This window comes from Capricornis sumatraensis, chromosome 3 (assembly GCF_032405125.1).
Source record: "Capricornis sumatraensis isolate serow.1 chromosome 3, serow.2, whole genome shotgun sequence".
Classification (NCBI taxonomy): domain Eukaryota; kingdom Metazoa; phylum Chordata; class Mammalia; order Artiodactyla; family Bovidae; genus Capricornis; species Capricornis sumatraensis.
Window position 1 is genome coordinate 52,328 of NC_091071.1, and position 68,586 is coordinate 120,913.

The 68,586-nt window shown below is 62.0% G+C and overlaps 1 protein-coding gene across 1 annotated transcript; it reads left to right on the top strand.

Annotated features, from left to right (window-relative positions):
• Positions 1–21,055: 21,055 nt before the first annotated feature.
• Positions 21,056–54,491, top strand: FAM20C (FAM20C golgi associated secretory pathway kinase). Its single transcript, XM_068968212.1, has 10 exons — positions 21,056–21,669; positions 23,332–23,507; positions 27,797–27,875; positions 45,235–45,327; positions 45,656–45,771; positions 51,696–51,876; positions 52,418–52,527; positions 52,685–52,766; positions 53,227–53,286; positions 53,688–54,491. Exons 1-10 carry the CDS (start codon positions 21,056–21,058, stop codon positions 53,935–53,937), a joined length of 1,761 nt encoding a protein of 586 aa, XP_068824313.1. The 3' UTR covers positions 53,938–54,491.
• Positions 54,492–68,586: the final 14,095 nt, after the last annotated feature.

A 68,586-nucleotide genomic window follows, 5' to 3' on the forward strand; every position in this document is an offset into this window, starting at 1 on the left:
AGGCCCCTCCAGGCTCCACCAGGCCCCTCTAGGCCCCACCAGGCCCCACCAGGCCCCTCTAGGCCCCTCCAGGCTCCACCAGGCCCCACCAGGCCCCTCTAGGCCCCACCAGGCCCATCCAGGCCCCACCAGGCCCCTCCAGGCCCCTCCAGGTCCTGCCAGATGCCACCAGATCCAGGAAGAGACCAGGCTGCTCCCCACAGCAGAGCTCATCCGAGGCTTTGGACAAAGCCCACCGCTGGCCTTACACAGGGAGGAGCTGGCGAGCTTGTGCCTGTGAAGGACGCAGCCTGCATCTCTCAGAGCAAGGGCTCCCTCAGTCCAGCTCGGAGCATGTTGTGTGCCACACTCACAGTTCTGCGTGGCCCTGGCTACGTCTAGGACCCAGAACCTGAGCAGATGGTGCCAGAGCAAAGGCGGGACAGTCCTCTTAGCCTCACACCCACGTCTCATATCGGTTCTCCCGGCTCCACAGGTGGACATCCAGGCCCTGCTGGACCAGGGGGTGGGCATCGCCCCACATGCACCAGGAGGCCATGCTGGGTGTGCTGGGCAGACCTCCCCAAGAAGCCTTCTGTTCTGTAAAGTAGAAACAACAGCTCCTGGTCACTGTTTGCCAGAAGACAAAGAAATTGTTTCCAGAATCTTGGCTCCCAGCCCACCGATGCTGAACAGAAATAGGGAGACAGAGTTTGGAAGAAATAGAGTGGCCTTATTCCTTTTGCCGGAAGAAGAACACGACAGGCTAGCACCTCAAGAGCTGTGGCCCCTGCCAGGGGATCATAAGGAGCCTTCCAGGTGGAACTCATAGTCCAGGGTAAGTGATTAGGGCCAAAGAGGCGAAGTGGCTGTGCACCCTTCTTCTCCTTGCATTAATCTAAAAGCCACCACTCATGTCAGGCAGCCAGGAGCTGGGTCCACTTGTCTCTGGGTTATCGGCCCAGACCTTCCTGCTGCAAATGCAGGCAGCTCTGGGGGTGTTTGCTGTGAGATAGCGCAGGTGGAGCAAACACCAGGTGCAGGGTGCAGCTTGCACAGTGTTAGGGGGGACAGGCCAGCTGCACAAAGGGCACGTCTAGTCGTGGACACTACAGATTAGTAGAGTTAAAGTAAAACTCAGGCTGCGGAGCCCCTCACAGCCACGCAGGAGTGTGGGCGGGTCTCGGGGCTTAGGTGAACATCCGGGGCCACGGCAACTCCAGAGGACCAGCCAGCGCTGCTCAGACCGCGCTCAGAGCAGACTCCCGTCGCGGGGCTTGGTCCTTGGCATTCCCACCCCGGCTGAGTCAGGCCTTGCAGGCCCGCCCTCGCACCCGGCCGGCACACTGGCCTGCTCTGCCTCAGAAATGTGTGCGGCGAGGTCAGGCAGCCCGGGAGCGCGCAGCCGCGGTGACGGCACCTGCGTGCCCAGCGCTCTTCTTAAAAGCAGAGGTGCTCGTGTGCCCCGGAGGACACGGGCGTGCAGCACAGCGCACAGCGTCTCTGTGGAGGCGGCCGTCTGGCCCCGCTGTGCTGCTGACGTCCGTGGGCTGACCACTCCCGCCCCAGTGGTCAGAGCCAGGGAGGTCAGAGCCAGGACCCCTGTGCGCCTCTGCCCTGGCCTGCAGGGCAGGCAGAGGAGGCTCGGCCTCCGATGGGGGCACAGAGCAGCACCGGCAGGACAAACAGGTCCTGGAGGGCCTCTCCGCGGCCGTGGCAGTCGCCCACCGCTCCGTGCGAGGGTCGCCCGTCTACCACCCCAGCTGTCTGGCAGTCACGTGGTGTCCGTGGTTCAGTGCTGTCTCAGGAAGCACAGTCCTCTTGGTCACAGAGACCATGCTTCTATCCAGACCAGCCAGCCTCCCAACCTGGAGTCTGCTTGCGGGGAGCCCCCGCTTTGGGGACCCCTGTGTGGTCTGGCTGGCTGCTCCCAATCTAAAGGGCCCAGGGTCTCCCCAGGGCCCCTCAGAACACCCCTCAGTGGTGCAGGGGTGTCCCTGGACCCTCCAAAACCAGGGTCGAGAGATCCCAGGGTCCCCAGCCCTTGCAGCTCCTTCAGCAACTCCATTTTGAAGTTTCATCCATTTTTACTTACATATATTTTTGATTATCTATTCATCCAATCAATCTGTCAGGGTTGGACTTTACCTTTTTTCATTCTTACTTTATACTGCAGAGTGGTAAAAGAACCCGCCTGCCAAAGCAGGAGACGCAAGAGCCGCCGGCTCAGTGCCTGGGCTGGGAAGGTCCCTGGAGGAGGGCATGGCAATCCCCGCGGACAGAGGGTCCTGGCGAACTGCAGTCCATAGGCTCAGTAAGAGTCGGACGCGGCTGAAGCGACTTGGAGCAGCACGCAGCTGGCTCGCGGCGCCAGGCTGGTTCCGGGCGTGCAGCAGAGTGACCCACACCGGCACACACGTGCATCTACTGCTTTCAAGCTGTGCTCCCAGTTAGGGTATTAGAAGCCGTTCAGCAGCGTTCCGTGCAGAGCCTTCTTTGTTATCTGTGCTGGAGATAGCAGTGTGTGCATGGCAGTCCCAAACTCCCTAACGGACCCCCTCACCTCCCCTCTCCCCACGGGTGACCGTCAGTTCATTCCCTAAGTCTGTGAGCCCGCTTCTGTTTTGCAAATAAGTTCATTTGCATCTTTTTTTTAATTCTACACATAAATAATATCATATGATATTTGTCTTGCTCTGGCTCCTGTTGAATCTTTGAATGTGACGTGGGTTGAAAAAGGCTCATGAAGTCAGGGCTGCTCCTGTCCTGATCCCCGGGACGGGGGTGTGTCTGTCCCTCGGAGGCTCCAGCCGCCCTCGCTCCCGCCCCCACGCGTGAGGCCGCCCTGCAGTTTCCTCGCTGTGTGGGCTCCAGCCTGGCCCTGGTCACACCCACAGGATCACAGGAGGAGGAAATGGGCCCCCGACTCTCCGCGGATAAGGGTTCCCTGAAAGTTCCCTCTGACCTTTGCTAAGTCCAGCCTCCTTAGCAGTGCATAAGTTCAAGCTCTCCTCAAGGTCACAGCAGGGCTGGGTGTCTGCTGTGCCTGCTTAACGAGCCATGAAATGGGCCGGGCGGGCAGTTGCTTCTCACGCCCCAGCTTGAATGGGGGCCTGGACGTTGGGGGAGGGAAGCTTCTTGTCACAGCAGCCCCAGGCACTGCCTGTGTGACCGCCACTGCGTGAAGGATGAGCATACATGCACACACCCCAATTCCCATTCTCTTGAATTTTTCCAGGAATCAGTTCCTCCATTATCATTTTGGGAGAATGTTAGCGTCACTGACCTTCGTGTTTTTCTTGTGATGAGGAGCCTGGATGGGAGGCCCCCAGAGTTGGGGCTCCCTCACTCAGACGCTCTCCCGACCTCCCCCCACAGACCCCCCTGCTCCACTCCACAAGGCCCTGCGCCCCGAGCCCCCAGGCCCTTCTGGCTCAGCGAGGACCCCCAGCCCTGAGCTCTCGTCTCCTCTGTTAGCAAAGCCTGTCTCTCTGTTGGAGAGAAATCCGAGGAAACGCCACCTGTAATCCTGTGACTGTAACAAACCCTTTCCGCATTTTCAGCACCAACGTGGACACCGCACGTGACTCCCATCTCAGCGCAGAGGCCGTGGCTCTAAAACGCGCTTGACTCTGTTTCTCAGGAGCTAAGTCACTGCGTCGCATTCCACAGCGCCACCCGCTGTGCCGCGCCCTCTTCCTCCGCGCGCGTTCCACACACCCGCTCGCTTGTTTGGCTGCGAAGTTGTGTCCGACGCTTTCCGACCCCGTGGACTGTGTCCCACCAGGCCCCTCTGTCCCTGGACTTCTCTAGGCAGGAGTCCTGGGGTGGGAACCCTTGCCTCCTCCGGGGGACCTTCCCAGACCAGTGGCCGCTCGCCCGTCTCCTGCATTTCAGGCGAGCTCTCACCCCCGAGCGACTGGGGACGCCCCCTTACAGGGTGCGCCACAAGCGTCTTCAGGGATGGAGGCCGTTCTGTTGCCACGATTATGTTTTTGTTTCTCAGCTGAGTAGTTTCCTTCTGGGGTCGATGAGATGAATCATTTTAGGAGTCTCGACTTTCAGAAAGGCTGAATGGCACACTGTAGGGCTGCGACACTGGCTTTGGCGGGGACCCGGGCAGGTCCTCAGGATGGAGCCGAGGCGGGCACGTGGGACAGAGGACAGGCCCGGCTCTGGGGGCCCCTACAAGTGCCACGTCTCGGCGTCATCATCCCCGACAGGAGGCATCTCCTGCAGCCCCCTCACCGAGTGCATGGCCAGGAACCCGGCCAGGTTCTGCAGGACGGTGCAGGGCGGAGGCCTCCTTGGAGCTCAGTGATCCGGCTCTGACACCCCCACCTCCCTCCCTCTCTCTCTCTCTTCCTCTCCCTCTCTCTCTCTCTCTCTCGATTCTGCTGTGAGCAGAAGGAGGCAGAGAGGCCCGTGTGACCTGGACCAGGGGCATCCCTACCCCACCCCATGGCGGCCCTCAAGGCTGGAGACTCACCAGGCCACCAGGCCCCCTCACCACGGGAAACACGAGAGGCCACATGCTGTCGTATTACGATGCTGAGTCTTGGGCGATGTGGGAAGCGGCGCCCACTTTGGACCAGCTCACAGTTCCGTGCCTTTCCCCCTGTCAACGATCCATACCAGCGGCCCTGGCCAGCCAGCTTTGCAGCTGCCCTCCGCGGGGCAAGGCCACGCTAGCCCAAGGCTGTCTGTGGGACGGGGCCCTGCTGTAGGAAGCGGCGTCCATCCTGAGAGGCTGTCGTGAGGCCTCCAAGAAAGTGATTTTGAGGCCCCCACCCACCCCAGAGAAGGAGCGAGGCGCCGCTCGCCTGGCGTGAGCAGCGCCCCAGAGAGCCGTCCTTCGGTCCCGGGCCTCTCAGTCCTGCACGCAGCCACGCTCAAGGGCTTAGTGTGCCCGGCTCCCTGTGGGCATGGTGCCACGTATGCTTAGCCAACAAAGGGGTGAGTAGTCCAGAGGGTTAATCAAGATGTGTGAAAGTGCAGGCCCCCTCAACCCCAGGGGGTCCTTTCCAGGGAGCCACGACCAGCCAGTGCGGGTGGAGGTGGGCAGGCCAGGGCTGCCGAGGACCCACGGGAGGATGGGGCAGACGGCCATCCTGCTGTCTCTGCTCCCTGCCCAGGGCTCCCAAACGGCTGCAGGCTGGAGCAGGTGCCGCCTCCCAGGTGGAGACAGGAGTGGAGATGGGGGTGTGGCCCTAGGGCATCAGTGGAGGGTGACCCTTCCAGACCAGCAGGCTCCGAGGGACTTGGACCCGCTCGCGTTATTCTAGCCCCAGGTACAGCAGGGCCCGTGGCCCCGGGGGTCACTCGCCTCCAGGCTGCTGCTCCAGGATGCGGCTGCCACCCAGCCTCCTGGATGGGGAGGAGCAGGGGCTTCCTGACCTCTGGGCCCGGGACAAGGCCCTGCACACACTTGGTAGCTCAGCTGGTAAAGAATCCGCCTGCCCAAAAATCACTACAACATTGTAAAGTAATTAGCCTCCAATTAAAATAAATTAATCAACTGAAAAAAAAAAAGAGAATCTGCATACAGTGTTCAATCCCCTGGTGAAGGGATAGGCTGCCCACTCGTTTTCTTACCTGGAGCACCCCATGGACAGAGGTGTCTGGCGGGCTACAGTCCACGGGGTCGCAGAGTCAGACACGACTGACTGAGCACAGCACACGTGTGCACATAGGAACGCACATGTGTGCACACGTACATCAGTGCACCAGCACACATGTACACGCACCAGCACATGTGCACACACACTGCACACAGGAATGTGTGTACACACGTGCACACCCGTCCACATCTGTGTGTGCACACGTATGTCCCTTGTCCCTCAGCTCCTCCCAAAGGGACGCGTCCTAATTTCTCTGTGATGGGCCTGAGTGCCCAGCGTCTGAGCCATCGGGCACTGCTTGGGAAGGCCCTCCCCACTGTCAGAGCCCTGTGGGTGGCAGCCCTGCTGCGCGGCTCCCCTGCCATCAGGACCAGGACCTGGGCCTTCTGGCCACCGGGGCCTGTGTTTCAGAGGGACCAGTACCCATGGCTCCAGGGCCTCACTCTCAGGCCAACCCTGGTGTGCCCGCCTCAGTTTACCCACTTGTGCAGTGAGCTGAGGGGCCACCCACCCTGGTAGGGGACGACATGCGTCGTCCACTTGCCCAGATCCTGGCCGGTCGTCCCTGCATCCCTGCGGTTTCCTCACAAAGGGGAGCATGTTAGCGTTCGAAGTGTTCTCACCTCTTGCTATTTTTGCAAAAGGCCTGAGCACAATTGTTAAAAATAGAAATAATGAGGGAAAGCAGAAGCTCTGACCTTGAGTCCTGAGGCCAGGACAGGGTTTCCAGTCCCCTCTCTGGCTTGAGATGATAAATGATCATTGTGCTGTGTTTGCCCTTAGCTAATTTATCCTTGGCTTAAAGAGAAAGTTTCTGCCTTTTTTTCTTTGGGGGGCAGGAGCTGGAACGGTGCTCAGGCCTCACCGCCTAATCCGGTCTTCTGAGGGATCCTCTGCCTCGACCTGCTGTGGGGACCCCATTCTGGGGCCCTCAGGAGCCTCACACCCCCTATACTGGCTGAAAACCAGTGTGTCCCTGCCAGACATCAGAGGATATGCAGGAAATCACCCTCTACCTCCTGCCGACAAGCTGCATGTAAACCCTGCAAAGGGATCAAGAAGATGGGGACCCTCCTGCACCCACATCAGCGGGACCAGGGCGTCATGCCTGCTGTCCTCCTGGGCTTGTTTGGAGCGGGTTGGAGATCTGATATGTGGGGCGCACTGACCCTTCCGAGCTCTCTGGGGACCCCAGCGGGCTCCTGAGGCCCCAGTGGTCTCCTGAGTCCGGAGGACCTGTGGGAGGACCCGGGTAGAGGCCTGGGACTCTTTTCCGGTTCCCAAATCTGCGTACGGCTGTGTGCCGGCCCCCAGCCCAGGACCCGAGTCTCTGAAGTGTACGCACAGCTCTGTACAAGCTCCAGAGCAAGCAGAGTCTGACTCAGAGAACTGATGCTTCTGACCCTCACGTGGAGCCTGGGCCACTGCTCGCCTCCCTCAGCTGGTGGCCAGCCCTTAGCATGCGGGGCCCTTTGGGCAGAAGGAGCTGCAGAGGGTGGATGGGGTGGCCAGCCCGTGTGGTCTGATACGTGTGAGCTGGGGGCTGCGTGGTCTCAAGAGCTGCCCCCACCAAGACCCTGGGACGGGTGGCCTGAGGCCCAGAAGTCTAGGAGGGAATCTTCAAATTCTGCAGCAAGTGTGGTCCTAGAGTAGCACAGCCATCTTTTTAAAAAAATGTGCATAAACAGAGACTTTATACAATATTCTGGTATATAAAGTTATGCAAACCAAAGTGTCTCTTTAAGAAGAGCCATGTGAGGCCAGGGCAGGATACTGCAGTTCTGGAACCCTGTCCTGCTTCCATCTTCACTTAGCAGCAAACTGATTTTTGTATATATAAGTGGCAGGGAACAAATACAAAGAAGACTCTTTCCTGATGTGCAAATCATATGAAATTGAAGTTTAGGTGTCCATGGTAAAGTTTTGTTGGGCCCCAGCCTTCCACCAGTGACACCGGCAGAGGCTAAGTCACCCCAGAGCCCCTGACCTCCTGCATTGGGCTTGATGAAGGGCGGGGGCAGAGCCAAGGAGGCCGGTGATCCAGGCCTCCCGGCTGCCCAGCTCTTCTTGGCAGAGGGGAAAAGACGCATCTCAGGAACTGGGAATAACTTGCCCAGAGGCTGATGGATTATGGCTGAAGCAGCCACTGCTTTGAGCGCCAACACCTGGAGGCCAGCCAGGCCCACCTGCCTGCACCTGCGTGGACACAGAAACAGCAGGTCTACAGGTGGTGTGGGGCAGAGGGTGATCAGGCCCCAGGGGAGCGGCGGCTGGGTTGGCAGCTGGGCCAGCAGGGGCCCCAAGGAAGCCCCTCAGGGCCTCTCTGCTGGGAGAGGAGCTCTCTGGCCTCCCCCTCCCCTTCCAGCTCTCTTCCCAGGCCGCGTTATATCCACCGGGTGCTGGTCTGAGTTCTGGGTGCTTCCCACACCGTTCCGCTGCTCACGCTTCCCAGGCGGCTCAGGGGTAAAGAACCCATCTGCCAATGCAGGAGACGCCTGGGTCAGGAAGGTCCCCTGCAGGAGGGCATGGCAACCCACCCCAGTATTCTTGCCTGGATAGCTCCATGGACAGAGGAGCCTGGTGGTCTCCCTCACTCACCCTGCTGCTGACAAGGTGGGCGGGCGGGGTGGTGGCTGGTCCAAGCAGGGCTCGGTCTCACCGTTGTACTGGGGCTTGGGGTGAGACGAGGCCCAGGCGTCTCTGCACCATTTCTCCTGCAGTCTGAGCCTCTGGGTCCCCGACACGTTTGGGTTTTGAGACCTAACACCCGACGTGACTGTATCAGGAGGTGGCTTTGGGGGGGCAGATGAGGTCCAGGCAGTGCAGGCCTCGTGAACGGGGTCAGTGCCCTCGTGAGAGGAGGCCCCAGGAAGGTGAGAAGGCAGCTGGCTGGTGACCAGGAAGGGAGAACTCACCAGACACAAAACGTGCCGACGCCTAGACCTAGATATCCAGCCTCCAGTGGAGAAACCAGCATTTCTGTTAAAGTCCCCTGACTGCCCTGAGAGACCCGCGGGGACGACGGGACCTGAAGGGACATGGACACGGGCGCCCTGCACCCCGCCCCTGCAGACACAGGACAGAGGCGGGCGCCCTGCACCCCGCCGCTGCAGACACAGGACAGAGGCGGGACTGGAACCTGGGGGTGGGGGTGGGGGAGGGGCCCGAATATTCTACTGCTTTCAAGCTCAGTGGTTTCAGAAAATGGTTTTGTTTTTAGATCAGCTTGCCTCATAGGTAGTTAAAACAACATCAGCCACACCCCAAATACTTAACTTTGTTCTTGGTCCAAAGACACTGAATTGGGGTCACAGCTGAGGCTCCAGACCCTGGGGGTCTCCTCAGGGTTTTGGGAGCCTGGTGACTGTCCGAGGGGCCCTTCCCAGGTATTCAGGATGGAGCAATGCCCCCCAGTTGCGCCTGGGCCCCTGCTGCCCGCTGCTGCTGGCCGTGTGCCCAGAATCCGAGGGAGCGACTCCAGGTCCCTGTGAATTACAGAGGCCACACCCCTGTGGGCAGCACAGGGCCTTGGGAGCCTCCGAGGGAAGCCAAACCCTGGGGGCTCCCCTCGCCCATCCTGCAGCACAAAGGGTATGGGTCCAGCAGGGGACCCCAGCCCTGGGGCAGGAAGCCCCGTGACTACAGGGCGGAGTTTCTGGAAAGTTCCCATTTCTCTGTGTCATTGTGGGCAGCAGTGTTTGTCCAGCCTTCCACTTCTGCTCTTCACTTCTCATTAACCCTATTTTTACTCCAAAGTGCTGAGGCCTCTGGAAACATCGTTCAGATCTTCACACCTGCCTTCTGTGAGAGGGCAGGCTGAACGTCAGGCGTGACGGGGGAGAACAGACCTTCACCAAGGCTGCGTCCCAGGAAAGCTCCTCTCCCCTGCAGGCCCCCGAGGCCTGGAGCAGGGCGCTTCCCAAAGAGAACTTGCTGCCCCCACAGCCTCTCAGAGGCCTCCCCTGGCTCCTGAGAGAAAATCAAGACAGCTCTGGACAGCCCCAGTGTGGACCACGGTCAGACCCTGTCTGCGGGCCTGTTCAGAGGGACGGGTGGGGACGTTGGTCCGGGAGGCTCAGGGCGCCTGCTGTGTTGACTCAGGTCCCAGAAGAGCTTGAGAGAAGTGAGTCCACTTGGCACCCAGCTCTCCTCCCGCCTGGAGCTGGTGATGTGGGCTTGGGCCGTTGGGGCCCCCTAGAGAAGGGTCTGGATCCTCCGGCCTCAGTCCCTCTGCCCTGACCTGGGGGCCACGCCCTCCAACCACTCCTCCTGTGACGCAGCTGGTTCCCGGGGCCCAGCCTAGCTCTGGCGGTCCCACGTTTTCCGTTCATCTTTGCAGAGAGTGCAGAAGAGGAGCCGAAGCTTTGGGGGGAGGTTGAAGCCGCGGGCTCTTTGGGCCAAACGCAGTGATTTCCCTGGAGCTCACTCAGCCCTGTCCTGATTCTGCTGCAGCACCGGCGAGGCTGGGGCAGGTCTGGCCTCAGTCACAGGAGCCCCGGGCAGGAAGGGGTCTGTCGACCTTGTGTCCAGCAGAGTGAGCGGAGGAGGAGGGCCTTTGGCCTTCACCCCTCGGTGAGGGCCTCGGCTGGAGAGGCTCAAACAAAGAGGAGGAGCTGCTTTCCTTGTTTTCTCATAAAGAGAATGGGGTTTGGCCAAGGAGGTTCCTGCAGGTGTCTGCAGAACCAAGTGGGAGGAGGGAGGCCAGAGGCCTCCGTGGGGCCCAGAGGGAACGCCGTCCCTGCGAGACTGGTCTGGGCCAGGCCGTGCCCAGAGACGGGGCTGAAGGGCGTGGGCGCTGTCCTTGCTGTAACCGCTCGACTGGCAGGGAAGCTGGAGCAGGGAGCACAGCTGGCCAGGTGTCACCTGGGCCCCCGCTCGAGGCTTGGTCCGCAGGCTCTGCCCGCGTGTCCCAGGCAGTGCACCGCCTGTCACCACAGCGATGGCACAGAGCCGTGCTGAAAGCCATCTGCCGCCGTAAAGCACAGCATCGCTTTTCTGCAAAGCCAAGAAACGGCCTATAAAATCCCGAATGATGACCTCACAGCATACTTTCCAATGTAAAGACCATTCTGGGCAGCTGTTTCCAGATTCTTTAGGCTAAGCCACTTTACACCCTGGCTTTTACCGTGTTCGCCATCTGACCCTAACAAACGCTGCCCCGTGAGCCGTCTCGGGACGCAGGCCCCATCCCTCTGGGTGCCACGTGGCAGGGCTGTGCTCCTGAGCTGTTTGCTCGCAGACACCCCGGCAGGCTGGGCCAGAAGCACCTGTGGCCTCCACGGTCTTCGGCGTGCCAGTAAGGAGGCACCGGGCTCTGGCCTGTATCTGTTTCCAGGGTAACAAAGAGAACACAGGTTTTGTCTGGACATGAGGCCCTGATTCAGGGGTTTCCCCTGGAGAGGGCTGTGGGAGGCCCCTCTGGCCAGGTCCCCCCGACTCTAGAGGAGTCATGGGACCTTCAAGAGCTGGATGGGGTCCTCAAACATGGCTTGTCACTGGAAGCATGGCTGCGGCAGCCGGCAGGGTGTTGGACGGTGCCGTTAGGGTGGACCTGAAGCTGGAGGGGCGTCAGGGGGCCCCACAGCAGGCTGCTCCCCCAGGAGGACTGGCACCCACCATGTCAGAAAGAGGCGTCTGCTCTAGAGCCAGACAGTTGGCAGCTCTGATTAAGAAGTTTTGCTGAAATGTATTCTCTCTCTTGAATCTTGCATTTGCCTTTAAATATCAAATCTTATTTGTCTGATATTTGCATTTTCATTCTAATCAGTAAGCCTGTAAATTACATTTATGCATAAAATAATGATGTTTGGTGAACGCCTTTTTACAAAATGCCTGCTTCTAAAATTACTCCCCTGCACCCAGGAAAACACAGAACGGTGTCACTTGGAGATAAAATTATTTAGTCAGTCTTCTCAGCTTTGGCTTTTGACATTCGGGTTAGCAGTGGACAACCAGTAAAGTCCCTCGGTCATCACAGGGAAAGGGAATGTCAGGTTAGCAGAGGACAGGAGAAGGCAATGGCAGCCCGCTCCAGGGTTCTTGCCTGGAGAATCCCAGGGACAGGGGAGCCTGGTGGGCTGCCGTGTATGGGGTCGCACAGAGTCGGACACGACTGAAGCGACTCAGCAGCAGCAGCAGCAGAGGGCAACTGGTAATGCCCCTCGGTCATCACAGGGAGAGGGCTGATGAAGAATGGCTTTAATTCCCTCCTCCTGCCCAGACCTCCCAAACTGGGGGCCACGGCCTGGATGCCCCAGGTGGCCCCAAAGCAGCGCCCCAGCACTCGAGTGTGCCTTTCTGTTCGGATTGAAGGCGCCTCCGCTGTGGCGCCTGGTTGTTCACAGGATGGAGCACTTTGCTGCTGCCAGGGCCACAGCCGGCAGACCCAGCAAGCAGCGTCCAGCCCCAGGCCCACAAACCAGCACTGCAGCTCCTGGGACAGCGGGGCTGCGGCAGCCTCGGGGCCGTCTCTCGCCGGGACGCTTCGCCAGGCCTGAGTCCTCCGCCACCTGCAGCTCCCCACCCTCGGCCCTGGGGGACCCCGCCCTGCGCCCCGGCGTGCAGACCACCCCGCCCTCGCCTGCGACCAGAGCCCCTGCCTCTAGCCACGCCCGCTTGTCCCCGAGCCGGGCTTGCCCCTCTTGCCCGCCAGATTTCACAGCGGTTCCCGCTTCCTCTGGTCCCTTCAGAGAAGCTCTTTCCTCTCCCAACGCTCGCCATCTCGCCGTGGCTTGCTTGCTACAGCATTCGGTCTTGGTCTGCTCCATCGGAACCGTTCCTTCTTTATTCGGGCTTGTTTTATTGTTCTTTTCCCAGTTTCTTGAGCTGAAGTCTAGTTCACTCAGTCATCACCGTTTCCCAGCAAACGCAGTTACCCCTCCAGCTCCCCTCTGAGAGCCTTGGGCCGCCCTGCACCGGGCAGCCCTGCACAGGTTTCCTTAGGTGCTAGTCTCGCTTGCGTTCACTCTCAAATAGCCTGATTTGCCTTTTGGTTTCCTTCATAAACCCCAAATTATTTACAGCAGTGTTTTCACTTGTGGTATTGATTTCCAGCAGAAATATTTTTAAAGCTTACCTTTTTCAAAATGAAACTGCATTGTGCTCAGTGAACAGACTGTAGATGATACACGCAAGCGTATCTGTGTACATGGATGTGGACATACACACATACAGACTCCAAGAGCCAACCGGAGACTGCATATGCTTATGGGTGTGTACGTGTGCACACACACACATACACACACACGCTCAGTAAATAGACTATACATTTTCTTCCTTTGAAATTTCTTGACAATTTTCCTGATAGATGGTCAGTTTTTGGTGGCTATACCATATGTGATAGAAAATAATATAAATTATGTATTTGAGTGATATCAAATGTACAAAATGAAGTCAAGCTTTTTTATTGTTTGATTCGCTCTTTTTTTTTTGGCTTTTGATCTGTCGTTTTTAGTTAGCACAAAAGGAGCTCTGTTTCCCAGGGGCCCCTCAGGCTGTGGCTGCAGGCAGGAGAGTGAATGGGCCAGAGTCCCCGCAGGAGGTGCCTGATGGGCCGCCAGCGGGGTCAGGAGGCCAGGTTCATCCACAGGACACTTCCCTCGGCACAGATGGCTCTGGTCTTCTTGTCCCCCTCCTGTTAGTGGTCAGAGTGAACCCCCTGCGGAGGCCCATCACCCCTGCCAGCCCCAGGTCCAGGCATGCGGGAGGGCAGGGGCCTCCCCATGCTCTTTCGTCCCCCAAACGAGGGTTAAAGCCCCAAAGCCTGGGACGCCTGGGCAGGCACAAACGGATGCCCTGTGCAGACCAGGACCCCGCCCGCCACCCGGAGGCCAGCATTCCTACCAGGCCAGCTGCCCCCGCCCCCAGCTCCCGGAATAGCCTGTAACCAGGGCAGGCCTGTGGTAAACAGCCCAGGAGCCTCCCCGGTGGGTCTCAGATGAGTCATCCTCTGAAAACACCGGGCTGTGGGTGCCGGCCCAAGGCGGCGGGCAGGGCCCTGCGGGCCTCCTTCCTGCTCGGCAGGCTGGACACAGGTTGGGCCGGGGGTGGGCCGGCTGAGCGACCCACAGGGAGGGGCAAACCAACGGGCAGGCTACGCTGCTCTCCTTTCTGCCTCGGGAAGGAGGGTCCTGGTCCCCCGGAACATCCCCCAGGCACTGAGGCAGGACCGCAGTCACCCTGCGCCCGGCGGCCCTGCCCACCCGGCGCGCACAAGCCCACTTCAGGGCACAGGGCTCCTCCCAGCCCGGCCCAGCCGCCGGGCACCCCTTCCCAGGCGACACTGGATTGGGCTCCAGGGCTGGTCACACGACACCCACGAGGTGCTCACGACTCCTCTTCGGCACAAAGGCCGCCACTTCCCTGCCCTTCCCTGTCCAGGCACCAGCTTTCTTGCTTGAAAAGACTAACCATGCCCCCTGCCAGGCCCGCTGGCCTCTCCTTGCACCCCCAGGGGGTTGGCACAACAAAACACTCGCCTCCCTGAGGGTGACGGTCTCACTGAGGCAGAATTCAAGGAACACTTGGCAGGTGGGGAACCAGGGGTCCTAAACGGCTAAGAGGCAGGGGTCTCGGCCCTGGATCAATCCCCGGGGCCTCGCCTCTCTCCGCCTGAAGCACTCCCCCTCGCTGGGAGCCCCCTTGTCCTCTGCCCAGCCCTGGGTTCCAGGGGTGCACCCAGCCCTGCAGCCAGCACCTTCTCCACGCCTTGCAGGGCAGCCAGGGGGCCCGGGGCAGATTGCCTTCAAGAAGCCCACAGAGAGGTGGTCCAACGGAGAAAGGGGCTCCCAACCAGGATCCTCAACAGACACAGGACCGGGCTGGCCCTGCCCGGGACGCCAGCCCCCCAGGCCTCCACGCTGCTGTTCCCTCCAGGCCAGGTTTCTATGCAAATGTCATTTTCTCAGGGGCTATCCCTGCTGAACAGCCAGCTCCTCACCCGGAACGTGCGTTATTCTCTCTCTGTGGCACCAGCTTGATCTTTCCCTGTAATTTCTGGCACCACTTGTCTTAGCTGAACTGATGTATTGGAGCGCCAGTCTTCGGAAGAAAGCAGTCCCCAGAACTGCCCTCTGGTCTCAATTAAGACATTTAACCTTCCTGTGCCCTTCGTGAAGCAGCTTGCCTGGCCCAGTCTCTGCCCAGGGACAGCACAGCAGAGGCCTAAGGGAGCTTCAACCCTGCGTATTTGTGAGCATGGGTACTTCCCGACTACGCTACAGCCTTTGACCGTGTGGATCACAACAAGCTGTGGAAAATTCTTAAAGAGAAGGGAGTACCAGAGCGCCTGACCTGTCTCCTGAGAAATCTGTATGCAGGTCAGGAAGCAACAGTTAGAACTGGACATGGAACAACAGACTGGTTCCAAATTGGGAGAGGAGTGTGTCAAGGCTGTATACTGTCACCCTGCTTATTTAACTTATATGCAGAGAACATCATGGGAAATGCCAGGCTGGATGAAGCACAAGCTGGAATCAAGATTGCTGGGAGAAATATCACTAACCTCAGATATGCAGATGACACCACCTTAACAGTAGAAAGCAAAGAGGAACTGAAGTGTCTCTTGAGGAAGGTGAAAAGGAGAGTGAAAAAGTTGGCTTAAAACTCAACATTAACAAAACTAAGACCATTGGCATCTGGTCCCATCACTTCAAGGCAAATAGATGGGGAAAAAATGGAAACAGTGACAGACTTTATTTTCTTGGGCTCCAAAATCACTGTGGATGGTGACTGCAGCCATGAAATTAAAAGATACTTGCTCCTTGGAAGGAAAGCTATGAACAATCTAGACAGCATCTTAAAAATCAGAGACATCATTTTACCAGTAAAAGTCTGTATAGTCAGAGTTACAGGTTTCCAATAATCATGTGCAGATGTGAGAGTTGGACCATAAAGAAGGCTGAGCACTGAAGAGCTGATGTTTTCGAATTGTGGTGTTGGAGAAGACCCTTGAGAGTCCCTTGGAGAGCAAGGAGATCCAACCAGTCCATCCTAAAGGAGATCAGCCCTAAATATTCATTGGAAGGATTGATGCTGAAGCTGAAGCTCCAATCCTTTGGCCACCTGATGAGAAGAGTCGACTCATTGAAAGACCCTGATGCTCAGCAAAGTTGAGGGCAGGAGAAGCGGGTGACAGCGGGTGAGATGGTTTGATGACATCACTAACTCAATGGACATGAGTCTGAACAAATTCAGGGAGACAGTGATGGACAGGGAGGCCTGGTGTGCCACAGTCCACGGGGTTGCAAGAGTCAGGCAAGACTGAGTGACTGAACAACGGCAAAGTGTAAACCCGCCTGCGTGTCTGCATGTGTGTGTGTGTGTCTGTGTGCGTGTCTGCGTGTGTGTGTCTCTGTGTGTGTGTCTGTGCCTCTCTGTATCTGCATGTGCGTGTGTGTCTGTGCCTCTCTGTGTCTGCGTGTGTGTGCGTGTCTGTGTGTGTGTATCTGTGCCTCTCTGTGTCTGCGTGTGTGTGCGTGTCTGTGTGTGTGTGTCTGTGCCTCTCTGTGTCTGCGTGTGTGCGTGTCTGTGTGTGCGTGTGCCTCTCTCTCTGTCTGCGTGTGTGTGTGTGTCTGTGTGTGCCTCTGTGTGTGTGTGTCTGGATGTGCGTGTCTGTGTGTGCGTGTCTGTGTGTGTGTATCTGTGCCTCTCTGTGTCTGCGTGTGTGTGCGTGTCTGTGTGTGTGTGTCTGTGCCTCTCTGTGTCTGCGTGTGTGCGTGTCTGTGTGTGCGTGTGCCTCTCTCTCTGTCTGCGTGTGTGTGTGTGTCTGTGTGTGCCTCTGTGTGTGTGTGTCTGGATGTGCGTGTCTGTGTGTGCGTGTCTGTGTGTGTCTGTGTATGTGTCTGTGTGTGCCTCTGTGTGTGTGTGTGTGTCTGTGTCTGCGTGTCTGTGTGTGTGTCTGTGTGTGTCTGTGCCTCTCTGTGTCTGCGTGTGTGTGTCTGTGTGTGTGTCTGTGCCTCTCTGTGTCTGCGTATCTGTGTGTGCGTGTCTGTGTGTGTGTGTGTGTGTGCCTCTCTCTGTGTCTGCGTGTGTGTGTGTCTGTCTGTGCCTCTGTGTGTGTGTGTCTGTGTGTGCGTGTCTGTGTGTGCGTGTCTGTGTGTGTGTCTGTGCCTCTCTGTCTGCGTGTCTGTGTGCGTGTCTGCGTGTGTGTGTCTGTGCCTCTCTGTGTCTGCGCGTGTCTGTGTGCGTGTCTGCGTGTGTGTCTGTGCCTCTCTGTGTCTGCGTGTGCGTGTCTGTGTGTGCGTGTCTGTGTGTGTCTGTGTATGTGTCTGTGTGTGCCTCTGTGTGTGTGTCTGTGTCTGTGTCTGCGTGTCTGTGTGTGTGTCTGTGCCTCTCTGTGTCTGCGTATCTGTGTGTGCGTGTCTGTGTGTGTGTGTGTGTGTGTGTGTGCCTCTCTCTGTGTCTGCGTGTGTGTGTGTCTGTCTGTCTGTGCCTCTGTGTGTGTGTGTCTGTGTGTGCGTGTCTGTGTGTGCGTGTCTGTGTGTGTGTCTGTGCCTCTCTGTCTGCGTGTCTGTGTGCGTGTGTGCGTGTCTGCGTGTGTGTCTGTGCCTCTCTGTGTCTGCGTGTGTGTGTCTGTGTGTGCGTGTCTGTGTGTGTGTGTGTGCCTCTCTCTGTGTCTGCGTGTGTGTGTCTGTGTGTGCCTCTCTGTCTGTGTGTGTCTGGATGTGCATGTCTGTGTGCGTGTCTGTGTGTGTCTGTGCCTCTCTGTGTCTGCGTGTGTGTGTGTGTGTGTGTGCCTCTCTGTCTGTGTGTCTGTGTCTGGATGTGCGTGTCTGTGTGCGTGTCTGTGTGTGTGTGTCTGTGCCTCTCTGTGTCTGCGTGTGTGTGTCTGTGTCTGGGTGTGTGTGTGTGTCTGTGTGTGCCTCTCTGTCTGTGTGTGCGTCTGTCTGTGTGTGCGTGTCTGTGTGTGTGTGTCTGTGTCTGGGTGTGTGTGTGTGTCTGTGTGTGCCTCTCTGTCTGTGTGTGTGTCTGTCTGTGTGTGCGTGTCTGTGTGTGTGTGTCTGTGCCTCTCTGTGTCTGCGTGTGTGTGTCTGTGTCTGCGTGTATGTGTATCTGTGTGTGCCTGTGTGTGTGTGTGTGTCTGGATGCGCGTGTCTGTGTGTGTGTCTGTGTGTGCGTGTCTGTGTGTGTGTGTCTGTGCCTCTCTGTGTCTGCGTGTGTGTGTGTCTGTGTGCATGTCTGTGTACGTCTGCTGCTGCTGCTAAGTCGCTTCGGTCGTGTCCGACTCTGTGCGACCCCATAGATGGCAGCCCACCAGGCTCCCCCGTCCCTGGGATTCTCCAGGCAAGAACACTGGAGTGGGCTGCCATTGGTTTCTGAGGATGAGTCCATTAAACCAAACCAAATGACTTCTCAGAGCAAAGCATGAAGGAAGCAGGCAGACAGATTCGGCCAGCAGTGCCCATTCTCTGACTTCCGGCGGCGGCGGTGGTGGTTTAGTCGCTCCAGTCGTGTCCGACTCTTGCGACCCCATGGGCTGTAGCCCACCAGGCTACCATCCCTGGGACTCTCCAGGCAAGAGCACTGGAGTGGATGGCCAGGGATCGGAGCCGGGTCTCCTGCGCTGCAGGCGGACTCTTTACCGGCTGAGTGACAGAGGAAGTCCCCGACCTCCCGCGGCGAACGCTCTGTTTCCAGAGACTTCTGTCATCTTCGCCTGTTGACACCGGACTCCAAGCTGGACAGTGGCTCGTGGTTCCTTCCCTGGTGCATGCCCTGCACCTGCCCAGGGCAAGGGTGTGGAGAAGGCTCTGATCTTAGTGGAGCCTGTGTGCTTTGAGGGACAGAAACCATGAAAGAGAACAGAAGATGGTTTGGTATCATGATGGCGTCAGTGGGAAAATAATTTGAGCGGCAGGTCAGGAAGAAGGTGGGTGGGGCTAGTGAGACAAGGCTTCTGAAATAGGGCGAGAGCTGTGTGCGGGAGCCGTCATGTCTCCCAAGAGCATGGCGACTGTGCAGAGAGGTCATCGGAGCCCCGGAGAGCCCCAGAGAGGCCCCTAGCCCTGATGCCCACGCTTCCTGGGGTCTGCCCACCCCACGGCCACTTAAGGACACTGAGCATGTGAGGCCTGGGCCGTGGAGCTGGAGCCGACAGAACCCCGGGGCCAAGCGAGACACTGCTGATCTCAGACCTAAGCGCCTTCCTGCCTGGTTCCCTTCCCCAGATAGGGGGCTGCTTCTCAACCTCCGACTCAGTTTGCGTCACCTCCTTGGTCTCTGGGTAACCCTGTGCAGAGTTACCTTATCTGCACACAGATGGCACTGTCAGTGTGAGAGGGAGGGAGGGAGGGATTCCACATCTGGGGATGAATGCCCCCAAATCCCCATCTCCGGTCAAGCTCACCTCACCCTTTTTTCCCCATCCACCCTCAGCCCTGGCCCCAACACATCACCCACACCAGCTCCAGGAGGGCCCCGCCTTCACAGGCTTCGCAGGGCCTCAGAAACATCTCTTTGACTGACTTGCTGGGCTGGGACTCCCTTCCTTCACCTCAAGTGTCTAATGGGCACCTTCTGACTGTCAGGCACTTTGCCAGGCACTGAGATTCAGTGCTGAGTCTCAGGGAAAGTGGACCCTGAATTCACACTCAAGGAAACACTGGTCCTGAGAGAGCAATACAGTGAGTCTGTGGGAGAGTAGGGGTCCCACCCAGGGCCCCCACCAGAGACCGGCCTCCTCTCAGTCCTGCCAGAGAGGCGCCTGGGAATGTGCAGGGCTGAAGGGCAGGGGTCAGGGAGACTGATGGTGGGTGTGTTTGTGATGTGTCCCTTGGCAAAGTCCACCTACCATCCCAACTATGATTTCAGGTGGAAATGCACATTGATATTTCCTGCCAGGGGTCCAGAAGCTGCATGGGCCACACACACACACACACACACACACACACACACACACACACACACACACACACTGTCCCGGGGGTCCAGAAGCTGCGTGGGCCCAGGGGTACCGCCTCTCTAGCTGTAGGTGGCCAATTCTGCTAATGTGGCGAGGTCAACGCACACACACACACACACACACACACACGCACACACACACACGCGCACACACACACACGCACACACACACACACGCACACACACACACACACTGTCCCGCCCAAAGCGAGGGACGTGCCAGGCGGAATTCTAACGGGGCGCCGGCGGGGCCAGAGTTAAAGAGCAGGCTGGTCCCCTGGAGGTGCAGTGGCCTCGCGCGCTGTAGCCCCCAAGCTGCGCAGGCCTCCCCTCCCGGTTTGGGCCAAACACCCCGCCCCCCTCATCTTCTCCAGGGGCGGAAGCCACAACACCCCCGCCTCCGCATCCGTGCGGCCAGGGGCGCGGGACCCGCCCGAGGCGGGGGCGTGGGGCACAAGGTCGCCGCCTGGGGGGAGCTCGTTCGGCGGCGCAGACGCCCAGCGGCCTCAGGGAGGGACTTGGCCCGGGTTTCGGCCCTCGGCTCTTCCGGGAGAGCCGGGAGGCTGAAGCGGGCCGAGGTCGGGGCGCGGGGCCCCTCTCGGCGGAGCCTGCTCAGCGCGGTCCCCGCGCCCTCCGCCTGGCTCTCCGCGCTCCCTCGGCACACCGCGGGGAGGAGGCGCCCTCTCCGTAGCGGGCCCGGCGGTGCAGAGCATCGCGGGGCGCGGCCGAGGGGAGGAGAAAGGAGACAGCGGAGTAGGCCCGGGCTCCCGGGACGCCAGCTCCGCCAATCTGCGGGCGCTGACGCGGGGGGCGGCTCCGCGGCGCTCGGATATCTGCCCGCCCGCCGGGGCGCCGGGCGCCGAGAGGTTGGGCCGCGAGGGCGCCGCGCTTGGGGGCGGCCGCTGCACCTGCCCGGGACCTCGCCGGCCTCTCCGCGCGCCCTGCCCCCGCCCTCTCCTCGGGCCCGGCGGCCCCGCGCCCTGGTTCCCCACCAGGTCCCCACCTGCGGGCCGCGGCGCGCCCGAGGGAGAGAGCGCCGAGCCCTGCCCGGGGAGCCACCCCTTCTCCTGGCCGGCCGGGCACCCAGCGCGGCCCACGAAGCCGTGGAGACTGCTCCGAGCCTCGGATCGGATTGCGCCGCGCGGTTGCCGCCGCCACCTCCGGGCCGCCGCGCCTGGGCCGGGATGGGCCTAAGTGTCCGGCCCCTGAGCGCCTGATGAGCGCAGCCGCGGCCCCGGAGACCCAAGCGGGCCGCTACGTGCGCGGGGCCTCACCAGGCTGCGCCCCTCGCTCCGCGGACCGCTGGGCCGGGCCGGCCGAGGGCGCCGCCGCTCCGAAGAGGCGAGGGGGACCTGCTCGGACATGGCCGGGCAAGCGGGCGCTTTGGCGTCGGGCGCCCTCCGCATGGGACAGCCCCAGGGCTGGTAGCTGGCCGACGCCAGATGGACCTTGACCCGCGCCGCGGCACCTCACTCGTGCCGAGTCAAGGCTAGAGGGGCACGGGCGGGCGGCGCTCCGGGGGCGCCCGGAGGTCCAGGCCGCGCTCGTCCGGGACCATGAAAATGATTCTGGTGCGCAGATTCCGCGTGCTCATCCTGATGGCCTTCCTGGCGGCTTGCGCGCTGCACCTCGTGCTGGACCTGCTGCCCAAGCTGGAGCGGAGCGCCGCGCGGCCCTCGGGGGAGCCCGGCTGCTCGTGCGCGCAGCCCGCGGCGGAGGCGGCGGCCCCCGGCTGGGCCCCGGCGCGCGGACACCCCGGAGGGGAGCTGGCGGCCGCAGCCTCCGCCGCCGGCGACGCGGGCTGGCCCAACAAGCAGACGCTGCGTGCCCTGCAGGACTTCAGCTCCGACCCTTCCTCCAACCTCACGTCCCACTCGCTTGAGAAACTACCCCCCGCAGCCGCACCGGCCGAGGGCGCCCCGCCGGGGCAGGACCCCAGCGCCCCGCGCCCCCCAGACCGGGCTCGCCGGCCGCTCCCCCGGGACCCCGGCCCGCGTGGACCTGTGCTGCCCCCTGGCTTGAGCGGGGACGGCTCCCTCCTAACCAGGCTGTTCCAGCACCCACTGTACCAGGTCCCCATTCCACCTCTAACGGAGGGCGATGTCCTCTTCAACGTGAACAGTGACATCAGGTTCAACCCCAAGGCAGCGACGGCGGAGAACCCAGACTGGTGAGTGGGGTTAGGGTCATTGAGGTGGGCGCTGGAAGGCCGGACTCCCCAGGCAGCCAGGAACCATTTGAGAAGAAAGGCCCACCCAGGGCTGCTTCCGGGCAGGGGCCCTTGCTCATCCGAGGCGCAGTGTGAAGAGCGTCAGGGTCAGGGGCACGCTGGGGCGTGGGCCTTGCGGCGGAGCCCCAGGGAGGGGAGGCTGGGCGCAGCAGGCAGGCTCCAGGCACTGCCTTTGTCTCCAGAACGACCGCCGCCCTGAGGAGGACTGCTGCGCGGCTGGGAGCTCTTCCCTGTGGCCACTGGCCTGAAAGGCAGGCGGGGCAGGGGAGATTCGGTGCTGCGCCTGCCGGAAAGCAGTGCTGGCCTGCTGGGCCTGGCCTCTGGCTCACAAAGGAACTCGGGCAGGGAGCGAAAGCGCTTCCTTGGGAAGCGACTGGCTGCTGGCTTCCAGGGACTCAGCAACGCTGCTCTGGTGGACATGTCCGGAAGGTCTGGAGTGGCCTAAGGGGCTTTGTAAACCAGTCCCTGAGAACAAAATTAGTGAGGGGCGTGCTGACCCCCCTGAGGCATTACTGAGGGGTTCTCCCAGCCAGGGTGCCAACCGTGCCAGCTGCAGACAGCAACGGCTCCTAAAAGGCAAGTGGCATCCCCCAGGGGCATCCCTTTAACTGCTTTAAACCCCTGCCCCCAAGGCCCTCAGCCACACAGACCGAAGTAACCAGATGCTGCAGCCCAGGTGATGAAATGCTAGCCCGCAGCAAGGCCAACATAAATACCTGCGAAAGGTCACCCAAGCAGCCGAGGGGAGGCCAGCTTTCCAAAACACCCCATGGAAGCCGCTCTCCTTCGCGTTTGGACCAGGCCCAGGGTTTTCAGTCTAAACACACCAAGGCGTTCAGTAGCCTCTGAACTCTGTCTGCTGGCCAGGTTCACCGAAATGCTCAGCAGTTTGAGAGGCGGAGCCGTGAGCCAGGCCTGAGCCTCTGGAGCCAGCGGTCAGTGATGGGGCTCCTGGGCAGCTTCTTGTGACCCGTCATGTCCATCGTGGGGCAGCATTTGGCTGAAAAGGCCTCACTTGCACTTAGACAAGTTCCGCTGTTCCCTCCGGCAGCAAACAGGCTCTGTCCTCCCTCCGACTGGCCCTTTGACTCCGGAGACAAGGACGGGCCACGTGGGCAGCAGGTCCTCGATTTGCGCCTGAGCTGGAGTGAGCACCACGGTCCTCTCTCCCCACCCAAAAGCAGAATACTCAGTGACGGCTTCCGCCAGACTGGGCTCGTCTGCCCCCAGGAAGGCAGCAGCCCCTCAGACCCCAGGCTGGCAACGTGCTTGCCAGGCTGTTGCAGAGACCCCAGGACAGACCCGGCGGGCCTAGCCCTGACAGTCTGGGCTTGGTCTCCTTTAGTTACAGCTGTCTGTGGCGTCTCTCGCGGGTAAGTGAGAATTACGGGCCTTCAGATATGTTATTAGTCAGTTGAACAACAGCCACAGAAAAAGTGCGGACGTCGCAGGGTCCTGTTTGAGCAGAGGCTTCTCTACATAAACCCACGTTTGTTTGGAGCCACAGTGAAAACCTTGGCGCTGGGGCCAACTCCCCCGTCCATCCTGAGACCTTGCTGTTTGTCCTTTCCCTGCTGACCTGGGTCCCCTTCATTTGTGCAGGCCACACGAAGGTCTTGAGGATGAATTCCTGCCCACCGGGGAGACGGCCGTGGACTCCTATCCCAACTGGCTCAAGTTCCACATCGGCATCAACCGATATGAGCTGTACTCTCGACGCAACCCTGCAGTGGAGGCCCTGCTCCGTGACCTGGGCACCCAGAAGATCACCAGTGTGGGTAGGTGCCCTTGTGCCCGGCCGGCTCCTTGCTGAAGCGTCACCTCCTGGGCGAGTTACACCAGCAGCCTTCCTGGAGGAGGCACACAGGCCTTCGGTGCTGTCTGTAATTGAGGGGGTGTGGTGGAGAGGGAAGGGTTGCCTTCTGCTGCAAAACAACCGAGGCAGGACAAGATGCCGCCCAGCCCACCCTGTTGTTCTGCTGGGCAGGGGGGTGGGGGCCAAGGCCAGAGGCTCCTGGAGCTCACATCTGCTCCTAGATTCAGGGTGGACGGAGGATGCCTGGGGCTCCACTCTGCCAGGGGCAGAGCGCCATGCGCCGAGTAGTTTGGAGGTTACATCTCCGAGGACTTTGGGATCTGCTGAAGCAGAGGATTCAGGGCATCCAGTTACTGATTTCAAGAAACTGTGTTGGCAGTGGCCTCTAAGCGTGGAGGTTCGGTGCCATTGCTCTCAGGCCTGTAGGCGATTTTTTGTGAAGGTCCCTGGGTAGTCACCAGGGGCTCCCAGAGCAGAGGGGGCAGGCAGAGGCCCTGGATGGGAGGAGCGGTCCTGGGAGGCCCAGAGGGTGGAGGAGGACTCCGGAGCATGGTGCTGGGAGCAGGGGCTCCAGGCAACGTCTTCCTGACGTCTGGACTGTCCTGTGGCTTAAAGGGTTCTGCTAACCCTGGTTCTGTCTGCCGCCAGGGCCAGGGAGCTGGGTGTTGCCTGCGAGGCTGGCGGCTGGGGGTTTCCAGAGCTCCTTAGAGGCTGTGCTGGGTGTCTCAGCCCGGCGCTGAGCTATTTCTGGCACCCGCCCTCTTCCTAGCTGTTCACCCTGAGAACATGATGAACACCCTCCTGGCCGGGGCAAGGTGGTGGTCTCCCCTCCTCGATGCCACCCAGGAGGAATCTAAGCGCCTCCAGCCTTCCCCAGTGCTGGAAGGCGGTCTGTGCACCCAGCGGGGACTGCTGGGGAGAGGCCGCAGCTGGTGCGTCCCCTGCCCGCCTGAGCAGACGAGGCTGTTAGAGAAACACCCAGTGCGGTGACGCTCATCGTCCATCCCACAGGCTCTCTTGAGCACCTTCCGCATCTCAGGGCCCTGTCTGGGCAGGCACTTGGGGTAAGCCCGACCTTGGCAGAGTTCTGCTACGTCCTGACTTGCTTGTTCCCGGGGAACCGGAAGTGCACACAGGATGGGCAGAGAAAGTCCAGGGCGATAGGTGAGGAGGGGACCTCCACCCCACAGGACTGGGTCCTGGATGGGGCAGAGGCTTTCGTGGTGGAAGCCAGCAGAGAACACAGGACTTCAGGGGGAAGCTACACCAGCGTTTGAAAACTAGGGTTTAGGGAAGTGCGGCATTCACGCTTGCAGGCCAGCCCACCGAGGTCTCCCATCCGTCCGGCAGGCTCAGGCACGCTGTGTCTCAGTCTGGGAAGCTGGCCTGTGCCCCAGGCATATGCTGTGTCGACTCGGGCTCTGAGCAGGGCAGAGGCAGGGCTGAGAGGACTGGCCAGGCTCCCCGTAGCCCTCAGGGCACGGCCGGCGACCCCGCTCTCACCAGACGTTGCTCTATGCCCAGGGGCCTGGGAGCCCTAAAGGAAGAGGACGGGCCTCGTCCGTGCCCTGGGGACTGACCTTGGGCCACCCTCGTCGGGTCTGACTGTCCCGGGCTTGGTGGCCAGGCTGCCTGACATCCCAGTGGCCCACCCCCGAGTCCTAGCCTGCTCTGTGCCCAGCGGTGGGTCCTGGACTGAGGGCCTGCCCAGCTGCGTCCTGCTCTCGCCGCTGGACGACCCTGACCAGCTGGCCCTAATCCATGGGCCGGTCAGAACCCAGGCTGGCACGCACAGGCACCCAGTGAGCATGGGAAGACTGGTGATGGCCCCGGGCGGCTTCCCCCGCGGTGAACAGCGGGCTCGGTGTGCCCTGACTCCCCCGTCATGGGCCGGAGCGGCTCTGGGCAGCTCTGTGGGCCTCCTGGGGCCTCTGTGGATCACAGAGGTGGTCATAACCTCGACCCTGTAATCTCCAGCTTGCAAATCCAAAATCATAACCCGTTTGACTGCAAAACCCGGCCCGACATGAACAGACACGGAGGCTAACCCTAAAATGAGAGGCTGTTTCTGAATCTTCGCTTTTCTCGCCTGGAGTGAACGTTCTCACGTACCTCTTCAGACACGGCCGTGTGTTTCAGCCCCGGGCTCTGCCCCCTCCCCGCCCTGGCTGCAGGCCCTCTGGGCTGGATGCCCCTATGCCTCTCGTCACCCAAACGCTTCTGCTCCCAGAGACCTTGAAGGCGGGTGTGTGTCTGAGGCCTGTCTCGGGGGCTGCTGAGAGGTGGGAGCAGAGGCTGGGGCACCTCTGCACAGGGCGGCGGCACTGGGCCAGCCGGAGCCTGGTGAAAGCCTCGGCTGGATGCTCAGCCCCACTCTGCGCGGCCTTGGGCCCAGAGGTGCTCCCAGAGACTCACACTCGGGACGAGATCCTCTTCCTGGAGAAGCAGAGCGCCGCAGTGGGAGTGTGGCTGGTCCGGCCAGGCGCAGGCCTCCCCTGGAGAATGGACGCTTTTCCTGGGGCGGGGGCGGCAGGGTTGGCCCTCCCATCCGGCTGGATGTTTTGATTAAAAACCCCACTGCTGAGACGGTGGCTTCTGACTGGGCCCTTGGCCTCACAAAGCCACAGGGCGGATTTAGAGACAGGGGTCCCTGGACAAGAGCTGTCTGCTGCTAGGGGCTCTGCCCCTGACACTACTGTGACCTGGGGGTGGGTGCAGCCCTCAGAGGCCCTGAGGGAGCCTGGAGTACAGCATTTTGGGGAGCCTGGAACCGACCTTGGGGTCAGGGTTCAGCAGAGCCGTCCTTCTGAGCTTAAAATGGAAGAAGAGCTAGAAATCTAGCCTGTCTCCCAAGTCCCATCCTGCAGATAAAGGAACAGGCCTCCGAGAGGGCGGGCTTGCCTGTGGTCAGCTCATTCCCGCCCTCAGCTCCGACTCGGTCCCGCCCTGAGCAGTCTCTTCAGTCTTGGAACGTGAGAGAAAGTGTGGCAAAGAGAGCAGCTCCTTCAGGCCCCCAGAGACATTTCTTTACCGCTGGGCTCCTCGCTGCGTGGTGACGGCCCTTGGCTGCCTTTAACGAGTTCAGAAACTATCTGCCTCCGTTCAGCTTGAAGCCAGGCCTGTGGAGGCCTGGGCCTTGCTGGTGACGATGGTGACAATTAAGTCGATGTCGTGGACGATTACGCATACAGAGTGAGTGATGCAGTTGGCGACTCTGCTCTGAGGCATTTAGAAAGAAGCCACGGTGCAGGCGGGGACTCGAGCAGCCTCTGGCCTGAAGCGCAGGCCCTGCAGTTGTTTGTCCAGGTCAGGACGGAGCTGTGGGTGGAGGTGAGCAGAGGAGATGGCTCCACTGGACGGACTCCCTGGACACTCACTGGCCTGCTCAGGCAGCTGCCCCGGGGGCCTGGGGGCCGCGAGGCCACCCTGCCTAGTGAGCAGGCCCCTCAGGAGGGCAGCTCCGGTCCCAGGAAGGCCACAGTCCCACGCCCAACCGAGGACACTGCCGCTTCGGGGCCTAGTGCCTGGAGCTCTCCTGACTCAGCGGCGGGGAACCAAAAGTGCCCCGTAAGCCAAATGCCCAGCGCAGGGCCAGAAGGCCTCTGTCATCCCAGAGGAAGGATCCAGGCGCCTCAGGGCTCCAGGGGGAGGCGGTGAACAGCTGCGTCCCGTCCCTGTTCTCTCTGCTGTCAGGCGAAGCGGGACAGAGCCCCAAGGTGCTGGCCCAGCCCCCGCTCTGTCCACGCTGAGCCGACGGCGGCCACAGCCCTGGACTCCAGCGGACGGCACTCTGAGTGGGTTCCCGAGCCCCGGGCGGGAGCTGCTTTCCACTGGGGGCGCTGTGGGTTCCCTTTCCTGGGAGTGGGTCTCAGCCCTGCCCCAGCCCCATGGGGGCACTGGGCGAGGGTGCGGACCCCCCTTCGAGAGAGGCAGCTGTGGTCGGGTGAGCCGAGGCGCGGTCTAGGGAGCCAGCAGGGTGGGAAGCCAAGCGCCCCTCTCCCATGTGCGGCCCTCCCATCCTTCTGATCCCTCCGCCGTCGCCTGTTTCCCAGTCCCAGCCACCCTCCTGCTACGGCTCTTCCAGCCCGGGCGGCCCTTCCTGACCCTGAACGCGCTGCCTGTCTCAGGCCTCCATCCCTGACCCTGCTCGCCGCCGCACCCAGGTCTCAGGCCCCCTCTCTCCACCAGCGCGTCCGCGCTCACAGGCCTCCGCGGGCAGCAGGTGACCGAGCTCCTTTCCTCCCACCGCAGCCATGAAGTCCGGTGGCACGCAGCTCAAGCTCATCATGACCTTCCAGAACTACGGGCAGGCGCTGTTCAAACCCATGAAGTAAGTGCCGGGGCGGGGGCGAGGGCCGTGAAGTTGCGTCTCAGCCGCTCAGCCCTGGTCTCCTCACCAGAAGGCAGCCAGGCTCTACGACCATGGGCACAGCTGTGCCCGAGAAGCTTTATTTCTGAAGCTAGCAGGTCAGCTGATTTGACTCCTGACCGCTATTCCAGATGAAATAGAAACTATGCTCCCAAAATCAAAAGGAAGCACTCAGTGGCATCTGAAAATTGTGGGGGCGGTGGAGAAGGGACGTTTGGAAGGCAGACAGCCCCGGAGACTCAGCACGTGCGTCTGTGGCCTGTGATGTCCACTCGGCGGTCCCGGGGCTTGGGTGTCTCCCGTGGTCCGTCTGGACAGCAGGCAGCCCCAGAGACTCAGCACGTGCGTCTGTGGCCTGCGATGTCCACCCGGTGGTCCCAGGGCTTGGGTGTCTCCCGTGGTCCATCTGGTTAGTTTCGCATGGGCCACTTCTGTCCTGACGGGAGGGTTCATTGTGTTTAAAGCGCGGGTTGCACCCCCAAGGGCCCGTGGCGCCACTCTGCCAGTGTGTGGAAGGAAGCCCGCACGCCCTGGGGGCTCGGGGACTGCTGGCCGACCGCTGCTCCGTGGCTGTGACGACCGCCCGGGCTCACGCGCCCCGTGCTCGGGAAGGGTGACGTGGGCTGCACGTGGGCTTCTCGGGCCCTGGAGGAGACGGAACCCCCTGGCACCTCGGGCACCTGCGTGCCCTCTCAGGCTGGAGCTTGAGTAGAGGGGCCCCTTCAGGCCCTTCATACCTTGGCGACGTGCTGGGGAGGAGGATGCTCCGGGTGGGGGCGGGCTCCGACACTCACTGCTGGCCCGGTGACCGGTGGGCCTGACCGTCCCTGGCGGTCACAGGAATCCAGGAAAAGAACCAAAACCCACCACGTCCTTGGCACCCCCTCAGCTGCACTTTGGGGCACAGGCCTCTTGTCTCCAGGGTGCGTCGAACACAGTGCAGCAGACCCGGGTGTGCACAGAGCTGCGTGGCGGGGGAGGGGCCATGCCACGCCCGGCCCTGGGGGGCAGGAGCCCAGTGGCGGGGGCAGGGCAGCCTCTGCAGGGGCCTCGGGGCTTGGGGCTTGGTGTTGCTGGGACCCGGCGGCCCGCCAGGGCGGTGGCTCAGCTCTGCACCTTGGCTCGGGGTGGGGGCTCTCCCGGGCCAGTCCTCACCTCGGGCATCCAGCTGTGTGCAGGTGCCCAGGGCCACGCCCGTGTTGAGGGCTTGCCCACCGTGTGGTTTAGTGTTCCAGCACCTCTGTGGGTTAGAGGAAACGTCACTGTTGTTATTATTCTGCCACGTAAAGATGCGGGAATCAGGGCTTGGCGAGGCGGTGCAGACCACCCAAGGCGGACCCAGACTCTGAAGCCTCCCAAGGCCAGGGCGCCTAGCCTCGAGCCCCTCTCGGCCTCCCCAGCCTCCCTCACCGCGGGATGGCCGTCCCCTCTGTGGCCACAGGAGGCGTGAGTGGCAGCCGCTGTGGCCTGGCGTCCGGGGCAGCCAGGCTCCGGAGGTCGCCTGGAAAGGCCACAGAGTCCACACCTGCCCCCTCCGGCCCTGAACCCTCTGCCCTCAGCCTGTGTGTCCGGGGACGGACGTCAGAGTTCCTCTCGGAAGGCCGCACATGGAGGGACAGCCTAGGGCGCGGCTCCTGTCCCGTGGGCTGAGGCTGAGCCCGGGCTGAAGTGTGGAAGCAGGGTGGGGAATCCCCTGGGGGCCAGGGACGCTGAGTCCAGGAGGATGGGCGTGTGCACAGCCAGCCTCCCTGCACACTGCGCTCCCGGGCAGAGGGCCCTGGCCACAGGGCAGGCCCTGCTAGGCTCACGCTGCTGACCTCATGCCCTGGCCAGCCTTCCTGCCGCTCTGGCGGGCCTGGCCCACGCCGACCCTGGCTCTGGGCTCTGACCCACCCCAACTCCGGCATCCGCTAGAGTCTGGTTGCTGGCAGCCACCACCCTCCTGATGACCCTGGGGCACACCGTTCCTGCCCCTGCGGCTGTGTTCTGAGCAGGAAAGCAGCTGTGGTTTCTGACCATAGCATTAAGAAAATAAATATATGATTAATAATTCCCTTAAAAAAGAAACTTTCTTCGGTGAGCTCGTAATAGCTCTGTAAGCTGAATGTTCTGAATTAATCAGGAGGGAGCCTGGCAGGGCTGCAGGGTGCAGTCCCCGTGGTATGAGGGGCCACTCATAGTCTAATGGTATATGTTAACAGACGTTGAAAAATGTATAACTAGGAGAAGGCAATGGCTCCCCACTCCAGTGCTCTTGCCTGGAGAATCCCATGGACAGAGGAGCCTGGTGGGCTGCAGTCCATGGGATTGCGAAGAGTCGGACACGACTGAGCGACTTCACTTTCACTTTTCACTCTCATGCATTGGAGAAGGAAATGGCAACCCACTCCAGTACTCTTGCCTGGAGAATCCCAGGGACGGGGAGCCTGGGGGCTGCCGTCTGTGGGGCACAGAGTCGGACACGACTGAAGCGACTCGGCGGCGGCAGCAGCACGTTAGCCTGCCAGTTGCTGGGTAGTCTTGCTTTTACTGTTAGAGGAAGATGTTTTGACGCCTTTACCCAGATACGGCTCGCACAGGTCGTGATTCAGCCACTTGGAGCCTGTCACCCAGTAGCTTTCAGTACATTTCACAGAGCTGTGCGGCCATCCCCATGGTGTTGAACTGCTCCGTTACTCCGGAAAGAAGCCTGGTGAAGCGCTGCCCTTCCTGCCTGGACACCACTAGTCTGCTTCCCGTCGCCGTGGACTTGCCCGTCCTGGGATTTCACGTGAGCAGCGTCCGTCGCTGCTGGCCTGTGTGTCTGCTTCTGCTGCAGAGCGCTGGGTGTTCAGGGCTCCCCCGCGTCGTGGTGCGTGTTGAGCCCCCTTCCTTTCTGTGAGCACTGAGCAGTGCTCCCTGGTGGGAGTGGGCCACGTTTTACTTGACCTACTTGCTTCCCTTTACTCTCATCTGTCAACGGATATTTGCCTCGTTTCCACTTCTTGAGTGCACGGAGGGCGTTGTGTGAGCATCTGTGTACAGGTTTCCATCTCTCTTGGTGTAAGCCTGGGAGTGGCATTGCTGGGTCCAGAATAACTCGGTGCAGCTGCTGAGAAGCTGCAGCCGCCTCTCCCAGCAGCCGCCCTCCCCAGCCATCTCTGCAGGCTCCGCAGCCTTGTCTTCATCATCCCCGTTGACCCTCACCATCCTGGTGGGGGTGGACCGTGTCTGTCTGCGGTTCTGAATCACAGTTCTCTCCTGACTAATGACTGGGAGCATCTTCTCACGTCCTGTTGGCCATTTGGATCTTCTTTGGAGAAACGTCTGTTCAGATCTTTTGCCACTTGCTGTTCAGCTGGTCATCTTTCCGTTAGTAAGTTGTGAGAATTCTTCATGTATTTGGGTTCAAGACCCTTGTCACACACGGGGTGTCTTTTGAGGCACAAGGCTCTCATTTGGAGGATGTTGGAACCGACTGTCGCGTTGCTGTCACGCGTCCTTTGCTGCAGTCTTTAAATTTTAACGTCTGAAAAGTCCATGCTGGCTCAGTGGTGCCGGTGATGTGTGTACCTAGATGGAAGCCCGGGTGTGTCCGCAGAGACAGGAGGCCTGGCGAGGCCCTGCGTGTGTGGCCTCCAATAAGCTCCTTCCCTCCCCGGGACTCAGTTTACCCACCTGTCAACGAGGGCGTTGTAGGCAAAGGACTGAGGTCTAAGCCCTGCTGGGCTGGCTTTAGGAGGCAGGGCACCATGCTTATGGAGGGAGCCGGGAGGGGTTGGTGGTTTGGCGCGGCAGGGCGAGACTACACAGACGAGCCAGGGTGCACATCAGATTTCACCGTGCTTCTTAGAAGGAAAGCTTCCGGGCCTGCTCATGACGCTGGCTGTGACCACCTCCTGGCAGAAATGTACATTCAGCCACCGCACTCACACCGAGCCCAGCCTGGCCTCCTGCCAGGCGCAGGGGCAGGCTTGACGCAAGCCTGGCGCTCCTGCGTCTGAGGGCTTTGACCCTGGGGCACGGTGCCTGGTGCTCAGGCCTGGTCTGCAGGACGGACGGGGGAAGGAGGGCTGAGCACGAGTGTGAACGTGAAGTGGGCGTCACCCCAGGCCAGGAGTCCGGCCTGGAGGGGGTGACACATTCTAGGACTGGGTGGCCTCTGCAGGCTGGAGGACCAGGGCCCGTGTGTGGAGGACTACCAGGTGGCTTTCTAGGCTGAGATTAACTTAACTGAGATGAAGTTGCAGCCTAGTCTTCTGCCGCACCTGGGCCATCGGGGTTGCGCGTGGCTGGTGGCGCCATGGTGGACGTGGCCAGAGTCACAGAAAGTTCCCTGGGACAGAGCTTGTGGGGAGGCGAGGCAGGCGGCTGGACAGTGGCAGGGGCCAGGCCCTGATGGGCATCCGGCCTGATGTGATCTCTTTCCCTGCTGTGCAGGGACAGAGCTGGGAGGGCGGGAAGGCTCCCCGGGAACCAGAGGTGAGGTGTGGGGTGAGGACGGGGACAAGCCTGGGTCCTAGAGACTCGCTGGGGCCAGGGGCAGGCAAATGCCCTGGGCCCGGGGACGGACTTGCTGGGGCCGAGAAAGTGAAGGCTTCCAGCTTGGGGCACAGTGGCCAGGGGGCCCTGTGGGGGGTGTCCAGGCAGGCCAGGAGCACGGGGCGGGGCCGCGTCGTGGAGGGCATCCTTGCTGTGAGACCCTGCAGCCCCCACACTGCCTCTGGGCTGCAGCTGCCTTCTGCTGCTTGAGGCTGGACAACAGGAAGCTTTGGGTCCTGGCCCTTCTGGGACCAGGTCTCTGTCTTCAACCAGTGAGGCCGTGGTTCATACTGGTGGGGGTCTGGGAGCCGCTGCAGCCCCTCCGCAGGTCTGTCCTTGCTGATTGTCTGGGTGTCCTGAGGTTTGCAGTTCTAAGTTGTAGGCATTAGAGGGGTGACAACTATTGAGTGAGCGTTTAGGTTGCACAGCTGATCGCAGGCTGCACACCGAGCCGCAGCTGTTTCTCCTCAAGTCGCCGGCCAGCAGAGACTCATCACTCCCTGCAGCCTGGCGAGGCTGCTCTGAAGTCCCCATCTCCACCAAAACAGCCAGGTGACCACCTGAGAGTTTGGAACCCAGAGCTACAACCGCCCTCTGTGCCGCGTGTGGTTTGGGATCCAAAGCGTGTTCAGACACAGGGAGGGAAGGAAAGCACACCTTCCCCAGGTCGCTTTGAGGCAAGAATAACTCCAGCAGCAAGGCAACACCCCCGGGACAGACGGGCCTGCCGCTGGAACTCCGCAGACCCAGCCTTGCTTGCAAACCGGAAGAGAAAGAGAAAAGCCCAGTGGGCCAGGCTCAGTGAATCTGAAATGGGTCATTTCAAGTCTGACTTAACAAGCACCTGTCCAAGGCTCAGGAGATGGGGGGACAGTGAGAGGTGCCCCCAAGAAAGGCCCCAGCCTGGCCTGGAGGCGGGTGGGGCTGAGGTCGTAGGTGCAGGAAAGGGCACCACGCCAGGCCTCGAGAGCCAGACAGAGAGGCCACTGTTGCCTGTAGATGTGGTTGTAGACAGGGAGGCTGAAGCTCGGAGTGACTGGGGACATGCCCGAGGGCACCGGCCGGCAGCAGGTGGAGCTGGAGAGACCACTGGGAGTGAGCGCCACTCAGTCGTGTCCAACTCTTTGGGGCCCTGTGGACGATACAGTCCATGGGATTCTCCAGGCCAGAAGACTGGAATGAGCGGCCGTTCCCTTCTCCAGGGGATCTTCCCAGCCCAGGGATGGAACCCAGGTCTCCAGCATTGCAGGCGGATTCTTTACCAGCTGAGCCACCAGGAGAGCCGCTGTGTGGCAGGGTGGCCGCCGTACGGTCCCTGTTCAGATCTCAGAGCAGTGGCCACCGTGATCTCTGACGTCACCACCATGTAGACTCCTTCCTGGCTCCTTCATTTGTAGTACAGTTCGGCTGTAACCCCACGTGTCCACACCATGTGGGCGTCGGGGCAGCCGTGGGGAGGCGTTACCGCGCGGGCCGCTGAGGGCACCAGAAAGCTCTTCTCTCTCCAGAGTCAGAGACTATGGTGCCGCCTCCCCGAAGGCTCCGGAGGGTCTTCCCTGCCTTCCCTCCTGAGCGTGGCGTCGAGTCTTGGCTCTGTGCCTGTGGCCACGTCACTCCCGTCTTCACCTCCGTTGTCACGCGGCCTGTCCCGTGGGTCTCAGTCCAAACCACCCTCTTCTTATGAGGACGTCAGGCACTGGACTCAGGACCAGCCTGATCCACGGGATCTTTTCCTAGTGAATCCCGTCTGCCACGTCCCTATTTCCAAACAAGGCCACAGCCACAGGCTGGGTTAGGGCTTGAGAAGACGGCACAGCCCTCTCCCACGTGCAGCTGAGCCTGAGCTCTGCGTGCCCATGCCACTTCCCGGTACCTGGTGACGAAGGCAGGAAAGCACTTGCGTCCTCACTGTGGATGGGTTCACCACCACCCGCCCTGGTTTCCTCTGTATGTTGGACAAGGTGGGTGATTAGATCAAGGGCAAACGTCATCAGTGCTCGTAAAACACAGCACAGCGTTAGCTTTACCAACGCTTCGAGTTCCCCACTGTCCCAACTTCTTAAAATATAGATTTGCATTGACTGGAGTGTTCATACAGAAATGCAGACAGATGGTAAGCAGATCTTTGCAGCACAGGCCAGTAGCCAAGTGCCCAGGTGCCCAGATCAGGAACAACAGGCAGCCCCGAGGCTCCGGTGACCCCTGCCCTCCCGTTCCTGACACGGGAATCCTCGCTGCCTTGCCCCCCTCCCCTGCTGCCGATGTTTCTGTGAAGTGCCTCCCCCAGGGCCCAGGCTGGATGCCATTGCCTGTGATGGCCGTACACGCAGAGCCTGGACTGCTCACAGGCTGCGAACGCCCTGCCCACCTGGACCAGGCCAGGCCTAACCCCTGTGTCTGGCCCCTGGAGCTCACTCCCTGCGTTTGCAGGCAGCAGCTCCCCCTCTGTCCTACCCTGGGTGCCTTGGTCTGGAGGCAGCCCTGTGGAGCCTGCGAGGGGAGGCACGTTGCTGCCGGCCCGGAAGGGACACACGCCCGCCGCTGCCCGCCGCCTGCTCCTTGTTCGTGCTGCAGCCTGGTGTCTGTGAGGCTGCTGCGCTGGGCCAGGGCTTCCCGCTCCGGGGGCCACGCCCGCCCCGTCTTGAGGTCGCAGAGGCAGGGACCCTGTCACTGATATGCTAGGTGGTTTTATTTTTATCACCAGCTCTCCTTCAAGTAGGAGGAAATTGAGGCTCCGAGGTCGAAATGTGAATCGGGAGCAGGCGGCCGGCCAGACCTTGCTGGGGCCCAAGGGTCCGGGATGTCAGGTCCCAGCCTGTCAGGCACAGCCGGCCGGGGAGCCCTGGGCCCGGGGTCTCCGCTGGGGCCCAGGCGCCGCACACGGGGGGACTCTAGGTGCGCAGGCTCCTTTTATGAAGGAGAGGGTGCGTGTGCGCGCGAGCATGCGCGTGCGAGCCCCTCCCAGAGAGTGCAGCCCTGAGCAGCTGTCCGGAGGCCCCGGGTTCCTCGGCGCCGAGGGGCGCGCACAGGCAGCAGCAGACGCAGTGCCGGCGGGAGGCCGCCTCTCGCTGAGGCCCAGCCTCCCCGCCCCCAGGCCAGCCTGGCCGCCCTGCCTCAGCGGGCCGCTGGCACCCGGGTCCCCTTCCTGCATTTACCCCTGGGAGGCCCACCCCTGCCCTGGGTGCCAGGCTGCCCGGAGCCCTGTGGTTTGCCTGCAGCCTCACGTGACCCCCACTGAGCCCTGGGTGTGGTGCTGAGGGGCTGGTATGTGACCCGTCCAGTGTCCCCGGGAAGCAGAGGCCAAGCGGAGGGGCCACCCCGCGGGTCCCGGTGGCTGGTGCAGCCCTTGTGCTGGGCCACTGCAGTCCACGGGCTTGAGGGGCTGGGGCACCATCACTCCAGCTCCACAGACGCCTGCTGGCTTGCCATGGGCCCAGACTGCGTAAGTCAGGTGACCACAGGAGTCCACTGTCTTCTCCTGCTCCCACTGGGAATCTGGAGTGATTACTAATTCCGTAACCGTTGCAGGGAGGTTGGCAGGGAGGCAGGTACACAGTGAAAGCTCAGCACAACCTGCCGAGAGTGTAGTCCTGGCCCAGCCCTGCGCCGCCCCCGTCGAGCAGGTGGGGGCCGTGCTGTCTCCCAGGCCCCCCAGCTCCTTTAGGACGCCCGCCCTAGTGGGCCACGACACGTTTCCTTGGGAGCTTCTGGAAAAGACTGTCCCCTTTGTTCAAATCAAAGCGAGCAAGTCATTCTTTCCGGAAACGCCCTCCTGCACGACGGCGCGGGAGTCTCTCTGCTTCTGTCTGGTGTTCGGGTCTCTGGACTCTGCTCCCTGGGGGTCGTCACTGTGCTGCCGTGAAAGGGGCAGAAGATGGGAAGGAGCGAAGAGACTCTGGTCCTGGTTCCCTCGTGCTGGGAAGGAGGCCACGCTGGGGGTCTCAAGAGCAGTTTGATCAGCTGGCTGTTTCTTATGCCCCGAAAGGAAATGTTGCAGGCCTGAGCTCTTAAAAAGCCTTAAGAATGACCCAGACTCTACCCCCTGTGCCAGGGAAGAGCAGCAGCATCGCAGCAGCCGCCTCGGTGCTGAATATTCGCTCCACAGTGTAGTAGACTAAGGGCGTCTTCTCTTAGATGAGGAACAGGGGCTTAAATACAGAAAGAAAAGAGCTGGGGGCCTGTGTGCACGGTTGCCGGGGAGAGCACTCGTTTCCACTCTTAATTCCATTCCTTAGTCACGTCCTCAAACCCCAGACAAGCTGGCAGAACAGTGTTTAGAGCAGAGTAGAGCTTCCTCTTTCAAGCAAATCTCCCCCTCACCCCCACCCCTTTGCTCTGGAAAGCGAGTGTCACTACCGTCCCTTTTAACGTCAGACTTGCTTTACAGTCACAGACCTTTGAATTGTTTTCAGATTGGTTTGCATGAAATCCACCTTAAGACACTTGAGTGTCTTTTGAGTTAATTATTTTGCCCAACCATAAGTGAGCGTCTTGTCCCATGTCCCACTTTGAAGAGTTGTCTCTTGGAGACCCTGGGTGGGGGGAGTGGGATTGGCGGGGGTGAAAACCCCTTGGGACCCCTGACAGCGGCCAGTCAGCGCTGGCCCCTGATGCTCTGGCCACGTGGCCTGCGGGGGCCGGCTGCTCTGTGCCTGAGTCCCATCCTCGGGTTGGTCATCCTGAGGCCCGCGCCTCCAGGAAAATCCTCCCCGACAGAGAAATAGGGTGGTAGGAGTGGACGGCAGGTGCCCGAGGTTCTAAGACAAGTGCCTTCTCCCAAACAGATGCCCACCCCCACTGCTGCTGCCAAGTCTGCTGGGTCGCTTCAGTCGTGTCCGACCCTGTGCGACCCCATAGACGGCAGCCCACCAGGCTTCCCTGTCCCTGGGACTCTCCAGGCAAGGACGCCGGAGTGGGCTGCCATTGCCTTCTCGGGGCCAGAGTTAGCAGGAGCTGCTGAGGGAGCGGCCTGCCCGCCCGCCCTGGACATCTGCCGCCGAAAACCTGATATTAAACAGCTTCATATGTCTCCGTAATGACAAGGTGGCTGCCTTCTGCTGTGTGAGTGGCAGGGAGGCTGGTTTCTGCTCCCTCGCCCGCCTGGTGCGTCTGGCAAGAAGCAAGGTCTCCCCATGGGGTTGGCCCCTGTCGGGAGCCGGAGCCTCTTCCCCAGGCGGCCTCTGCCCCAGGGCACCACCTGGCCAGCAGCAGGGTCTTCACGGAAGTGGAGGGTTAGGGCCTGAGGACGAGGCGGTCTCCAGGGCTCCTGAGCAGACTTGCCGTGCAGTCGTGTGTCCTTGGTTTGGACTCGAGAAACCAGAGGAGGGATGCGATGGAGGCAGACCTGGGGCCCAAGAAAGCTGCTCAGCCCGGAGCGGCCCCACCCCGGGGAAGCCTAGGGGGCCGGAGCGGCCCACACCCCTGAGAGAGCCTGATGGCCCGGAGCGGCCCGCACCCCGGGGAAGCCTAGGGGGCCGGAGCGGCCCGCACCCCTGAGAGAGCCTGATGGCCCGGAGCGGCCCGCACCCCTGAGAGAGCCTGATGACCCGGAGCGGCCCGCACCCCTGAGAGAGCCTGATGGCCCGGAGCGGCCCGCACCCCGGGGAAACCTAGACGGGGCCGGAGCTGTCTGCACCTCCGAGAAAGCTGAGCGGGGCCGGAGCGGCCCGCACCCCTGAGAGAGCCTGATGGCCCGGAGCGGCCCGCACCCCTGAGAGAGCCTGATGGCCCGGAGCGGCCCCACCCCGGGGAAACCTAGACGGGGCCAGAGCGGCCCGCACCCCTGAGAGAGCCTGATGGCCCGGAGCGGCCCGCACCCCGGGGAAACCTAGGGGGGCCGGAGCTGTCTGCACCTCCGAGAAAGCTGCTCAGCCCGGAGCGGCCCACACCCCGGGGAAACCTAGGGGGCCGGAGCGGTCTGCACCTCCGAGAAAGCTGAGCGGGGCCAGAGCGGCCCACACCCCGGGGAAACCTAGGCGGGGCCAGAGCTGTCTGCACCTCCGAGAAAGCTGAGCGGGGCCAGAGCGGTCCCACCCCGGGGAAACCTAGACGGGCCCGGAGCAGCCCGCACCCCGGGGAAACCTAGGGGGCCGGAGCGGCCCGCACCCCTGAGAGAGCCTGATGGCCCGGAGCGGCCCGCACCCCGGGGAAACCTAGGCGGGGCCGGAGCGGCCCGCACCCCTGAGAGAGCCTGATGGCCCGGAGCGGCCCGCACCCCGGGGAAACCTAGGGGGCCGGAGCGGTCTGCACCTCCGAGAAAGCTGAGCGGGGCCGGAGCGGCCCGCACCCCGGGGAAACCTAGGCGGGGCCGGAGCGGTCTGCACCTCCGAGAAAGCTGAGCGGGGCCGGAGCGGTCCCACCCCGGGGAAACCTAGGCAGGGCCGGAGCTGTCTGCACCCCGGGGAAACCTAGACGGGGCCGGAGCGGCCCGCACCCCTGAGAGAGCCTGATGGCCCGGAGCGGCCCGCACCCCGGGGAAACCTAGGGGGCCGGAGCGGTCTGCACCTCCGAGAAAGCTGAGCGGGGCCGGAACGGTCCCACCCCGGGGAAACCTAGACGGGGCCGGAGCGGCCCGCACCCCTGAGAGAGCCTGATGGCCCGGAGTGGCCCGCACCCCGGGGAAACCTAGACGGGGCCAGAGCGGCCCGCACCCCTGAGAGAGCCTGATGGCCCGGAGCGGCCCGCACCCCGGGGAAACCTAGGCGGGGCCGGAGCGGTCTGCACCCCGGGGAAACCTAGGCGGGGCCGGAGCGGCCCACACCCCGGGGAAGCCTAGACGGGGCGGGATTGGTCCCCACCCCTGAGAAAGCTGGAAGTCTTGGACGAGGTGGAGTGGTCCATGCCCCCAAGAGAACAGAATGGGGCTGGAGTGATCCACACCCCAGTCCCTGGGGGGGTGTGACCTACTCAGGCCCTAGTTTGGGGTCCTGTTCCCCAGAACTGCAGGACACAGCCCCCCGTGGCCCCAGCGCCTGAAAGAAGGGGGGGCCTACCCAGAGGCGGTGGGGAGACAGGAGCTGCTGGGCTCTGCGGTCTGCGGACTCCCCCCACCCTGCCACCTCACCCGGGAGGGGACCCAGTCAGACTGCCTGCGTCCGAGCCCCAGCGGTGCGAGCCCGTGTGGGCGCAAGCTCTGGCGGCCGCCCTGGGCCCCGGAGAGCTCCGCGGAGGCGGCTCTGCCATCAGCAGCTTACTCATCAACCACAGAAGAGGCTCGGGGGCTGGGGAGGCCCGCGGGAGCCCCGCGCTGCTGTGCCCCGGACGAGTGGGCCCAGCAGGGGCGGCTCCCCGCGCGCCGCCGCCTCACCAGCCCTGGGATGCCCACGTTCCCACCCTATGTGCGGCAGGCCCCTCTGTCTGGGCCTCAGCTTCCGGGCTGAGTTTAGGCACCTCGGGGCCCTCAGCACAGACGGGACGCAGGAAGGCCGTGTGACGGCTGTGTGTGCCCTGAGCGGTCGCAGTTGCTCTTTTTCCAGAGTGTGACCTGACGATTAGTTGCCCTCTCTCCCGCTCACCGCGTGGGAGTGCGTGGCCCCATCCCACTCTGCACAGGCTGGCGGGGTGGGGCCAGGGTCCGTGGGGCTTTGCTCCCCCTGCAGGCATCCCCCCTGAGCCATCACACCTGCCACACTTCAGAGGGCATCAAGGATACACACGCTCCGTCAGCCTGGCGAGGGCGGCAGCCAGGGCGGGCCTGGGTGGGCAGAGCTTCCCCGCCAGTGTTCCTCCCAGACATCCAGTGCAGAGGGGCCCGCCCCGCCCAGTGCAGCCCCAGCCTCGCGTCTCAGCCCGGGGCCCCGTGCACTGGGGCCCCTCTGTTCGCGAGCTGGACGCCCTCACTGGCTGTGTCCTGTCTACAGGGTGGGGGACACTTCGCGTCACAACCCAGGGAGTGTGCGCACAGAAAGCGCGCAGCAGGGCACTCTGCTCGGAGGAAGAGCCAGTCAGACGCTGGCTTTTGTTCCTTCACAGATTCTGGTCATGAGCTGCCAATTTACTCTATTTTTAACCGAAGCAAAAGTTCTCTGTTTTCCCACAAGTTGAGGAAGGCTGAGATGCTGATGGTAACAGTGGGGACAGTCAGAGTCTGCTTCTCTGCGGAGGGGACGGTGGTCCGGCAGCGGCTCTGGGGGCACCACGGTGAAGCCTGTGGGCTGGGGCAGCACCTCGCAGAAACTAGATGCACCCCCGGGGGGCACGTCCCCCTCCGGGAGCCAGGACCTTTCTTGGGGACACGGGGACGGTTTGTGCTGCCGACCCTCTGGGGCTGTGGCCCCTTCTCCTCTGTGAGCAGACACCTGACCAGGTGGCTGGGGGCCAGCACCCTCGAGCCTCACTGTGCCAGGAGGTAGTTCTGATCTCTGAGGAATACGGATCTTCAGGCCCCACAACTGGAGGCATGTCTGACTTTGGGGCCCAGAAGGAAGAGCCTGGGACTGGGTCAGACCCCAGCTCCTGACCAGGGCCCGCCGTTTCCAGCTGCGTTTCTGCAGACGATCTGTGTCATTAAAACAAGGACAGGGGGCATCCCTGGCAGTTCAGCGGCTAGGACTCCATGCTCCCAGAGAAGGGGGTTCGATCCCTGCTTGGGGAACTAAGATCCCACCTGCCTCTCAGCCCAAAATCAAAAACAACCAGAAAACAGGGACAAGGATCAGAGCCTTGAGAGGCTGCCCAAGGATGAATCGTGCAGCCCAAGGAGGGCCCACGAGGCTTCTTTGGAAACAGAGGCGCCTTCTCTCAAAACCTTCTGCGTCATTTCTTAAAAGTGTGGTGGTTTCAGCATGCCCAGATCTGGAGGAAACAGACCGAATTTCACAGCCTTTCCAGGGTTGCCAAACCCTCGTGTCTTTTGTGCTGCTGCGGTGTTGCCAGAGATTCTCTATTCGCTTCCTGATGCTGCTATAAAAAACGATCCTAATTGTAGCGGCTTAACGCCACACAGCCCTGGTCTCTTACGGTTCTGGAGGTCTGAATCTAACATGGGTCTGTGGGTTGTGGGCTTCCAGAGACTCTGGAGGGAGCTGGCTTTCTGCTGAGGGGCGCTGGAGAAGGCAACAGGTCACCTCCCAGAGCCTCTGCCTTCAAAGCCATCAGTGTTGGCTCCCCTGCCTTCACGCCTCCCTGCGCCTCCCTCTTTTAAAGACTCTTGATGATGTTGGGTCCGTGGAGATAATCCAGGATAATCTCTGCATCTCAAGATCCTGAACTAGATCACATAAGAGAGTTCCTCTTTCCATCTAAGGTAGCATATTCATAGGTTCTAGGGATTTAGGGCACAGATTTCCTGGGGGAGGTCAGCGTAGTAGTCGGTCTCACTTCAGTCTGTGCAACCACAGTCGGGTGTCACTGTGCTTTCTTCTGAGCTCAGAGAAGCCCCTCCAAAGGCAGGGGCGTGGCTGTGGTCCTCTGGAATGGCAGGGGGGAGGGGCACGCCTGCGGCCCGGAGCACCGGCAGGGTTTCACAGGCCTGGGGTCTGAAGGCGTCGGGGTGCCCTGCAGAGCCTGCTCTCCGGTGGCCTTGGGGCTTCACGTGACACTCTAAGGCCTCCTCGCTTCCACCAGCTCCTGCCTGTCTGCGCCTTCTCACCCCAGTCACCATCGCCAAGGCCCTCTTTGACTCCAGCGGCCACCTAACCCCATGGTTTGCCTTATTCCCCAGTTGCTGTTTTACCAAGAAGTCAGCCCTAAAGCTTTCATTTCTCTGCCGCGCAGGCCCCAGGCCGGGGTGCCGGGCTGACCTCCGAGGTAGTGTGGGAGCTCCCGGTGCTGACTGCTGCCTGTGGGGGTGGGCCCCAGGAGGCTCCTCTGGCCCCTGGTCCCAGCAGGGGGAGGCTGCCGTAAGCCCCAGTCCCTCCCAGTCAGCAGAGGAGGAACGCTGATCTCCACCCCCCACCTCAGGGTGCGGCCCGGGGGCCCAGCCAGCCCCCACTCTGACAGCACCGCCTGTTCACGTCCTCATGCCCCTCTTCCGAGGAAAAGGCCTGTGATGGGCCTCGCCCCACACCTCCCCCCAACACCTGAAGGAAGGAGAGGCTGCCTAGCCACCTGGCTCAGCCGAGTCCACTCTCCCGCCCGGTGCACTGGGCTCAGTACTTTTCCAAAGCACCTGCTGCTCCCCTGCGCAACCCGGGAGGTGGCGGTGGAGTGGGCAGGCAGGCGAGGAAAGAAGTCCTGGTCTCCCCAGAGGGGCGGCCCTGGCCCCGGCTTCCCACGGACGCTCCCGGGTTGTGCCCGGCTCAGCAGCGGGGCCCTGGACACGCCAGCATCCACCACCCGCCCCCAACGCACACACAGCCCTGAGCCCTGCGATCTCCTCTCAGGCCTGGGCTGCTGGAAAGGGCATCCGGCAGGGGGTAGGCAGAGCTGCCTTCCTGTGGATGGCCCGACAGAGGTCACTGGAAAACCCTGCGGTGGGAGACGGGAAGGAACAAGGAACTGTTCTGGAACCTGGTCACAGAGCCTCCAGGAAGCGTCTGGTCTTCTCCCAGAGCTGTGGGCTCAGAGCCACCTGCTTTCCAGGTGACCTCTCTAGGGTGAGCCAAGGTCAAGGAAAGGGAACAAAGGCAAAAGCGGTGGTGGTGGCGGCGGCTGAGGTCGGAGGTCCTGCTGAGCCGCGCCGGGCTGGGGAGGGCAGTGCAGGCCGCTCCCAGCAGAGTCAGTGACCGGAGCCCCGGGGCGGGGTGGGGGGCCCCAGGGCGGGGTGGGGGGCCCACTGCAGCCCATGATTTTAAAGGGCTCTGGGCCACAGGCTGGCAGTGAGTTCTGACGTACTTTCCAACAAAAATAATTCTTAATTCCACAACAGACTGAAAAAATAGAAGGCCAGGGACGTGTGGGGTGGGGTTTGCAGGCGACTGGAAGACGCCGCCTCTCGGAGGGGGCCGCCCTGGGGTCTGCATGCTCCAGGCACACAGAGGGTCTGCAGAAAAGAAGCCTGCTAAAATCCGCACCACCCCTTTTCCAGGTAAACTCTGGAGAACCAGCGCTGTGTAGACAGTGCTCGGCTCAACCAGGGACTTGAGTCAGCTGCCACTTCCAGCCTCAGAAGTGCCCAGCCCGCCAGCAGCTGCAGACACAGGGCTGTGGGAGGCTTCCAGTGAGGGAGCCACACTTATTTGGTTTGAACCACAGCGTCTTCTGAAAAAACTGACTTGCCAGCGTTTAAAATCAGGGTTTTCCACCAAGAAACGCGGACTCGGTCTCCATGAAGTCTCAGGATCTTCGCTAGTGTGGCCTTCCCTTCCGCTGGGCACCCTGCAGCCCGCGCCCCACGTGCCAGCCCCTTCCAGGGTCTGTTATGGAGAAACCCGCGCCCGGGGACGAGGCGGCCTGCACCTGGGCCACCAGCAGCCATCCCTGGGGTACCCTGTGCTTCTCACAAAGGGCCCGGGCAAGGCCAGGCTGACCCAGCCAGAGCCCTGTCCTGGCCAGCGTTACCCCTGCTGGAACTGTGGGCAGTGGTCTGTTGCCAGTCACAAGCTGGTTCCTGGAAAGGCTGATTCAGGTGACGTTCTGGAAGCGTGGAGGAAGGGGTGTGTCCTGCCAGGCGCTCTGAGAGCACAGGGAGTGAGGTGCCCTCCGGTGGACGTGCGCCCTGCCGGCCTGAGCCTCACATCCCGAGGGTGGCCGTGTGGTCCCAGCACCTGCACGCCAGCAGGGCCGTCGGGAGGCTCCGGGGGCTCTGGCCGAGCCCTGCTGCGTACCGGGGAGGAAGGCCTCGGACAGGGGAGCAGGCTGGGGAGCGTCACCAGGAAAAACACGCTGCATCTCCTGGGCTGGCGTGTTCCAGGCCGCCCGAGGGGAGGTGTGCGCCAGGCCACAGGAGGCCCAAGTTCCCAGCTCGGGGAAAAGTCGTGACCTTTGCAGATTCTTGCAGTTTGAGGGCTGTGCTTCCTCCCTGGTGGTGCCTCCTGGAGAGAGGGTCCCGGTGGTGGAGGCGGGCCTGGAGCACACTGGATCTCATCCAGGGAGGGAGGGTGTTCAGTCCTGCTAGCCCTCAGACAGGGAGCAGGTGTCCCCACGTGTGAGGCCAAACACCAGCCATCGCTGTGTTTGCAGGGTGACTGACGTTCACAGGGTGACATCTGCCCTTCAGCGCCGTCCTGCGTGTGGCCTCCTGCATGTGGCTGGGTTGGGGGCTGTCTGCTGCTCACGGGGGTGCCCAGGACATCAGAGCCGTGGGCTCCCGGAGCTCCTCAGTCCTCCCGTCTCGGGGGGACGTGGGGCCCAGGCAGGGCCAGGCCCTGCTCCCTCACCACATGCGCCCATGGAGATGGGGCGGCCGGCCCGGCGGGGCTTCCCGGGGCCCAGGATGTGAGGGACGGGCTGGCCACGCTCGCTGTGGGTCAGGGGAGGCTTGGGGAAGAGCCGCCTCCAAGGAAGAGGCAGCAGACCGCGGTGAGAGCTCAGCTGGCAGGGCTCATGCGTGCAGAGCCCGCTGTCCGCTGTGAGCCCCGTGGGCGAGGCTGCAGGCCTTGTCAGAGCCTTCAGGGTGCTCACGCGCACTCTGTAGGACTCTTACCCAACTCCGAATTCCTTCGACTGAAGACTCCTTTCATGCTGGGAGCTGCAGGCTGGTGGGGACGGGAGGCTGACTGAGCTTGAGGAGACTCCAGGAAGGCAGGATAGCGGACCGGACACCTCGGAGCAGGGCCCTCCCCTGACTACGTTTAACACTCACTCCCAGGATTCCTGGGAGCCTGACAGTCAGCTCCTTGGAGCTGGCACGAGCTCCACACCCTTCCACTGGGAGGATTTCTCCCTGCAAACTGCTTCTGTCTCGTCCTGTTCTCTGCAGGCAAACGAGAGAGCAGGAGACGCCTCCCGACTTCTTCTACTTCTCGGACTACGAGAGGCATAATGCGGAGATCGCCGCCTTCCACCTGGACAGGTGAGCCCCCGCGGGCGCCCCGCACCATTGCCGCCGCAGGCGCGGGCTGCTGTGACCTGGCCGTCAGGAACAGGGGCCAGAAGACTCGGGGTGTCAGCTTCTCTGACAAGACCCAAGATCGCGAGTCCCGCAAACGGCCCTTCCCTTGGTGGCCCCGGGTCTGGGGCAGCTCTGCGGAAGAGGACAGACCCCTTTTGGGCTCGGTGGGGCCCCTGGCTTCTGGGGAGGAGTGGAGGTTGGGGGCTGACAGGGGAGAGCAGGTCCATTCAGATCCGGTGGAGGGCCCAGAGACCTCAAGTGAGGATGCCGCTCCCTGTCCTTCCACCAGGATCCTGGATTTCCGCCGGGTTCCTCCTGTGGCCGGCAGGCTGGTCAACATGACCAAGGAGATCCGGGACGTCACGAGGGACAAGAAGCTGTGGAGAACTTTCTTCATCTCCCCAGGTGACCCCCCTCCCCAACGAGCTCCCTGCCCGGGTGACCTCCTTCCCCAGGTGACCCCCTCCCCGGGTGACCTCTCTCCCCGGTTGACCTTCTTCGCCAGGTGACCCTCCCCGGGTGACCCCTCTCCCAGGTGACCCCCCTACCTGGGTGATCTCCTTTCCCGAGTGACCCTCCTCCCCAGGTGACCCCCTCCCCGGGTGACCCCTCTCCTGGGTGACCTCTTTCCCGGGTGACCACCTCCCCGGGTGACCTCCTTCCCCAGGTGATCTCCTTCCCCGGGTGACCCTCCTCCCTGGGTGACCCCCTCCCCGGGTGACCCCCTCCCCGGGTGACCCCCTCCCCGGGTGACCCCCTCCCCGGGTGACCTCCTTCCCTGGATGACCCCTCCCCAGGTGACCTCTCTCCCAGGTGACCCCCTTCCCGGGTGACCCCCTCCCCAGGTGACACCTCCCTGGGTGACCCCCCTCCCCTATGACCCCCTCCCCTGTGGCCCCCTCCCCGGGTGACCCCCTTCCTGGGTGACCCTCCTCCCCAGGTGACCCTCCTCCCCAGGTGACCCCTCTCCCCGGGTGATCTCCATCCCCAAGTGACACCTCCCTGGGTGACCTCTCTCCCTCGTGACCCTTCTCCCCTGTGACCCTTCTCCCCTGTGACCCCCTTCCCAGGTGACCCCCTCCCCAGGTGACCCCCTTCCTGGGTGACCCTCTCCCCGGGTGACCTCCTTCCCCGGGTGATACCTCCCTGCGTGACCCCCCTCCCCTGTGACCCCCTCCACGGATGACCTTTCTCCTGGGTAACCCCCCTCCCCGGGTGACCCTCCCTCCCCGGGTGACCTCTCTCCCGGGTGACCTCTCTCCCTGGTGACCCCCTCCCCTGTGACCCCCTTCCCGGGTGACACCTCCGTGGGTGACCTCTCTCCTGGGTAACCCCCCTCCCCGGGTGACCACCCTCCCTGGGTGACCTCTCTCCCTCGTGACCCTCCTCCCCTGTGACCCCCTTCCCAGGTGACCCCCTCCCCGGGTGACCCCCTTCCCAGGTGACCCCCTCCCCGGGTGACCTCCTTCCCCAGGTGACACCTCCCTGGGTGACCCCCCTCCCCTGTGACCCCCTCCACGGGTGACCTCTCTCCTGGGTAACCCCCCTCCCCAGGTGACCCTCCTTCCCCGGGTGACCACCCTCCCTGGGTGACCTCTCTCCCAGGTGACCTCTCTACTGGGTAACCCCCCTTCCCGGGTGACCACCCTCCCTGAGTGACCTCTCTCCCTGGTGACCCCTCCCCTGTGGCCCCCTCCCCTGTGACCTCACCCCGTGACCTCTCCCCTGCACCTGGAGCGGCCTGGCTTCAGCACTGTGTCTGCGTCGCCCCAAGTCTCAGAGCTGCCAGGTGGTCTTTGTCGTTCCTGACTCCGCCCCTGGGCTGCGGGTGATGTTGCTGCTGCCAAAGGCTGGGGCGAACTCCCAGCCTCCTGGGAAGCCATCTCCAGGTGGTGCAGCCAGAGCGGCCCTCCGTTCTCTGGACGCCCCCAGATTAAAAACACCCCGGAAAGACCCTCACGTGGCTCAGGGCCCTGCGGCCGCCCTCTCCTCTGTGGAGCGCTGGACACAGAGTGGGGCTTCCCCTGGTCCCTGGAGGGTTGGCACTGCCCCGCCCTCGGGCCTCTGCCCACTCCAGGTGCATAAGGTCCTGACTTCGTGGTGCCACCCTCCAGCACACACACGAAGGAGGGTCAGGCTCAGCGGGGTGGTCTGCCCGCTTGCGTCAGATCTAATCCTCAGGGCTCCCTTCCTGACCACCCCTTTGGGGCCGGGCGACCCCTCCTGAGACTGGACCCCGAGGAGCCCCTCCTACATCCTGCGGCCTTTGTCACTTGCATTTCGTCTTGGAACATTTTGCATTGTCCCAGTGACGCTGGCACAGCGGAGTAGAGTGACCCAGCTGGGCCACCAAGACCCCACAGAGCAGGGCCCCGGCCCCCGACCCTGCAGGGATGCCTCAGCCATGCCAGGCACCCACCCAGCCAGTCCACACAGACAGAGTCCACTCGCCAAGTCCAAAGATCCGCTGGCCCAGAAGCCCCTCCCTTGTAGGTCAGCGCGCGTCTCGGCCGCGTGATGAGCTGGTCAGAACTGAGGCCCACAGCCCTCGCTCCGTTAAGGCCATCTCTGCCACGCAATGCTCGCGGTTCCTCCTCTCCGAGCCCACAGAGAGGAGAGCAGGACGGGACCCCCGAGGCGAGAGGGCTCCATCCCCCTTGAACGAGTGTCTGGCCCACGTGACAATGCCGAGGGCCCGAGCTAGAGCCTTGTTGGGAGGGTCTCTGAGGTTAGGCCTGTGGGGCGTGGGCCCACCTCGGTCACGTCCAGGGGACGCAGCCTCACCCAGCCCCCGGTGGCCCCCCGTCCCCACACCCCGGCTTTAAATGGTTTAGTTGCCGCTTGGAGTCTGAGCAGTTTCGCTACACCTGGAAGCATCCTCACAGCGAAGGTGACTGGTCCATCCTCAGAGTCCCCTCCCAGCCCTGCGCCCGCCAGGACGGCCGTGGCCCGCCTTCTGTCTGGACGGCGCTGCTTCTGCCAGCCCCTCGCTGCGGGGAGGCGCCGGGCGGCTGTCTCTCCCGCCGCGGCGTCACCCTGAGTGCCGGTTCTGCGGCCTGTCCCATGTTTTCTCTTTCGTTTCTGAACCGGTCGATGAGCCCGAGCAGAAGGGACAGAGTAGTTTGTCGCAAGGAAGCGGAGGGACTGAAGTCTGAAATCCCAAGAAACGGACACGAATCAAGCAGTCTCTCTGCTGGGTCTCCCGCTTGGGCCCAGGGGCCTCCTAGCTGCGCCCCTGCTGTGTTCCCTGAGCTCAGTTGTCCTACGGAGGTTTGTAAACGAGCAAGGGCTCCTTTCCACGGTCAGCAGACAGTCACTTGCTGTCTAGGTGGGTGATCTGAGATGCAGGCATCCCACGCCGCTCTCGCACCCGTCCACACCTGGGACCGGGTCTCTGTCATCCTCGCCGATGCTGGCATCCATCGGCGGGCGCTGACACCCCCCTCGCCCTGAGCCACGCCGTCGCTCAGCCTGGCCAGTCCCAGAGGCAGGACCCGTGGGGGTCCCGGCTCCTGGCCACTCTCCCGGTCCTGTGGGTCCCCGCCTGGATGTGCTCCTGCTCCCTGTCCAGGAGCCGCCGGCTCTGGGCTCAGCTCCGCCTGCTGCTGCTGACACCCACCCTCTCCGCCCAGACTGTTTCTGTTCCCACCGCCTCTGCTCCGTCAGCCAGATTTCTCCCCGAAAGCCTTGGGAAGCGTTTGGTTTTCTCTTAAGCAGCAGCTAACAGGAACCAGCTTTGATCTCACTAGAAAATGAGGTCTGTTCAGATTCGTTTGGAGTGTTTCTGCTTTGCTGGCATTTCTGCGCCTGTCGCGGGTGTAAAAGCTGCAAAGGCCGAACTTTGCCGGAGGCGCCAATCCACGCCACTGCCTCCAGCCTCAGGGCCCTGAGTAGCCCTGCTCTTGGGTCCGTCAAAATGGGGGAGACGTGTGCAGCCTGCAGAGGCTGGGGAGCCTGGTGGGCTAAGAAGTGGGAGTGGCCAGCCAGCTGGGGGCAGCGTCAGCCAGGGACAGCGTCAGGCGGGGGGCGGCTGAGTCCCCGTCACCACAGGACTGAGTGGGGCCAGCGGCCAGGCCCGCGTCTGCCGTGTGACACCTTTCTCCCACTTTCCCGGTGACTCTGTCGCCGCGCGTCTCATCCCGAGGTCAGCCCGCATTGTGCAGGTCTAGGCCATGGGGGGCAGGGTGCGCAGGGGGGCGTGGCAGATGGGGAGAGGGCGCGGCGTGCGCCCCCCAGCCCCTCCTGCCCCTCCCCGCCACTCAGCCAGCTTTATGCCAGCTCTTCCCCACACTGGCTGGGGGCTGGCGGGGTGGTCCCTGGGCCTCTGCTACTCTGTGGCCAGTGTCCAGTCTCCTGCCAGGGGCCAGACGGGTTTCCCAGAGCAGACAGACCCCTCCCCAGCAGCCCTGCCCCTTGTGACACCCCACGCACACCCTCGGGGCCTCTGAGATGGGCAAGGACTCACCCCTCCTGCCAGCAAAGCCCCAAAACATTCAGGGGAACCGGCCTGGATTCTCCGGGACCCTCAGGCTGGCAGGCTGGGACCCCCTGATCTTCACCGAGACCAGGGCCAGGGAGCTTGTCTCGTTGGAGTCCTCAGGTCCTCCCCGCCGTCTGGCCCGCTGCCCTGAGCTGCCCTGGGCATCACTGTCAAGAGGAACGGGCACTGCCTCCCCGAGCCCAGCCACTCCACGCCTGTCCTCTCTGCTCCCCGGGTCAGGAGCTGCACAGCCCCCTGTTCAGGGACGGAGGCTCAGAGGAGTGAGGGCCCGGCCCCCCACGGGGCTGCAGAGCGGAGCAGTGAGAGGCCACAGGCTGGAGGAGCCCCACCCTGACGCCCCCGCGCAGGCCGGGTTTCTGACGGGGAGAAGGCTGTGGGCCCGGGAGATGCCTCTCTCTTCACTTGACTCCATCTAAAGTCAGCTTAGGCTCAGAGGTTACAGACACGAATTCCAGGGCTCGGAGAGGATTTTCCTCCTGAAAACAGGCCGAGATTAAATCATGTCGACACAAGAGACCTCAGGCTGAGCCCAGTCTGCAGCAGCGGCTGCAGGATCCTGAGGTGCAGGGCGGGGGCGGGCAGGCTTTGCTGTTGGCAGGGCGGGGGCCGGTGCGGAGGGGCCACGGGCTTGGGGCTTGTTTCCCCCACAAACAAAGGCAGTGACGGAGCGCAAGAACGCGGTTCCATAGGTAGGCACAGGCTCAGACACGCCCGCCGCCCAGCACGAGGCGCTTCGCGACTCTCCTCCTGTGGGGACGTGACCCACACGTCTTGGGTCCAGTGTCTGAAGTGTGCAGTTAAGTGGTTTTTAGGGCATTCTCCGTGTTGTGCAGCAGGCCCCACTGATTCCAGGGTATTTGCTCACCCCGAAAGAAACCATCACTGTTCAAAGCCACCCCAGTCTCCCCTCCTCTCGGCTCTGAGAGCCGCCAGCTTCCGTTCAGTTCGTCTCCTGCCAGGGTCTCGTGCGCACGGTGTCTGGCTTTGCCCACAGTGTTCGTGGCTCATCCATGCGGTGTTCCACTTCATTCCTTCTGTGGCTATATGCTGCTCCATGTTACGGGCAAACCACGCTGCCTCTGGGGGTGGTCTGCTGGGAACACCTCTGTCAAGGGTCTGCGTGGACGTGTGTCTTCCCTTCTCTCGGGTGTGTGCCTGGGAGTGGGGTGGCCAGATCACCGGTTCTGGGTCCAACTTTCTGACTGTTTTTCACAGCAGCTGCACCACTTGACATTCCCACCACAGCTGCATCAGGGTGCAGCCAATTTCTCCACACCTTCAACCACACTGGTACTATCTGTTCTTTTGATCAAAACTGTCCTAGTGGGTGAGAAACTGCGGATTTGATTTGCACTTCCCGGATGACTCACGGTGCCCAGCATCTTTCCCCGTGCTTGTTGGCCATTACTATATATTCTTTGGAGAAGGATCCTTGAACTCCTTTGCCCATTTATAGATTGGGTTATTTATCTTTTTATTACTGAGACGGAAGGGTTCTTGTGCGAATACTGGGTGCTTATTCGGTCATGATTGCAAGCATCTCCCCCATGCTGCCTCTCCTTGGAATGAGGGCCTTTTGCAAACCACTGAACAGAACCTCCACAGACCCCAGACCTAGTTTGGAGGGTGATGAGGAAGAACCCAGACTCTAATCCGAGCTCTGCGTCCCAAGCTTTGTGGCCCCGTCTGCGACGCGGGGCTGGAGCAGGTGGCTGAGGTCCAGGGTGAGGCCGTGGGCGGGCCCCGCCCAGGGAGGGAAGACGCAGACGCAGTGCCAAGTCGCAGACCCCACCTGCGGGCCCCTGCTGACCGCCCCCTCCGCCCGCAGCCAACAACATCTGCTTCTACGGGGAGTGCTCGTACTACTGTTCCACGGAGCACGCGCTGTGCGGGAAGCCGGACCAGATCGAGGGCTCACTGGCCGCCTTCCTGCCCGACCTGTCCCTGGCCAAGAGGAAGACCTGGCGGAACCCCTGGCGACGCTCGTACCACAAGCGCAAGAAGGCAGAGTGCGTTGGGGGCGTGCTGGGCCGGGGACTCTGGAGTCCTGCCTCCCTGGGGTCTCGGGAGGGCTGGCTCCCACCCGAGCTGCTGTAGAGAACGAGCCCCAGGGTCTTGTCCACAGCAGACGGTGTGAGGAGCCGCAGGGCTGTGCTTGAGGCCGCAGATAATCAGAAAGGGCCCCTCACGCAGGGACTGGGTGCCACCTCCCCCCCGGGTCTCTCCACAACTGGACGAGGCCTCAGATCCCTTCCCCCCTTGAGAGAGACGCTGTCCCTCCAGCTGTGGAGACGTCCTCGCGAGTGAGCTGTCCCGGCCTGTCCACACACGTGGCCTCTGGGTGGTGTGGTTTAGTCGCCTCCCAGCCCCGTGCTCCTCCCAGCCCCCGTTAACGCAGCCTCTGCCCACCGCAGAGATCCTTTTCTCACTCGGTCCCCCGGCTGCCCTGTGGATCCGCGGTCCTGAGCCAGGCAGCCCCAGGCCCCAGGAGGTGGTTTGGGCCTCCTTGTCATAGAGGAGCCCACCATTCGGATGCCGGGTCCCCTGCAGGTGGGAAGTGGACCCTGACTACTGCGAGGAGGTGAAGCAGACTCCGCCCTACGACAGCAGCCGCCGCATCCTGGACGTCATGGACATGACCATCTTCGACTTCCTCATGGGTATGTCCAGGGCCCCCGGCCTGCCCAGCGAGCGCCCAGCTCAGGCCCAGCCGCCGCGGCCGTGCTCATGCTCAGTGCTCCCCGCGCGGAGGCCGGACGGGGAGGGAGGGCGCGCCTCCGAGCCTCACGCAGGCTCCCAGCAGGCTTGTCCCCACAGGGAACATGGACCGCCATCACTACGAGACCTTCGAGAAGTTTGGGAACGACACATTCATCATCCACTTGGACAACGGGAGAGGGTGAGTCCTCCCAGGCGCCACGAGGGGCCAGCTGCCCCGGCCCAGACACACCGGCGGGCGGGCGCTCCGTGAGCGCCCCAGAGCAGGCGTGTATGCAGGCCTCAGGCCCTCCGCGGGTCAGAGCAGCAAGTACCTGGACGCCTCGGGGGAGTCAGCTCTGGGCACCTAGGCAGTGTGTGGGGCCCTCACGCCCAGCTGTAAAAGACACCCCTGCGGCTGGATCCGAGGCTGCCCTGCCCTCGGGCCTTGTCCACCCGGCCCGGCCAGGGCCTCTCACTGTCGAGCTCCCGCTCAGTCCAGCAGCCAGAGGGTGAGACGGGCTGTGTTCACCTGCCTCACCCGAGGCCCTGCGTCTGGGCTGGGGACAGCAGGAGACAGGCCCCGGCGGGCCCCAGGGGCAGCCCGGCAGCTCTGCCCAGGTGCCCCCGCCCGCTCCCCAGCTCTGCCCTTCTTGCCCCAGGTTTGGGAAGCACTCTCACGACGAGCTGTCCATCCTGGTGCCTCTACAGCAGTGCTGCAGGTAGGGCCCTGCCCGTGCAGACGCCCCAGCCCAGCGCCCCCGCAGCCCCAGGCTGGACCGAGCCTTTCCACCCCGCCGGGCGCAGTGCCTCCTGGGACGGCTCCCTGTCCGCACCGAGCAGAGGAAGACCCGAGGCCCCCGCCCCCAAGCTCCCCTCATGTGACTCCCGAACCCAGCCCCTCCCTTTAACAACCAGGGAGACAGGCCGTAGGGCCCAACCTCCTGCTCCGCGTCCCCCTGGCCCAGAGACGGAGCCGAGCCACGGCTGTCTCCCGCCCCACTCCCGCCAGAAAGGACGGGGCCTGCCAGACTCCCCTGCGAGTGGGACCCTCCCCAGCGCCCTTGAAACAGGCCGGAGCAGGCTCCGCCCTGGGCGCCAGCCTGACCTTCGTCTCTGGCAGGATCCGGCGGTCCACGTACCTGCGGCTGCAGCTCCTGGCCCAGGAGGAGCACCGGCTGAGCCTGCTGATGGCCGAGTCCCTGCTCGCGGACCGCGTGGCCCCCGTGCTGTTCCAGCCGCACTTGGAGGCGCTGGACCGGCGGCTGCGCCTCGTGCTCCGGGCGGTCGGGGTCTGCGTGGAGAAGGACGGGCTGCGCAGTGTCGTGGAGGACGACCTGGGCCCCGAGCACAGAGCCGCGCCTGGCAGGTAGTGAACGCGGGCCGCGGCCAGGCCAGCCGCCCGGGACCCAAGCCCACACAGGGCAGACAGGCTGCCGGGGCAGGCGCCTCGCTTCAGACCCGGGCAGCCAGGGGCGCACCCTGTGCCCACGGACAGAGGCGGCCTGGTGGCAGGCCAGCACCCTTTTGTATGGAAAGGAAGCCTTTACTTACGATTTTGTATTTATACCTGGTGTAAATGTACATACATAGAGACGTTATCTGTACAGACCCTGACCACCCCGCAGGCCACACTGTGGGCCACCCAGCCGGTCCAGATGGTCCTGAGAAGGGCTCCCACTCTGGACCAAGCTCGCAGCAGAAACTCTCCTCCCTTCCCGGGGCCACGGGAGGCTCCCGAGGCCCTCACGGACTTGCGTCAAGGGATGGACAGCGCGTGGGTTTCAGGCGAAGTGAAGGACCAGCGGTCCCCCAGGCACCGCGCAGTCCTCAGAGCACCGTCTGGAGCCGGTGCACGTGTGACCAGTCCTGCAGCTGGCTACCTTCGAGGCATTTCCGTGGAATAGTTTGCAATGTGGTAAAAGTGCAATAAAGATGAGGCAAGTATGTGCTCGGGCCTCACTGGCATCTGGGTCCCTCATTTCCTGCTGCCCAGTGGCCTGTCCACCCTTGGGCATGGCCAGTATCCGGCCTGGAAGGAGGGGGTGCCTGTCCCATGCCTGGTGTGGTCGCTTCCAGGGAACTGAGTGCAGCTCCCAGAGTCTCTCCAGGGCTGGCAACACATGGGCGCCGTGCTCACCTGCAGGAGCTGGCACGCACTGGGGCTGAGCCAGGGGTGGCTGGAGAGACCCAGCCCCCCAGGGCCCCGCAGACAGACGCAGGGGGCCAGAGCGCTTCCTGCAGGCAGGCCGGGCCCTGGAGGAGCCTGCCGGCCAAGGGCTTGCCTGAGCCTCGTGTTCTTCGAGCAGAGAAATCACAGCCCCTCAGCTGTCCCCGCAAGTGTCCCGGGCATGCAGATGGGGGCCACGTGGACACTCGGGGAGGAGACGGCCATCCGCAAGGTGGGAGAGAGGACCCGCCAGAGACTTGGCCTGGGCTTCCAGTTCCCAGGACACAGGGAGGAGCCTGCGTCTCAGCCGCCCCGTCCGCGGTGTTCCGGCCCAGCGGCCTTTGAGCCCCCACCCAGAGCTTCCCCGCACGTCAGAACTCCCTGAGCTGGACACAGAAGGAGAAGGGAGCGGGGCGGGGGGTCTGCTCTGGGGGTGACCAGGGGGAGCAGGGCCAAGGCTGTGGTGGCTACACGTGTTTAGGTTCATGCTCCCCCCAGTAAGAGTCTCTCCGGATCCAGAGTCACCCCCGCTTTGGGCGGAGAGGGACACTCAGAGAAAGATTCCCTCAGCCATGGAAGGCCCCTCCCCAGAGGGCAACGTCCCCTCCATTCCTCAAAGTGATGGCCATGCTGAAGGGGCACACTTGGGGGACATCTCCTACCCCCCAAAGAGCACACAGCCTCACCAAGAAGGCCCTGAGCTCCGCAGAGCTGCCCAGGGGGCCAGAGCTGGGCAGCAGGTAAGCCCTGGAGACAGCTTCGCTCAGCCTCAGCGCAGCGGGGACAGAGGGCCTCAGTCCGGGACCAGCTGGGAGCCCAGCGCGGCTGGAGGTGGGGCCAGCCGTCCAAGGGGCAGGTGGGGGCGGGTGGAGTTCCCAGTGAAGACGGGCTGGGGGGTCTCCAGCCCACCTGAGTTGACAGGAGGCTTGTGAAGACTGGGTGGTGCACAGTCAGACCCCAGAGGAGCTTCACTGCAAGAGGCTCCCGAAGAGTCTGGTGGACACCCATCCGGTAGGACAGGGCCTCATCCTCTCACCGCAGGAGGCAGTGCTCAGAGGCTCGGAGCTGGGGCAGGCCCCTGAAGCCTCCCGGAAGCCGGGGGGTGAGGCTGGACAGATGGGCCTGCAGCAGACTGTGCAAACACACCCTGAGGGCCTGCAGATGCCTCTTGGTGGGCTTCGGACGGGGAGGAGGTCAGGACACAGGGGAGCGGCAGGGGGCCCAGCCCCCATGTGCCCGTGAAAGCCACAGAGCGGGCTCAGACCCGGGAAGACCAGGACTGAGGAGCCCTCCTCACGGTGAAGACAGGCCTAGGGGCCCGGCCGTGCTGAGCTTCCCAGCCACGGCCATGTCAGCACTCGGCGCCGTTTCCCTCAGGAGGATGTGACGCAGCTGAAAGGCAGGGGGCCCAAGGCCTGTCTCGGGTAGGGAGATGGGAGGGTAAAAAAGAAAAGGGGGCGGGGGAGGGGAGTTATGAGACTTACAAAATAAAACGTCTGCGTTTAGAAACATGGAGATAACGTGCAAACAAGACAGGACAGCCCAGCACACCCAGGACGGTGAGCACACAAGCGATCTCTCTGGGCCTTTGTTTCAGGAACAGGGGTGAGGTGGGCAGGGGTCCACCCTTTTCCTGATCTGATCGGTAATGTTATTTGACTTTTGAAACTGGGTCTGTCTATTCAGTCAGTTCGGTCCTTCAGTCATGTCCGGCTCTTTGTGACCCCATGACTGCAGCGTGCCAGGCCTCCCTGTCCATCACAAACTCCCGGAGTCCACTCAAACTCATGTCCGTTGAGTAGGTGATGCCATCTAGCCATCTCATCCTCTGTCGTCCCCTTCTCCTCCCACCTTCAATCTTTCCCGGCATCAGGGTCTTTTCTAATGAGTCAGCTCTTCGCATCAGGTGGCCAAAGTGTTAGAGTTTCAGCTTCAGCATGAGTCCTCCAATGAATATTCCTATGATTTCCTTTAGGATGGACTGGTTTGATCTCCTTGCAGTCCAAGGGACTCTCAAGAGTCTTCTCCAACACCACAATTCAAAAGCATCAGTTCTTCAGCACTCAGCTTTCTTTATGGTCCAACTCTCACATCCACACATGACCACTGGAAAAACCACAGCTTTCACTATATGGACGTTTGTTGGCAAAGTAATGTCTCTGCTTTTTAATATGCTGTCTAGGTTGGTCATAGCTTTCCTTCCAAGGAGCAAGTGTCTTTTAATTTCATCTTTTAATTTCAGCTACAGTCACCATCTGCAGTGATTTTGGAGCTCAAAAAAATAAATAAATAAAGTCTCTCACTGTTTCCATTCTTTCCCCATCTATTTGCCATGAAGTGATGGGACCAGATGCCATGATCCTAGTTTTTGAATGTTGAGTTTTAAGCCAGCTTTTTCACTCTCCTTTTTCATTTTCATAAAGAGGCTCTTCAGTTCCTCTTAGTTTTCTGCCATAAGGGTGGTGTCATCTGCGTATCTGAGGTTATTGATATTTCTCCTGGCAATCTTGATTCCAGCTTGTGCTTCCTCCAGCCTGGCATTTCACATGATGTACTGTGCATATAAGTTAAATAAGCAGGGTGACAGTATACAGCCTTGACCAATATACTACTTTCCCAATTTGGAACCAGTCCATTGTTCCCTGTCTGGTTCTAACTGTTGCTTCTTGACCTGCATACAGATTTCTCAAGAGGCAGGTAAGGTGGTCTGGTATTCCCATCTCTTTAAAAATTTTCCACAGATTGTGATCTACACAAAGATTTTAGCATAGTCAATGAGAAAGAAGTAGATGTTTTTCTGGAACTCTCTTGCTTTTTCTATGATTCAGGGGATGTTGGCAATTTGATCTCTGGTTCCTCTGCCTTTTCTAAAGCCAGCCTGGACATCCAGAAATTCACAGTTCATGTACTGTTGAAGCCTGGCTTGGAGAATTTTGAGCATTACTTTGCTAACATGTGAGATGAGTGCAACTGTGCAGTAGTTTGAACATTCCTTGGCATTGCCTTTCTTTGAGATTGGAATGAAAACTGACCTTGTCCAATCCCGTGGCCACTGCTGAGTTTTCCAAATTTGCTGGCATATTGAGTGCAGCACTTTCACAGCATCATCTTTCAGGATTTGAAACAGCTCAACTGGAATTCCATCACCTCCACTAGCTTTGTTTGTAGTGATGCTTCCTAAGGCCCACTTGACTGCATTCCAGGATGTCTGGCTCTAGGTGAGTGATCACACCGTCATGGTTATCCAGGTCATTAAGATTTTTTGGTACAGTTCTTATGTGTATTCTTGCCACCGCTTCTTAACATCATCTGCTTCTGTGTTAGGTCCACACCATCTCTGTCCTTTATTGGGCCCGTCCTTGTTTTCCTCTATTCTTGGCACTGATCGCTGAGGAAGGCTTTCTTATCTCTCCTTGCTCCTCTTTGGAACTCTGCATTCAAATGGGCATATTTTTCGTTTTCTCCTTTGCCTTTCGCTTCTCTTCTTTTTGCAGCTATCTGTGAGGCCTCCTCAGACAATCGTTTTGCCTTTTTGCATTTCTTTTTCTTGGGGATGGTCTTGATCACCACCTCCTGTACAATGTCATGAACCTCTGTCCATAGATAACCAGGCACTCTGCCACATCTAATCCTTCAGATCTATTTCTCACTTCCACTGTATAATAGTAAGGGATTAGATTTAGGTCATACCTGAATGGTCTAGTGATTTTCCCTACTTTCTTCAATTTAAGTCTGAATTTGGCAATAACAAATTCATGATCTGAGCCACAGTCCGTCTATTACTTTGATATAGATTCAAATAGCAGATAAAGCTGCTGGACGGGAGGAGGGACGGGGGCAGGGCTGAGCTGTGAGCTGGGCGAGGGCCCCCTGCCTGGTCCTGTGTGCGTCTCAGCGCGGCTATGCAGGAAATCTGAATTCCAATGTGCCCTGTTCACCATCTGAACCGATGCCCAGCCGGGTGAAGGGACTTCCCCAAATTATTGTCGGAGTGCCTGACGCCTGGGACTCAGACTGCTGCAGCGGAGGGGGGCGGTGCCGAGGGGGCAAGGGAGGCAGAGGACGTCGTGAACAGGCCAGGAGAGGCTTTCAGTTAAATCCCTCTCTGGGAAGCCGGCTTCCCCACGACATTTGGGCGGCATGTTTGGTCCACAAGTGTTACAGGACACCACCTGCCACAGGGCCACAGAGACAGTGGCAAGAATTCAACCATGGTTGAAAAAGCAAATGGGGGGTAATCCACACAAAAGCCCTCCTCAGTCAGCCTGGGAGCTGGCTATGTGGAATCAAAGGGCAGGAGACAGTGGTCACCTGAGGGCAGAGAGCACTTCCTGAGCTACGCGCGTTGAGTGGACGAGTCAGCCAGCATCTGGGTGGGGAGGCGTGCGCGGCCCCTGCACCCTGGGTCTGAGGGGTGCAGTGTGTCCGGGCGGCTGCAGAGATGCAGGTGGGGAGCCCAGCGTCTCTCCCGGCCCCGCCCACAAGCCTGAGACAGAGGACAGGGAGGCCCCTGGAGAGGGAGGCCCCGGCCCTGCCCAGAGCCTCCCCACTGGGGAGCAAGTCAAGTGTGCAGTTCTTGGGAGCAGCCCCCCAAAGGCCACTGGATTCAGGGGCCCAGGCTACCCTCCCAGGGTCCTGCCCAGTCCCCCCAGAAACTCCCTCAACACACTGCCCCAGCCCTCACCCAGATGGAACAGAAGCAGAGGAGCCCAGAAGTCTGGAGGCAGAAGGGGCTTGGACGAACCCCGCCTTGGTCAGGAGAGCCCATGTTGGGGGTCCCCAAGTGCACAGAGGGTCTTTCTTACCTTTTTGAAAATTGGGGTACAGTTGCTTTTAGCGTGTTAGTTTCTGCCGTACGACGGAATCGGCTGTGTGAGTGTGCTCACAGATGCCCGACTCTGTGACTTCACGGACTAGAGCCTGCCCCTCTGCTGGTGGAATTTTCCAGGCAAGGATCCCCTCCTGGACCTCCCCCGCCCCACACTGCGCCGAGCGCCGTGGAGCACCGAGCTGGGCTCCCTGCGTGGACGGCAGCTTCCCGCCAGCGGCCTGTTTCACACGTGGCCGTTCACGTGCGGCAGTCCAGTCTCCTGACTCTTCCCACCCCCTTCCCCTCCTGTCTCTCCCCTCCCCCTCCCTCTCCAGCCCAGGTCCACTTGTTGTTCCAGACCCCTGGGTCCTTCTTACTCTGCTTGGAGCTGCCGTTCAGGAGCAGGGGTTTGCGGGCTGGCTGGGGGCTGGGAACCGTGTTCACCCCCCAGGGAGGTGGCTCCCAGCCTGCAGCTTAAACGGGATAAGAGGGGGCCTACGGCAGCAGGGGGCCTGTGGGGCCACAGTGGGCCGCCCAGGTCCAGAGCAGCCCCGCTGGGTTGCGGGGGCTCGGATCGGCCGCCCCCCTCACCAAGGCCTGAGCTCTGTCCCGCCCCTGCTCCAGGCTGCAGCCCCCCAGCTACACTCGGTTGGACGTGCCCTGGGGTCACTGTCATCCTGGGGGAGCCTAGGAGGCCGCGACGGGCACACTGCGCCTGGCTCCCCTGCACCATCTAGAGGAGACCCTGAGAAAAGCAAGAGCAGCCTCGGGCAGAGACGGCCGGAGTCTGGCCTGGGAAGCGCCCGCCCGACACCTGCGTTCACGATCAGAGTCCAAGGCCTCAGCAGCAGCGACCCGCAGTGCTGGCCCGATGGGCCCCTCGGCCTGGTGAGCTGTCAGCAGGCCCTGCCCGCCGTGGGGCCTGGAGCGGGCCGGCTGCCCGTTCAGTGACCAGGGCTCGGGGGCCCGCCAGACCCCAGGGCAGGCCCGGAGCCGGGGGAGGTGGCCTTGCCGCCCTTTTGTCAAGGACCCAGAGCAGCTCCCGGGTCAATGCGTCATTCTTCAGCGAATGTTGAACAGGAGTTCTGTGCACTGGTAACTATGTCAGCACCGAAGAAGGAGAGGACAGGATTTACATGGAGGGCTGAAGGGCCCTGGCCTTCCTGGAGCTTCTAGAAGTACTGTCTTCAGCAGCCCTGGGCCGTGGCCCCTCTTCCCCCCGGGGGCTGTGGGCCCTGCCCCACCCTTCTTTTGTTCTGACCTCGGGCGCTGCCCAAACGCCCCCTCCTGGAAGGCCTCCTGACCTCCCGCCTGGCGACGGCGGTGTGTTCCCCCACACCCCCTCCCACGGCAGATCGCCTGTTTCTGAGATCGGTCCCACTTCGCACCAGACGGGGCCATGTGAGGACTAGGGGTGCGGCCTAGCACCCCAGCAGCTCCGCCCGCTCAGCCCCCCGCTCAGTGGCCCAGCCACCCCCCACCCTGAGCCCCTGCTTCCGCAGGGCCGCCTGCCCCTCAGCCCCGAGCCCAGGCCTTTCCGACCCGAGCCCACGCAGACCCCACGGCCGGGCCCCAGGGCTCCCACTCCCCTGTGCGTGGCCCCTGCGGTCTCGCCTCCTGGGATTCAGGCCTGGCGAGCCCCCTCCCGAGAGGAGTCCAGATTGGTGAGGCTGAGAGGACCCTGGAGGGGCAGACGGTCGCTGCCACAGCGGAGCGACAGGGCACGGCGGGTCCTCTCTCCACCTTTGCAGAGGGGGACGGCTTCTGTCTGTGAGATTTTCTATTCTCAACCATTTTGTCCTTTATGAACCTTCTGTAACAAACACAACTTTTAATTACAAAATACAAAAGTGTGTAAGGGCTCACAAGACCCTACAAAGGTCACACAAAGTCCCGTCTTCCTCCTGTTCCCTGGGGTGGTCTGTGCCACGTCTGTGTCCGACATGCTGGGTGAGGGCTGCTGGGGCTCAGGGCTGCCCTCCTGACCAGCTGGTGCCCCGTCTTCACACAGGCCCACTGTGCCCAGGCCTGTGAGCGCCCACAGGCTGCCCCTGACTCTGGAGCTGCAGCCGCATCCTCCCCTGGGCCTGGGTCCCACACGGGTGACCTGACTCAGGTGAGCTGGTCGCCCTCCCGGCCCACGGAGGGGCCTGCACGGTCGTCCTGGCTCATGAGGTTGTCCTGAGCAGTGAGTCAACACAAAAACGCAGAGGCTCTCAGGATGCTGCCTGTCTTCTGCTGGCGCCTGGGCCGCCATCCTCAGCGGTGTCTTGAGGACGTTTCCGGCTGACGGACCAGAGAAGCCGTTCTTCCCTCTGCCAGGCCCCAAATAATGACCCAAATAATAAGTCATTTTCAGAAGGAAGCCAAGCAAGGTTCAGACGCCTAAGAAACAGAACACGCTGGGAAGGTTTTCTAACCAATCAGCCTTCATGTTCGATTCAGTTAGACAAGTGACCAGACTGAGGCGCCTCTCCCACCGTCCACTCTCTTATGCGGCAGAAGCTCGTCCCGAGACCTTGTCTCTGGACTGGCCACAGCCCGGGGACGAGGCCCCAGCTGGCTGGCCCTCCCCAGGCCGATGCTAATGGGTTCCGGGGGGGCGCTGTGTAAGTCCGAACCCCTAGGCCGGCCGCTGCCTCCTCCCCTCCCCTCCCAGGCGCAGCGAGGCCCACGGGAGAGCCGGCCGCGCTCCCGCGGCTTCGGCAACTCTCCACCCCAGCCCACCTGCGGCAGGCACCCGCTTTCAGGCCTGCCCTCCTCTGATGGGCCTGGTCCCCGGGTTTCAGTTGCTGCCCTGAAACCTTAGCTCTCTGACAGATTCAAGAAAAGTCGTGACTGTGCGGATCACTGGTTTTCTCGCTGTGAGGGGGAGGGTTCTGCTCACCTCACTCTTGTCGGGGGGCTTCCGGCCCAGGTGCCGGACCTCGGTGCCGCGGGGGTTCCTGGCATGTGGCTGGATCACAGCTTGTCCAATGCCTCCCTGCTGACAGACATCCGGGCTGATTCCAATTTGGGGAAAAGAGGAATGAAATCATTCTGGACACGTGTCACAAGAGCTTGCGTAAAGCTCTGTCTCCACTTGGGATAAACACCCAAGAGTGCAACTGCTGGGTCACATGGTAGCTGCACGTTTCGTTTTTAAAGAAACAACCAAAATGTTTTCCCGAGGGGCTGTACCATCTGATGTTCCCACATCCCAGCATTTCTCATTTTGACACCTGGTAGAGAGGATGCTGCGGAGCCCCTGACTGCGTCTGAGCCCGAGCGCACCTCAGATCCCCGTGCAGGAGTCGGAGCCAGGAGGGGGCTGGTACGGCGGCCCTGGGTCCTGGGCGTCCACATCAGTAGGCCGGCCACCATCCCATGCCGGGGCAACAGGCAGGATGGAGCACAGATCATTTCAGAGCTGCAGGCGCAGCTTCGAAGGTAGAATCTTCTGGAAGAAGACTATTCAGGTGTCCTGGCCTTGGCAGACTCACTGACGGCTCATGGCCAGAATTTTGCATACTATTCGTGGGCATGCCTTTTGCTGGTATGGCCACCTTGAAACAAAGGGCCCTCCTTAGGGTCCCCCCTGACTTCTTGCTAAAACGTCCACCCCCTGTCTTTTCTCCCCCAGGCGCCTGCTGGTGACCCCCAGAGGGACCCGTGAAGCAGAAGCTTGGCTGATGAAGTTACGGGGCAGGGGCCACTGGACTCAGAGCTCCACAAAGCGCCCCCCAAGGAGGACGCGAGGGGGACATCACAGCGGGGACTGAGCGTGCCGGGGTGGGCTGGACCCTGTGTCCGGCTCTGGTCCAGGGTCCCGGCGGCACACACCCTGGCCACTGTTGCGCTGGGGCCGAAGGCAGAGGGGCAGAGCCTGGTGGGGAAGGGGCTTCGCCCCGCCCTCTCTGTGGTCAGGCTCCTGGCAGCTCCGGAGTGCGCTCTGGGAAGCCAGAAGCCAGGGAAGGACCTCTGAGTCTTGGGGTGCTCGCAGGCTTGGGGAACCCAGGGAGCTCCGCCCTTAAGTCTGGGGCAGCGCAAAGAGCGCGAGGCATACTCGGCAGGAGCGGGAGGGGGTGACCACTAGCGCGTGGCTCCCTCCTCCCCCCCACGCCCCCCGCCGGTCAGGGTGTCACCGAGAGCCCGCTCTCCGCTCCCCTCGGCCGCTTTACCGGCAACAGGGGCCTCCCCCGCTCCGGGATTGGATGCGAGAGGACGGGAGGGGGCGGGCGGGGGGGGGGGACCCCAGGAGCCCAGGTTCCCCGCTCGGTTGGAGAGCAGCCGGCAGCGCAGACGCCGCTGGTCCGCACCGAGGAGAACCTGCGCGCAGACCTGGAGCGCGCCGGCGGGCGGCGTGGAGGAGGCGGCAGTATTGGCGACCCGCAGGCGGCAGGCGGCGGGCGGCGGGCGGCGTGGAGGAGGCGGCAGGCGCACCGCGATGTTTGACAGCTCGCAGTATCCCTACAATTGTTTCGATTACGACGCCGACGACCACCCGGCGGGCAGCTCGGACGAGGAAAAGCGGCTCACGCGGCCGGCGTACAGGTGACAGCAGGGCCCGGCCGGGGCCGCAGGGGTCGGGGGCCCTCCTCCGCGAGGAGGCCAAGACCGGCTCGGGCGCGGGAGGGCTCACTTCTCATCCGCACGTTGGGAGGTAGCCAAGAAGGTTCTCCAGACTCCCCGAGGAAGCCCCAAGTGTGAAGGTGAGCTTCCCCGGTCTGCCCAGAGCTGCGCTGGGAGCTCCAGGGGGCCCCTCGACTCCAACAACCACCGCCCCCCCACCCCCGCCCCCAGCTCCCCGGTGCCCCGGGGAAGGCAGAGCGGAGTGGTCCCCGCGCGGGCCGGAGACCGCAGACGCAGACGCGCCCCGGGGTCCCTCCCCGCCCGGCCCGGCCTGAGCACCCCTGTTTGCAGCTACATCGCGCTGATCGCCATGGCCATCCAGCAGAGCCCGACGGGCAGGGTGACGCTGTCGGGCATCTACGACTTCATCGCGCGCCGGTTCCCGTACTACCGCGCCAACCAGCGCGCCTGGCAGAACTCCATCCGCCACAACCTGTCCCTCAACAGCTGCTTCGTCAAGGTGAGCACCGCCCCCGGGCGGCCCCGGAGTGTCCCGGGCCTGGCGGCCCCCGGACCAAGGCGCCCCTGATTGGGCGGTGGGGGTGCATTTTGCAGCGGCGTGCGCTGGAAAGTTCACGCGGAGCCCCCCAGCGACGCGCCCACCCTGGGGCGGGGCATCCTTCCGGTCGCCAGGGGCTCCGAGAGAGCGCGGTGGGCGGGGCGGCCCTGGGAGCCCGCCGCGCGCTGAGCCCCTCGTCCGGGCACAGGTGCCGCGGACCGACGGCCGCGAGAAGGGCAAGGGCAGCTACTGGACGTTCGCCGGCGGCTGCGAGTCGCTGCTGGACCTTTTTGAGAACGGCAACTTCCGCCGGCGGCGGCGCCGGCGCGGCCCTAAGGGCGAGGAGGCGAGGGGGGCGCGCGGGAGAGATGCGGGGGCGCCCCCGGGGCCCCCGGAGCCGGCCAGCGCACGGGGGACCCCAGCCCCCCGCTGCGAGCCCCTGACCCCGGCCAGCCCTGCCGTCCCGAGGAGCGCCGCGCACGGGGACATCAAGTTCAGCATTGACTACATCCTCTCCGCCCCCGACCCCTCTCCCGGGGGCAGGCCACCCCACGTGCAAGAGGGCAGACACCCCCCGCTGGAGGCCCGCCGGGCGGAGCTCGGCCTCTGGGCCATGTGAGAGGCGCTGAGGCGCCCCCCGTCCAGGGCTGGCACCTGGTCAGTCTGGGCCCTTCGCAGTGATTTCAGTCCACCTGAACCGAAGAAGTGAGGTTCTGCCGTGCTCCACACAGTACACAGACTCGCTCCACGCTGAAACCAGCCTGGGTTGGAGGGAAAGACGTGCCGGGCTGAAAGGCGCTCATTTCCCTGTTGCCCCATTACGCTTTCAGATAAAACCCACCAGCTGGAGCCTGAGGGCTTAAGGGTTTGCTCTTGACTCACCCGGGGACCCTACCTGAGGGCTAAGCGCTCACAGTCAGGGTCACGTTCACTTAGAGTCAAAGTCGCTTGCTAGACTGCTGCGGGCGAGTTGAGTGTTGTGTGGAGCTGGTGGGCGTTTTCTCTGGCTGAAAACAATAAAAGCAAAGTGCAGACGGCCGAGTCAGCTGTTGAGTGACCCTGCGGATGAGCCCCCGCCACAGATGGCGCGACTGGAGGTGGCAAGCGCATCTCTTGCTGTGGGCTGAATGTTTGATGGCGTTTAAACATTTCTGGGCACTCTTTTTATCCAGGAAAGAAGGGAGGGGAGAGGGGAAAGAGGCGAGGCCCAGATCCGGGGCAGCGTGGGGCGAAATGCGCTGTCTTGACTCTCCTGGGCAGCAAGGAAGCCCTGCTCTGGCACGTTCCATCCAGCAGCTTTCCTGAGAAAGCAGACACTCCGGAGCAGACGGCTGGCGAATTTCTGCTACGCTTTGAGGTATACGGCTAGGAAGTGCACAATTACAAGCATTGGAGGTGGGTGCATCCATCTGAAATGGAAATGATATAATTACTGGGTAAAGACGGACATTAAAATACACAATTAGGCAAGTGAAACTGTTTGACCAACCGCATCGTTTTTCACCAGCCCGTTTCTCGCAGAGTTAATTGCTTTCTGTGACTTAATTTGAACATTAGTATGGATTACACCTAATCTGCTTCACTAGGTGACGATGATTGGCTAATTTTGTAAACGGCAAAAACCCACCCAAGGAGGCTCACTGTCTGGACTCAGAATTACCATCTTGCTTTATCGGACTTGGGAAAACTGGGGCTGGGGTAGATGAAGGAGGCAGGCACAGGAGGCTGAGTTGGTCAGGAGACACGGTTGCACCCTGATTCAGAAGGCTGGGCACTTCATTAAATCGCAGTGTCCCGATCTCATACACCCTGTGAATAGAAACCCCGTGGGGTCCTTTCATGGTTTTGTGAAGACGTGTCTGGCCCCAACTCCAGAGATGGGCACTGGTAGTGATGCCCACTCACGTCTCCAGTGCCCTCTCGGCCAGCCCAGGCCACCAACAGGTCAACCGGAGAGAAGTGAGGCGTGTAACAAGGAGGTCACTGCGCCCTCACGAACACCCACAGACAGAACTCTCTCCTGGGGAAGCAGCCAGTATCAGTGGGCTCTCGGGTCGGCCGGGCACGGTGCTGAGCCTCCCTTCGGGCCAGCACCCCAGCCCTGTTCCCCTCGCTCCAGACAGATCAGAGACCTGCGGCACAGCGGCCCAGGACTGGGACACGGGCTGTGGCTCTGGGGTCTGGCTTCCTCCGTGCCGTGGTTACACGCGCATGTGTGCATGTGAGTGCCGTGCGGGCCTGTGTTGTGTCTGTCTCATTCCTGTTACACCCTGTCGTCAGTCGAGCTGAGATCATTTTAAATTATTCCAGATATAATTCAGAGGGTCACCGGACACAGCTATACGACATATAGACTATCTGAGGGTATGTTTTTCTGCTTCCAGCTGAGCAAATAAAGTTTCATTTCATCTTTCAACTTCTCTTCCTGAGTTTCATTCCGGTGCTCAAGCGGCCGGAGCCGAGGGGCGGCAGCAGGCTTCACGATCTGAGTACAGCAGCATTTGCTTTGCAAAGGATATCAATCATGTTTTCGAAGCAACGGGACATTTTCAATTTGCAAGCATGTGACACCCTTCGACTTCAGAAAGGCTCCCAGCCCTCACAATGAATGGCATTTAATCCCCAACAACAGAGCAGGGCGAGGGCTGGTCTGACCTATTCAAATGTCGCCTCCACCACGCACACCTGCCCAACGCAATTATAATTAAATACTTTATGCCTCTCTTGCAAATCTACTGATTGATCACCGATACGTACATCACCAGCACATTACCCCGAGCAGATGTCTGCCACACGGGCCACGGATCACCGAGTTTCCATTAGCCGGGCCGGGGCTGTGCGTGGAGCCACGGACGAGCCGCCATCGTGTGGAGCGTGCTCCCAGGTCGCGGCACCAGCTCTCGGGCCGTGGGTGCCGCTGCTCAGAGCAGCCGCCAGGCGGGGGGCCTCCACCAGCGCTGGTGCTACAGGGCGAGGCCCAACAGGGCACGACACCCGAGGGGAGGGAGGGTGCCCCCGAGACGACAGAGGCCGCTGGACAGCAGCCCCCCTCTCTCCAGGGCCCCAGTGGCCAAGCCCACACGTGCACACAGATGGCCTCGTCCTGCGGCTCCAGCAGCCCCGTGAGCCAAGACGGACAGACAGCCAGCGCCATGAAGCAGGAACGGATGAGGAAAAAGGCTCAGCAGGGCAGGGCCCAGCCCCACCCTCCCCACTGCAGGGGCCCAGGCTGCCTGTGGGGACGGCGCCCACAGGGGTATGGCAACCACGGAGGGGATGGCACCCTCTGGCCAGGAGGATGGAGGCATCACACTCCCAGCCCCCAGCCTGCTCGCAGCATCCACTAGCATGCGAGCCCTCGGGGCCTCCCGCCCCGCCCTGCAACCTGGCCTCCAGCCCCGCCCACCCCCCTTACCCCCGGCAGCCCGGCCTCCACCCCCCCCCCCCCCGACCCCCCACCTCCCCCCCCACCCCCGGCAGCCCGGCCTCCAGCCCCGCCCACCCCCCCTACCCCCGGCAGCCTGGCCTCCACCCCCCCACCCCCCCTCCCACCCCAGCAGCCCGGCCTCCACCCCCCGCCCACCCCCCTACCCCCGGCAGCCCGGCCTCCACCCCCCACTCCCCCCCCACCCCCCACCCCCACCCCCGGCAGCCCGGCCTCCAGCCCCCCAAGTCAGGAGGGTCAGCACTGCCTCCCCGGGGCTCAGCCTGGAGTGCGGTCCCCAATATCACTTCAAGAGGAGCTCAGGAAGGACACAGTCCGTTACCGGTAATGTGACTTTGTATTCGGCCAAATTAATAACAATCCATAAACACTGGCAAAATTCCTTGTTTTCATCCCGTTAAAAACACCAAGTTTGTCTGATGTAAATGGACCTCGCTGTTCTGGAGAAACCGGTTCCCCCGAACCCAAGGCACAGCTGTCAGGCTGC

What these genes read in the sequence shown, in the direction of transcription:
- FAM20C (XM_068968212.1), top strand. Translation starts at nt 21,056, where the DNA reads ATGAAAATGATTCTGGTGCGCAGATTCCGCGTGCTCATCCTGATGGCC. An exon ending in CACAAGCGCAAGAAGGCAGA is followed by an intron (nt 51,877 to 52,417) that starts GTGCGTTGGGGG and finishes GGTCCCCTGCAG; the next exon opens with GTGGGAAGTGGACCCTGACT. An exon ending in CACTTGGACAACGGGAGAGG is followed by an intron (nt 52,767 to 53,226) that starts GTGAGTCCTCCC and finishes TTCTTGCCCCAG; the next exon opens with GTTTGGGAAGCACTCTCACG.